Source organism: Nicotiana attenuata, unplaced genomic scaffold (genome assembly GCF_001879085.1).
Source record: "Nicotiana attenuata strain UT unplaced genomic scaffold, NIATTr2, whole genome shotgun sequence".
In the NCBI taxonomy this organism is placed as follows: Eukaryota; Viridiplantae; Streptophyta; class Magnoliopsida; order Solanales; family Solanaceae; genus Nicotiana; species Nicotiana attenuata.
The window spans coordinates 248,057-320,145 of NW_017671127.1; the positions used below are offsets into that span (position 1 = coordinate 248,057).

The 72,089-nt window shown below is 38.1% G+C and overlaps 2 protein-coding genes across 8 annotated transcripts; both read left to right on the top strand.

The window, feature by feature from the left end:
- Nucleotides 1-2,353: 2,353 nt before the first annotated feature.
- Nucleotides 2,354-14,435, top strand: LOC109206106 (protein DETOXIFICATION 40-like). Of its 7 annotated transcripts, XR_002064786.1 has the most exons (9): nt 2,354-2,839; nt 5,293-5,924; nt 6,748-6,804; nt 6,900-6,906; nt 7,035-7,138; nt 7,349-7,467; nt 13,646-13,732; nt 13,847-13,905; nt 14,214-14,435. XR_002064786.1 is itself a non-coding variant. In XM_019368884.1 (8 exons), the coding sequence occupies exons 1-7, from the start codon at nt 2,504-2,506 to the stop codon at nt 13,726-13,728; spliced, it is 1,338 nt and encodes a 445-aa protein (XP_019224429.1). In that variant the 5' UTR covers nt 2,354-2,503; the 3' UTR covers nt 13,729-13,732; nt 13,847-14,156. The 7 variants fall into 7 exon arrangements, 6 of the variants coding, with proteins under 6 accessions (XP_019224429.1, XP_019224428.1, XP_019224427.1 ...); XM_019368884.1 differs by lacking the exon at nt 14,214-14,435 and having other exon boundaries at nt 13,847-14,156; XM_019368883.1 differs by lacking the exon at nt 14,214-14,435 and having other exon boundaries at nt 2,355-2,839; nt 5,293-5,764; nt 5,879-5,924; nt 6,900-7,138; nt 13,847-14,156.
- Nucleotides 14,436-15,260: 825 nt separating this feature from the next.
- Nucleotides 15,261-16,325, top strand: LOC109206101. Its single transcript, XM_019368872.1, has 2 exons — nt 15,261-15,536; nt 15,723-16,325. Exons 1-2 carry the CDS (start codon nt 15,261-15,263, stop codon nt 16,323-16,325), a joined length of 879 nt encoding a protein of 292 aa, XP_019224417.1.
- Nucleotides 16,326-72,089: the final 55,764 nt, after the last annotated feature.

Here is a 72,089-nt window from a genome sequence, read left to right on the forward strand (position 1 = left end):
GTCTGGAATACCATGGTGCGGACACTTTACTAGCATCCCTTTGAATCTTTCCCAAGTTTCCTGCAAGGTCTCAGTAGGTTGCTGCTTGTACTGTAGTATCTCATCAATATGTCTTGCAGTCTTGTTGGGCGGGTAAAACTTGTTCAGGAATTGCTTGACTAATTCCTCCCAAGTGACAATGGAATTTATTGGAAGTGAATTCAACCAAGTCTGAGCTTCCCCAGTCATAGAGAACGGGAACAGTAACAGCTTGATGGCTTCTAGGGTCACCCTTGGCTACCTTTGGGTCACACAAATCGACAGAAAAATTTTCAGGTGTTGTTGAGGGTCTTCAATGTGTGATCCAGAGAACAATCCCTTATTCTGCAGAAGATGCAGCATGTTGTTGGTGATCTGGAATGTCTCTGCTTGTATTGGGGGCACAACAATGGCGGTGGCCAGGTTGTCAGCTGTTGGTTGTGCCCAATCATAAAGTGCAGCTTCTGGCACAAGAGGTGCCACCACTCTGACGTTTGGGTCAGCTTGGTCATCCCTGATGTTTCCGTTGACGTTATCTACGTCACCCATTTCAATTTCAAGTTGGTGTGTTTGTTGTGATTGTTTGTTCTTCTTGTTGGCACGGTTTAATGCCCTGAATGTTTTCTCGGGGTCTGAGAGTCCTTCAAGCAGTTCACCGGTCCTCAAAGTATCTCTAGGCATACACCTGAATCACACAAGAGTTCAAACGTGAGAATTTCAATGCAAAATTATTTAACACCGTAGAAAATTGATCTAAGCTAATAATTCTAGCACTACTTCTAAGTTGTAAAAAATAACACCATTAATTCCCCGGCAACGGCGCCAAAATTTGATCACGCCCAACTATGCCTTATAAAAGACAAAGCGGTCGTTGCAAATATAATCCGATTTTCAAGTCCGGGGTCGAATCCTCAGGGAACTAACCTATCTACTACAACTCTTGGTGATGCTAGTACAAGCTGAAACAATTTCCTGATGCAAGATTTTTATCAATAAATATTGGATTTTTGTTTAATAAGTCAAAATGATATTAAAACTAACAATATTCTAAATCAAAGATAATTCAATGGTAAAAAGATCTAGGTTATTGATTTCCCCAATTGCTAGTTTGAGTCTTAACTCTTTTGCCATAATCTCGCCGTAATACTCTATGAGGATTATGAGCTATGGGTTACCGCAATTATCTCTCGATCAACTACGGTAATTTACTAAAGCATTCTCTCGAACTACTCTAGCTGATAATTTATGCAGCTCTAAATTATCCCACCAAAGTTTCGTTTTCTCTAACCCCACTTTTAAGTTCAAGTAATGAATCTCTTCAATTACCCAAAAGTGGTGTTGCTCAACAGCAGTCTAACCTAGTATTCTTTCTCAAGCAACACAAGGCAATTAAACACGATTAATCAAGGGCTCATTCAATTAATCACCATATAACACATAATTGAACAATCATATAATAAACCCGGCTCGATTGTAACAAAATTGAGTCAATACTTCATCCAACAATTGGTTCCATCAACCATAGATTAAATGTTTAGCTACTCATAGCAAAGCATGATAAAACTACAAAAGTATTCATAATGTGCAATTGAAATAACAAAGAGAAGATAGAAAAAACTCTAATGGTTGGTTGCTCTTCTCACACTTGTTCTAGCCTCCAAATCAATCTAAAAAGACAAGCTTCCTTTTGCTTGGGCGAGTTTGTTGAGTTTATAAAGGGTTGGGATAAGTTTTCCCTGATTTACACTATAGTCCCAAAAATTTTGGGAAGTTACACAGTCCACCGCGGCCGCGGCAGAACGCGGCGCGACCGCGGTGAAAGACAAACATTCTGCCTCGCCTTCTTAGCCTACCGCGGTCCAGCCACGATCGCGGTGGCATCAAGCCCAGTCTTCTTTGCCTCTTTCTTGCTTATTTTCGCTCAGGTTCTTCTTGATTGGCCTTTTATCCACATTCTTGACTCCAAAACACTCCATATGCTCTTCCTAACTTGGATTAGTCCCTGCGAAGCAAAAGAACACCAATTACAGTATTTTGTTATCATTTAGCCTTTAAAACAACCATAAAGTATGGCACAATTGGAGTGTAAATAACATCTATATAGCCTATTATCATATACCAATTGAGATCTTTTGGGATTTAAACATAATCAAATGAAAAATTGCACCAAATTCACGCTACCATAGACGTTAAATATGATTTGTCTAATCACTCATTAAAGCAGTAGCATATATTCTATTCTAGGTAAAGAATTTATCTGATTTCCTCTTTTCTGCAAGTGACTCTTAATTTACATTAGGAATAACGAACTTCTTAATGGATAATACTTAATTATCTTCTGAGTGGATTAAATCGACGTAAATCTGAATTAATCGAGTGATTACGTTTCCAATACCGAACGACAAAAACTGATTCTTTAGGTCATATTTGTACTTTGAAAATTGACATCTCATTAGAAAACTCTATAACAAAAAGAGAGAAAGTAATGGAGTTTAGGAGAGAATGTGATGAGCCCTGTGAATCCATGTCACCATCATCGGCAGCACCAGAAGTGTTAGAACCGAATCATCAAACAATAAGCTCCGAACTTGAAGAAACGCTATCAGATAAAAGCTTATCTTTTGTGGTGCGATTTCGACGTTCAATCAAAATCGAATTGAGTAATCTCTTGCCTCTGGCAGGCCCGGCAATTATAGTTTATATGCTGAATAATCTCATTTCTATCGTTACTCAAATCTTCTGCGGACGTCTTGGGAGTTTTGAATTAGCTGCTTCTTCTCTTGGCAACGTTGGTATTCAAGTCTTTGCCTATGGTATCATGGTAAGTTCACTACCCTCTGACACCAACTCCCTAATAAGCTTGTGGCATATCTACTCTTTTTTACTTATTATTTGGGCAAAGATTATGGCACGTCCATCCGCTCATTTTTAATCCTGTCAGTAATTATATGATAGTTGAAAATATAGAGAACTTCTTTTGCTTTTTATGTTGGTTAAAGATGAGCTTAAATGGAGCGACATTGACAACTAGATATGATTTAGCCGATCCTTAATACTTGAGATAATTTTATCTATGGTTATTGAACTTTTATGTTTGTTACCCAAAAGTTACTTTTTTTTTGTTACATAAAAATCATTCAACTTTGTGTTCATTACACAAAAGTCACTTTTCTTTATTTTGTTACACAAAAATCATTTTACTTTGCTCTAGTTATCACAAAAGTCACATTTTTACTTGAAAAGTCTATTATGCCCTTGATATTATATAAACCTTCATATTTATGTAATATCTTCTATATTATATACTATATAATATATTTTTAACTATGTATTTTATTTATAAATAAAATAACTTAACATTATTTTATTTTTATTTTTATAATATATTCGTTAATTTTCAAAATATATTAGTAGCGTTATTAAATTTGTCAGTAACTTTAATATATATTAGCATAAAAATAAATCGGCAAGTACATTTCCGTGAGAAAATTCGCAGGTAAACAAATAAAGAAAATGAGGAAAAAAAATCATATGTTAATCTGAAGGAAAATCCCTAGGTACTACATGCGAATTTAGCTGGGGATATTTTCTTGGGAATTTATCAGGCAATTGGTTATTTGGGAAATTACATTACTAGAAATTCGGGAAAAAAACATCCAAAAAAATCGACCAAAGTTGGTCGGTAATGGCCAATAATCGTCCAAAACGCGACCATTAACGTGTGGTCGGTATTTTGAAGGTCGCAAGGGCATACCGACCAACTTTGGTTGGTCAATTAAATTCAAAAAAGAGAATTGCTGAAAAAAAGTTGTTTTATAACGCTAATAATATATCTTGAAAATTAAAGTTAAGAAAAAAATTAAATATACGAATATATTATAAAAATAATAAATAAAATAATATTAAGTTATTTTATTCATAAATAAAATACCTAGTTAAAAATATATTGTATAGTATATAATATAGAAGCTAAGGCATTACATAAATATGAAGGTTGATATAATATCAAGGGCATAATAGACTTTTCAAGTAAAAATGTGACTTTTGTGATAACTAGAGCAAAGTAAAATGATTTTTGTGTAACAAAAGAAAGAAAAGTGACTTTTGTGTAATGAACACAAAATTGAATGATTTTTACGTAACAAAAAAAAAGTGACTTTTGGATAACAAACACAAAAGTTCAATGACCACGAATAAAATTAGCTCTTAATACTTGTATGAGATACATAACATCCGTTGTTTTTGTCGTTTGGGCAAGATTATTGCACTTTGACTATGCTCATAAAAGGCAATTTAGTTGAAAGCTAATAAACCAAGTTGACATTTCATCCCGTTTAGCCATTGATTTTGGCTACTTCTTTCAAAAAACAATTGAAAATATTATTTTGTTCATGGAATATGATCAGTTTTGAAAAAAAAAATTAATTTTTATTTCAAATTCCCAGAAAACTGCCTAGTTTTTTATTGAAAATTTTTCTTCCACTCACAAAACTTCAACTTTTCTTTTTTTCAAATAAAATGTATGTCCAAACACAACTTCAACTTTCAAAAATTATTTTTCAACACAACTTTAAAATTCTTTCTTAAAATTTAAACCAAATCTATACCCAAACGCTATAGTCTTGCAATGCAAAATGGAGCTTTCGTCTGTAGTTTACTTCTGAGCTAAGTTCACTTGGAAAATAATTTAATTAATTAACAAGAGATGTCGATGAGTCTCAATGAAAATAAAATTTTAGTGTTTGAATAGTACTCCTAACATATATAGGGCCTCCATGGTCCATAAATGCTTCCCCTGTAACCATCTGTTGAAAGGGCTAAAAGTGCCAGACCATTCAATTTTAGGAGACTTAAAATTCATTAATCGCAATCTGTGATGCTACTGCTTACAATAAATATAAGATAATTTCCAAAGGATTTAAGCTATATATACAAACAGTAGTATAAACAGGGGCGGATTTAGGGGCGGAAGGGGGTTCACGCCGAAAAATTACACTGTATACATAAGGCAAAATCTGTTTTTTACCTCTATATATTAAGTTTTGAACCCCCTTAACACAATTCAAATGCGTAGCTTAGCGGTCAAGGGAGTTCAAAACCTTCCTAAGGTCAGAGGTTCAATTTCCACTAGCTACAAATTTTTTTTTGAACCCCTTCATGGAGATCCTGCCTCCGCCAGTGTGTATAAAGATAATACTTTTACATTATTAGTGTATCTTAACATGTTATAACAATGTCATATTTATCAGTTATTGCTTCTGTTTGTTGCTGCAGCTTGGAATGGGAAGTGCAGTGGAGACATTGTGTGGACAAGCATATGGAGCGCAGAGGTATGAGATGCTAGGCATATACCTACAAAGATCAACACTCATCCTTATGGCCACAGGAATTCCACTCTTATTCATCTACATCTTCTCCAGGCCAATCTTGATTCTACTCGGTCAGAAACCAGCGATCGCCTCAGCAGCTGCAGTTTTCGTTTATGGTCTAATTCCTCAAATTTTCGCGTACGCAGCTAACTTCTCAATTCAAAAATTCCTTCAATCACAGAGCATTATCAAGCCTAGTGCTTACATTGCAGCCGCCACCCTGTTTGTTCACAGTTTCTTTACATGGCTTGCTGTTTACAAATTTGGTTGGGGAATTTTGGGGGCTTCATTGATGCTGAGTTTTTCGTGGTGGATTATAGTTGTAGCACAGTTTGTGTATATTTTGTCTAGTGACAAGTGCAAGAAGACATGGACAGGTTTCAGTATGCTGGCATTTTCTGGATTATGGGATTTCTTGAAACTGTCACTGGCTTCTGCAGTGATGCTATCATTAGAATGCTGCTACTATCAAATCCTTGTGCTGATTGCAGGGCGGCTCAAAAATGCTGAAATGTCACTGGATTCTCTTACCATATGGTAAATGAATGGTTCCAATATTTGAGTATTTTTGTTGAATTAAGTTTATAGCATAAAGAATTAACCACAAAGAAAAACTTTTAGATAGTAAAATAACTTGGTATTCCCTCCGTTTCAAATTAGAGGAGGTACTTTCCTTTTTAGTTTATTCTAAAATAAATGACATATTTCTAAATTTGGAGATAATTCAATTTTAAACTCTTCATTTTACACATTTTACCTTTAATTAGAAGTTTTATAACCACAAAAATGTCATTGCCCCACAAAGCTTTTACCCCTTAAACTTTTAAAACCACAAATTTCAAAAGTCTTTTTTTTTTTCTAAAGCTCCGTGCCGGATCAAACTAACTCATCTAAATTGAAACAGAGGGAGTAAATAAGATTCCTTTGCAGCATTAGTAACTAAGAGGAAATATAAGCATAAACATTCATCTTTTGGAGGCTTTCAACCTTTTCTTTTTCTTTCTTTTCTTGTTTGACTCGCGGTTTGACAACTAATCAGTCAAGATAACCTCATTTGACTGTATTACCTGAATGTTAGATGTTGGGACGACAATATTCATCAAGAGATAGATTCGAGATTTGAACTTTATGAGTTCTGAATTCTGCAACAACGATCTCAAGTTACACATATTTGATGAATTTCATAACATAAATACAAGGTGTAGGACAAACCTATTAGGTACGGCCGAACCCATAAGTTGCTCCTAGGGAGGCCCCTGATATTCATATCAGTATTTGTTCATTGTAAGAATATTTAATGACATTTATCAAACAAGTATGCACCCATGTTCTCCGCCTTTAAATAAAATTTGACCTGCAGCATGCAAATACTTGGATGGGTTTTCAAGATATCTGTGGGCTTCAGTGCAGCTGCAAGGTTAGTGAAATGTTAAACTTATGCAATCATAGATTATCAATGCGTAGATTCTGAACTCTGTTAATTAATTATTTGCCTACCTGGGATGACGACAGTGTTAGGGTGAGCAATGAACTTGGAGCAGGACATCCTAAATCAGCTGCTTTCTCAGTTCTGATTGCAACTTTAAGTTGCTTCCTGATTTCACTCTTTTTTGCAATCCTTGTTCTTACGTTACGGCATGTCATTAGTTACATTTTTACGGATGGGAAGAATGTCGCAAACGCCGTCTCCGGATTAACGCCCTTCTTGGCAATGTCAATCCTGCTCAATGGCATTCAACCTGTTTTACTAGGTAAGATTTTCTTTTGTTTTATGAAATTAAATCGTTTGAAATCAGATTTTTTTTTTCTAAAATAAATGCTCATGTTTATTATTGTTGGTATGTAATCATGGATTAACTTTGCGATTGTATCCATCATCGATCGGGCCATGGGCAATTCTTTTGGTCCAGATCTAATACATTTAAATTAAGCTTGCTTGTATATCCTTCCTAATACAAAAGGTGTTGCTGTTGGATGCGGATGGCAAGCTTTTGTTGCATATGTAAATGTTGGTTGTTATTACATCATTGGAATTCCAGTTGGGTCACTTCTCTGCTTCAAATGGGACTATGGAGTCAAGGTATATGTTTAAATTTCTCTTCATTTCGTAAAAGCATTTTCTTTCATATATATATAATACTAAATGGAAATTAAAATAATCTAGATAAAAGTATATATATATATATATATATATATATATATATATATATATATATATATATATATATGTTAGCATTGTATACATATTTGCTTTCCCAAAAAAAAAACCTTACATCATACCACGAACGACTAAATGAGAGGGAAATTTTTGTCTTTCCACCAAAAATTAAACATAGTTCCCATTTTGCCCTTTCTCATTTACACGTTGCTCTCTCCATCCGCAAATAAAAGCTTGAGGCATCTGAATGTCTTACAATTTTTTTTGCATTCTGTCATTTTCTTTCTCTTCTTAATTTAGATAGTCTCCATAGAAATTAAGATTTCAAATCATTAGATGTAGTGTGAATAATTTGGATTTATATTTTCTGTCAAGATTTTTGGAGTAAAAAAGACATGAAATAAGCCACAGCTCACAAGCATAAAATTGGTCAACCGGTTAAAGACAAACCACAATCTCTTTTCTTAACAATATTTTATATATTTGAGCTGAATAATTTTCTTTCCACTATGTTCCAGCGCCTCTTTTTTTTCTTGCAATAGATACTGCATAACTTTCAATGAGAACTTCGTTGCAGTTCAATCGCAAATGAAGTGATGCACATGTTCTAGATTATCCAAATTCCAAACATATATTATCCATGAATCGTAAATCCTAGTCAACAAGTTCCCTTACAAAGAAAAGAAAAAAACATAAGAGAGAAAACAGAGAAGGATGCCTCGACTAGGGAGAGAAGAAAAAATACAGAAGGAAGAATTGGGTTTAGATTATCATAAAAAGACAATAATGTCCCTCCTATTAATGTGTGGTTTGTTTGTTGGTTAGGGTATTTTTAGGGAAAGTAAATATGTATACAATGCTAACCTACTACATGGTTGTAGTAGGTTAGCAAAACGTATCAATTTATGCAATCTAATTGCAGAAATCTACAATCATCACTTAAGATTCATGACGAACAACAATTTAGAGTAATTTCTAGAGAGAGAAAGCTAGAGAGAAGGAAGAGCAGAAAATTGAAATTTTATTTATGTAGAATCTGTTAGAATGAACTATAGACTTTTCAATACTAACAACTCTCCTTTTAACTAACTCTCATACCTTCTCTAATTGATTTTACAAACTAAAGCCTTCAAGCTTGACTAACCACACTTAGCTCGCTAGTTTATTGCTACCAGGTCCCTATGCTTTCAATCTTGATACTCCCCCACAAGCTAGATAGTAGAAAGCATCCAACACTCCCACCTTGGAGACAAGGGTCTGATGTTGGGCAGCTCTGAAAGCTTTTGTCATCAATCTGCAACCTGCTCTTTTGTAGGAATATACCGTGGTGATATCAGTCCATCTTTAATCCTTCCCCTCACAAAATGACAGTTTATTTCTATGTGTTTAGTTCTTTCATGATAGATTGGAGTAGCAATAATTTGTAAGGCTGCCTTGCTGTCAAAAAATAGCTTCATAGGTTACTGAACTAGAATCCCAAGCTCTTTAATCAAGTTTGTAAGGCAGACCACTTCAGACACCACTACAACCATGCTTCTATATTCTGCTTCTGCGAAACTTCTTCTTATAATCTGTTATTTTTTAGATTTCCAAGAAATCAATTAACATATCCTATAACAGAGCTTCTTGTGTCTGGACATGCTGCCCAGTCTGAATCACATAAGGATGAGACATGTTATAGGGACTCTTTCTTCAGAAATATTCCTCTTCCTAGAGATCCTTGTATGTACCTTACTACCCTCATGGTTGCTTCTAAGTGAGACTGCTTTGGATGCTGCATGAATTGGGTAAGTACAATAACTACAAAGCAGATGTCAGGCCTAGTCATGGTTAAGTATATTTTCTTTCCTATGAGCTTTTAGTATCCACTAGTATCATGTAGTTCTTCATATCCTTTGACCCCAACATGCATATCATAATCAACAGTTTTAAGTTTATGATTTTGTTCAAGAGGTGAATTTGCAGGTCTTGCTCCACCTAGTCCTACTTCAGATATAAGACCCGCTGCATACTTCCTTTGATTCAGAATAATCCCCTTCTGTGATCTCATAACTTCTATTCCCAGAAAATACTTAAATTCACCCAAATCTTTAACTTTAAAGTTCATGTGCAGTGCTTCCTTTGCATTATTTATCAATTATTTACCACTTTCAGTGATTAAGAGGTCGTCAACATACACTAATATAATCGTCATATCTGCACCATTTTTCTTTAAAAAGTGAGTGATCATAGCACTTTGCAAATACACTGCCTTGGTGAGAGCATCAACCACTTTAATATTCTACTGCCTGGATGCTTGTTTAAGATCATAGAGAGACTTTGACAGTTTGTATACTTTAGACTCCTCCTTCGTATGAAAACATTGAGGTAGATGCATGTCGACCTCTTCATAAAGATCTCCATGTAAGAAGTCATAATTGATATCCATTTGAAAAAGATGCCAATTTTTGGAGGTTTCCAGACTGATCACAATTCTGACTGTCACCGTTTTGACTAGTGAGGAGATTATTTTATGGTAGTCTAGGTCTTCTTGTTTTGTATAACCTTTAGCAACAAGTCATGCTTTAAAACTTTTCACATCTCAATCTGCCTTGTATTTGATTTTATATACCCGTTTAGAACCAATGTGCTGCTTCTCTAAGGGCAAATCTACTACCTCCCATGTGCTATTGTCTTCCAAATCTTTGATCTCCTCCTTCATTGCCTCTACCCATATAACATCTTGAGAGTCTTCTGTAAAGGAAAAAGGTTCTGCATCTGCTGAAAAAGCTGTTAGATAGGCTTGATATGCATTGGCAGATGATCATAGGATACATACTCAGAGATGGGGTAAGGATTTTGTCCTGATGGTTTCTAGGTAGTGACACAGTCTTTCAGCCAAATAGCAGGCTTTACACCTCTAGCTGACTTTCTCATTCCAATTGAAGAACCTGCTTGATTTTTATATGTATCTGCAACTGGTTTTGGTAGTGCCTCATTCACCTGGCGGTCCACCTCCTGTTCCACTACTTCATCAACCAAAATTTCCATTTCAGAAATGACTTCTTATTCTTGGTTAGATCCCAGTTGTTCAGTGTGGTAATCACCATCAGAGTTAGCTGGTGGAACCATGTTGTTTTTATCAGGAACTTCAATAGAAACATCTTCTCTTACAATGTATCCATTTTGGATGCTTGAATTAGTTGTGTCCACTATGCCGGGAAGAAATAAGTCCTCTTTCTCTATGCTCTCTTCCTTAAAAGGAAAGATGTCCTCTCTAAAACTCACATCTCTACTGACAAGAAATGTGTTAGAGTCCAAATCGAATAGTTTGTATCCCTTTTGTATATCTGAATAGTCTATGAAGAATGTTCTTCTTGCTCTTGGTACATACTTATCCCCCTAGGTAATGTGCTTTCATAGCTAGCCTACTTTCGGACTATGAAAGCTTTGTCACTACGGCGAAGCTTCAACGACCGAAACCAACTATGGCTGAGCTTCGATCTAGCTTGTTGTTACATGAGTCATGAATTTAGTATAGACACCCAAATACTCTTAAGTGATCAATTTTGGATTGTTTACCATGCAATATTTCAGAAGGAGATTTGCCTTCTAATACCTCTGTAGGTAATTTGTTGATCAAATACACAACGGTCTTTACACAATCTCCCCAAAACATCACTGGCATGCTACTTTGAAATCTCAATGCCCTAGTTACCTCTAGGATATCCCTATACTTTCTTTCTACAATTTCATTCTGTTATGGAGTGTAGGGACAACTGCTTTGATGTATTACACCAAGAGAGGTAAACAATTCGTTCCACTTAGTGTCAAGAAACTCTGTGCCATTATTTGATCTTAATGTCTTAATCGCAGTGCCAAACTGATTCTTAGTCAAAGGAAAGAAATCTTTTAAGACCATAATTACTCACTCTTGGAATGTAATAGACAAATCCAAGTATATCTACTGATGTCATCAACTATGATAACAAAATAGTGTTTTGTATCATAGGTTGGTACTTTATTATATGGATTCCATTCATCAATATGCACAAGCTGAAAGATACAACTGGACTTATTGCTACTAACATGAAATTTAAGTCTACTTTGTTTGGCCAAAGGACAAACTGCACAATCTTTCAGCATGTCTATATCTACCTTATTCTATAATTCCACCAAGTGTTTCTTAACATTTGTAGAAGCATGTCTCAGTCTTTGATGCCACAATGTAGTATCTACTGTCTCATTTTTTAAAGTCCCTGCTGCTACCCCTTCTTCTATTCTAAGTATGTATAGGCCAATATCTTCCTTACCAATCCCAAACACCTTGCCATTATTGAGCCCTGAAACACAAGAAATTCAGAATAGAAGGTGATTGAACAACACAAGTCTCTAGTTATCTTGGACACTGAAAGCACGTTAAATTTAAAATCTGGCACACACATGATATTTGTTATCTTCTATTTTTCTGGAATTAGTGCATCTCCTGAGTGTATGATCTTTTATTTATCTCTTGTAGGTGGTTCTACTCCATAAGTGTTTTGTCCTTCTATTGCCTTAAGACTTTCTAAAACATCTTCGCAAAAAATTATATGATGTGATATCCCTGAGTCTATTATCCAATCGTATACACTGTCGTTGGGCACATTAGATAATAAGGACAGAATATCTGCCATGTTTGAAGAATCTGTCGTCATAGTAGATCCTTCTCCTACAGAATATTTGGTCAACAAACTCACTAAGTGCTTGTAATATTCCTCTATCAAATAATTCCCTTGAACTTGACCTTTGACATTTGTTCCTGCCTCTGCATTTGCATTTGCATTTGCATTGTTGGAATAAGGCTAATATGCACATGGTTGCCCTTTTTTCTTGCTCGTAAAATCTGCTGGATAGGCTATTATTTTGTAGAAATTCTCTTTTAGGTTGCCCTTATAGCCATAGTGCTCACAGATTAATCCTATTTTTTTCTTTAAACATCTATCCCCAGCCTGCTAACATAGTTAGAGGATCTTTGTTTGTCTCAACAAATCCTAACGTTCTTTGGCTATATCTCTCATTGAGCATCATAAGGAACTGCAGTAGCCTTTGTCTTACCAGATGATCAACATACGGTCTCTATTCCTCATAGGAAACAGTGCTAAAAGGTCCAATTCATCCCATAAATCTTTCATCTTTAAAAAATACGTAGTGATTGTCCGTACCCCTGTCTAAGCATTGCAATATTAGTCCAGAGTTGATAGATTCTGGCCAAATTGTCCTTATCAAATCTCTCTTTGAACTCGTCCCACACTTTCTTCGCTCTCGAAGCATACATGATACTTGGTACCAATTCACTTGACACCGTGTTGCTGAGCCATGATAGCACCACTACATTACACCTTTTCCATTGTGTTGCCAACTCGCCTCTGTATGAACTCTTGCGATAAGTACCATCTATAAACCCTAATTTGTTCTTCACCAAGAGTGTTACCTTCATGGCTCTACTTAATAGGGCATAATTTTCAGGCCATGTAAGTTTCAGCGATATCAACGTTGTTCTAGGCAAGTCAGAATCTCGAAGGAATAGGGGATGATTATGAGGCAACTGCTCGATCTCATTATTGTTGAACTTCAACCGACCTTCAATTGGAAAAATTAGAGCTGTTGATCTGGGTAATTACAGAGATTGGCGCTCTGATATCAAGTCGTAAAATTAGAGCTGTTGATCTGGGTAATTACAGAGATCGTCGCTCTGATTTCAAGTCAATTTAGGCAATCTAAGTGTAGAATTTTACAATCATCACTTAAGATTCATGAACGAACTACAATGAGTAATTTCTAGAGAGAGAAAGCTAGAGAGAAGGAAGAGCACAAAAAGGAAATTTTATTAATGTAGGATCAGTTAGAATGAACTGTACACTTTTCAAGACTAACAGCTCTCCTTTTAACTAACTCTCGCGCCTTCTCTAATTTATTTTACAAACTAAAGCCTTCAAGCTTGACTAACTACACTTAGGTCCCTATTTTATTGCTACTAGGTCCCTATATTATCAGTCTTACAATCATTGTGTCGATTGTACACAACGATTGCAAGACTGATAATATAGTAAATTTACTGATCTTATATTGTTTCGTGCAGGGGATTTGGTTAGGGATGATTGGTGGGACAACAATGCAAGCCTTTATTTTACTGTTCGTCATTTTCCGAACACATTGGAATGAAGAGGTAAATACAATGAGTACACACACAACCCCACAACCCCTTTCTTCACTCTCTCTCTCTCTCTGACAAACATACAAATATACATGTGGCTATTTAATTGAGAGTTTTAATTTACAGGTGGAGAAAGCAAAGAAACGTTTGGATAAATGGGAAGACAAGAAAGAATAATCTTGGTCGTACGTATAAACTAGTATTCTGTGTGATTCACTATATTGATGAGCCTATTTATAATATTAAAACCATGAAATCAGATGCACGCGGAGCCAAGATTTCAGTTTTATCCACTAATTATTTGTAATATATCGTAATCAAACATCATTTGAGGATATACTAATTTAACCCCTACTGCCACTTCAAACTTAATGGATTTGATAAAAAAAAAGAGATGTATTTTCTTTTTTAAACAAAATACAGGACATGTATCTGATGTTGCGTTATATTACAAGGAATATTTAATGTAATTTACCTTAAATTTAATACACAGATCGCCATAAGACTCACAACTCAAATATCAATTGGGCTGGTGTTGACATATTTGGAGCTTTTTGGGCTAGAGTTTACCAGAGAAGTCCTTCATGGAAGGACTGATTTACACAAATGTCCCTTTTTTAGGTCATAAAAGATGTTGTCTCTTTTTTAAAAAACATATAGCCCTTGACTAATTATTCTTTCGTGTTATAAAATCTTTAGTAAATGTGGATGTCCACTACTCCCACTACTTTCACCCATGTTGTAAATAACCTCCCACTACTCATCACTATTATGATTGTAACTCCCACACCTCCATAACCCCTCTCCATGATCTTCCCCCGTGATCTCATATGTTAATGTCATGCTTAAGACAATCATTTTGTAACATTCTATGTAATAGTATAAATAGAGGCATGAAATGTGATATGGGATACACTTGAACACCTGATGAAATAAGAAAGTTATCTCTTCTTCTCTTATTCTATTTATCTTCTTGTTTTATATTGTTACTTTGAGCTACATTTCTTAATACGTTATCAGCACGAAGTCTCTAACGTCAAGATTGAATTCCACTTGCAAAGGTATATATCTACAACCTAGTGTTCAAATTATCAAATTGTTGCTACGCATTTCTTTTATGTGAAATCTACTTCTTTTGGATTTACTCAATTAGAATTATGTGTTGTCTCGTAAAAGAGAAATAAGACAACTATACTGAGTGCATTATGATTAATGTCAATAGTTAACATGTTTGTCAGAATAGTTAAGATTAGTTGAAATAGTTTTTCCTACTATTTTAATACTCTATCAAATGACTTCCCGATTTCTTTCCTTACGACTAATGGCTTTCGGGGAAAAAATATTTTTGTTTATTTTGAAGAATTACATGTTTATATTTATTATTGCAGCATAACTAATTCATGTATTTTTATGGTGATTAACTGGTCAATTGATGTTATTATTTTTATTGGATATGACAGATTGACCCTTTGATGAAAATATTTTCGTTTATTTCTTTTTACTATTTCTAATTCATTTATTTTCTTTGATAGTTTTTACTATGTCGAATTTGTCAAAACTTGAGTTTGTGGCACTTGACATTTATGGAAAGAATTGCCTATCATGGGTTCTCGATGCTGAGATTCACTTAGCCGCTAAAGGCCTTGGCAACACCATTACTCAGGGTAATGAGGCATCAATCCAAGACAAAGCGAAGACCATGATTTTCCTTCGTCATCATTTGGATGAAGGTTTGAAAGTTGAATATCTGACAGTGAAAGATCCACTTGAATTGTGGATTGGCCTGAAGGAAATGTATGATCACCTTAAGGCTACGGTATTGCCATAGGCTTGATATGAGTGGATGCACTTACGGTTGCAACATTTTAAGACCGTAAGTGAGTATAACTCTGCTGTATTTCGAATAACTTCCCAATTGAAATTATGTGGGGATGTTATAAATGATGAGGATTTGTTGGAAAAGACTCTTACGACTTTTCATGCCTCAAATATGGCATTATAGCAGCAATACCGTGAAAGGGGTTTTAAAAAGTATTCTGAATTGATCTCATGCCTTCTGGTGGCTGAGCAACATAATAACCTTTTGCTGAAAAATCATGAAGCCCGTCCCACAGGGTCAGCTCCGCTTCCTGAAGTGAATATGGCTGCTAGACGTGATAAGTCTGAAAAAAGACAGAATAATAATCATGGCCATATGAATGTACGTGGGCATGGAAATGGTAAGAGACGATATAATAGTCTTCATCGTGGTGGTCATAAAAAACGAGAGAACAATATGGGTTCTCAAAATAATCCTTCAAGAGGCAAAAACGGTAACTGCCACCGTTCTGGCATGAAAGGTCATTGGAAAATTGAATGCCGTGCACCTGAGCATTTTGTCAGGCTTTATCAAAACTCCATCAAAAGAAAGGCAAATAATGTTGGAGCATCTTCTGCTAATTCCCCAGAGTCTTACTTGACCTTTAAAAATAATTTTGAGGCTGGGCCTTCAAATAAAAATGATGACAATGCTGAGGCAAATCTTGCTTTGAATGATTATGATATTCAAGGCCTCGATGATCTTACTCATTTGGAAGTTGAAGATTTCTTTGGAGATCAAAACTAAAGTTTGATCATTTTACCGGGGAATTCAATTATGTTGTTATTTTTATTTTCAGTGTTTTTGTCTTGTCTAAAGTTGTTTTTATTTTCAAGTAGTACTTAAGTTGTCATATGTTGTCGTTGGTGATGTTAGTTTTTCCGTATTTCTCATGATGTACTTTTTTTATGAAGAAATTAAAATTCTCCAGTCTTCAATTGGATCCAAGATAAGTAATGAAAATTTATGTCTTTTGGATAATGCTACAACTCACACAATATTAAGAGAAAAGAAATTTTTCTCTTATTTGGTTATGAAAATGTCCTATGTTAATACAATATTCGGTAGTACAAAGTTGATTGAGGGGTCTGGAAGAGCGGCCTTATTACTACCCGGAGGAACGATATTAACTATTGATAATGCATTGTATTGTAGTAAGTCTCAAAGAAACTTGTTGAGTTTCAAATCTATTCGCCAAAATGGCTACCATGTTGAGACATCAAACGAAGGAAAGGTTGAATACATTTATATTACTACAATAAAAGCGGGTAAAAAATATGTGCACGAAAAATTACCCGCATTTTCTTCTGGGTTGTACCACACAAACATTGGTGTGGTTGAATCACATGCCATAGTAAACAAAAGGTTTACTACTTCTAATGATTTTATCATTTGGCATGACCGGTTGGGCCATCCAGAATCTAACATGATGCGTAGAATAATAAATAATTCAAATGGCCACACATTGAAGAACAAGAAGAATCTTCAATTTAAGGAATTCTCTTGTGCTGCTTGTTCTCAAGGAAAATTGGTTATTAAACCATCAGCAGCTAAAGTTAAGATTGAATCCCCTGCATTTATGGAACGTATACAGGGTGATATATGTGGGCATATACACCCTCCATGTGGACCATTCAAGTATTTTATGGTCTTGATAGACGCATCTACAAAATGGTCACATCTGTGCTTATTGTTCGTAATACGACATTTGCGAGATTGTTGGCCCAAATAATAAGGTTAAGAGCACAATTTCCAGATTATGCAATTAAGACAATTCGTCTTGATAATGCTGGTGAATTTACATCTCAGGCCTTTAAAGATTATTATATGGCCACTGGAATAAAAGTTGAGCATCCGGTTGCTCATGTTCATACTCAAAACGATCTAGCAGAATCATTGATTAAACGCCTCCAACTAATAGCTAGACCATTGCTAATGAGGACAAAGCTTCCCCTTTCAGTGTGGGGACATGCTATTTTGCATGCAGCAGCACTTGTGTGCATAAGACCAACCAGTTATCATAAAGTCTCCCCATTACAGTTGGCTTTTGGTTAGGAGCCAAGTATTTCCCATCTAAGAATTTTTGGATGTGCGGTATATGTTCCAATTGCTCCACCACAACGCACAAAGATGGGCCCCCAAAGAAGGTTGAGAGTATATGTTGGTTATGAATCTCCTTCTATTATTAAATATCTGGAGCCTATGACAGGAGATTTATTTACAGCCAGATTTGCTGATTGTCATTTTGATGAATCAGTTTTTCCAACATTAGGGGGAGAAAATAAACAGCTGGAAAAAGAGATAGATTGGAATGTATTATCTCTATCTCATTTGGATCCTCGTACAAATCAATGTGAACAAGAAGTTCAAAAGATCATTTATATGCAAAATATTGCAAATCAATTGCCGGATGCATTTACTAACCTTCCACGGGTTACTAAATTGCATATTCCATCTGTAAATGCTCCAATTCGAGTTGATGTCCCAGCTGGACAGTATGATAATGCAAATGAGTCTAGGCCACGCCTTAAACGTGGTATACCAATTGGTTCCAAGGATAAGAATCTCCGAAAAAGGAAAGGAGCAAATGATCAAGTTGATCATAACATGGATGCAATTGCTCAAGAGGAGCATAAAGACATAGCAATTGATAAGACCTCACAGAGGTTCTAGTACCTGGAAATGATGAAAATGAAGAGATCTCAATAAGTTATGTCTCTACGGAAAAAAGGTGGAACCGAAATAACGTTGTTGTTAACAACAATTTTGCATATAATGTTGCAGTTGAAATAATGCAACAAGATGAGGATCTTGAACCAAAATCTGTCGATGAATGCAGACAGAGAAATGATTGGCCAAAATGGAAAAATGCAATTCAAGCGGAATTGGCTTCACTTGAAAAATGTGAAGTTTTCGGACCAATAGTCCGAACGCCTGAAGGTGTCAAGCCAGTGGGGTACGAATGGGCTTTTGTGTGAAAACGAAATGAGAAAGGTGAAGTCGTAAGATATAAAGCACGACTTGTGGAACAAGAGTTTTCGCAAAGGCCTGACATTGATTATATGGAGACATATTCTCCTGTGGTAGATGCAATTACCTTCAGGTATTTAATAAATCTGGCAGTCCATGAAAAGCTTGATATGCGGTTGATGGATGTTGACACATCCTACTTATATGGCTCACTGGACAATGGAAGTTTTATGAAAATCCCTGAAGGATTTAAAGTTCCTGAAGCACATAAAAGTTCAAAAGAAACATGTTCAATAAAGCTTCAGAAATCCTTATACGGATTGAAGCAATCAGGGAGGATGTGGTACAATCGTCTTAGCGAGTATTTGCTAGAGGAAGGTTACAAAAATGACCCTATTTGCCCTTGTGTCTTTATTAAGAGGCCTGGATCTGAATTTGTCATCATAGCTGTGTATCTGGATGACTTGAATATCATTGGCACTTCTAAAGAGCTTCCAAAGGCTGTAGAGTGTTTGAAGAAAGATTTTGAAATGAAAGATCTTGGTAAGAAAATTTTTTGTCTTGGCCTACAAATTGAGCATGTACGAAATGGAGTTTTTGTCCATCAATCGACATACACTGAAAAGGTTTTAAAGCGATTTTACATGGATAATGCACATCCATTGAGTACCACAATGGTTGTGAGATCGCTTGATATAAATAAATATCCATTTCGGCCTCAAGAAAATGATGAAGAGCTCGTTGATAATGAAACTCCATATCTTAGTGCAATTGGGGCACTGATGTATCTTGCCAACAATACCCGACCAGATATTGCTTTTGCAGTAAGCTTATTATCAAGATTCAGCTCCTCCCCAACAAGAAGACATTGAAATGGTGTTAAGCATATATTTAGATATCTTCGGGGAACTATAGATATGGGATTGTTTTATTCTAACGAAGTCAAGTCAGAAATGATTGGTTATGCCAATGCAGGTTATTTGTCGGATCCTCAAAAAGCCCGATCTCAAACAGGATATTTATTTACATATGGAGGTACATCTATATCATGGCGTTCAATGAAACAAACAATAGCTGCCACATCTTCAAATCATGCTGAGATAATAGCCATTCATGAAGCTAGTCGGGAATATGTTTGGTTGAGATCAATGACTCAACATATTCAGGAAATGTGTGGTTTACTTATGTAAAAGGATAATCCAACTACACTATATGAAGACAATGCTGCTTGTATTGCTCAACTAAAAGGAGGATACATCAAAGGAGACAGAACAAAGCAGATTTCACCAAAGTTCTTTTTCACGCATGATCTTCAACAAAATGGTAAAATTAATGTTCAACAAATTCGTTCATGTCAAAATTTGGCTGATCTGTTCACTAAGGCACTACCAATCTCAACATTTGAGAAGTTGAGACAGAAGATCGGAATGCGGCACCTTCGAGAAATAAAGTGATGTTTTCATGAGGGGGAGTAAGATACGCGCTGTACTCCTTTTCCCTTAGCCTAGGTTTTGTCCCACTGGGTTTTCCTGGTAAGGTTTTTAACGAGACAGCAAATAAAGCATATTATAGATATGTGTACTCTTTTTCCTTCACTAAAATTTTTTTCCCACAGTGTTTTTTCTTAGTAAGGTTTTAACGAGGCATATTATCTATTTTTGGACATCCAAGGGGGAGTGTTATAAAATCTTTAGTAAATGTGGATGTCCACTACTCCCACTACTTTCACCCATGATGTAAATAACATCCCACTACTCATCACTATTATGATTGTAACTCCCACACCTCCATAACCCCTCCCCATTATCTTCCCCCATGATCTCAATTGTTAATGTCATGTTTAAGACAATCATTTTGTAACATTCTATGTAATAGTATAAATAGAGGCATGAAATGTGATATGGGATACACTTGAACACTTGATGAAATAAGAAAGTTATCTCTTCTTCTCTTATTTTATTTATCTTTTTGTTTTATATTGTTACTTTGAGCTACATTTCTTAATATTTCGGACAATGTTAGACTCGAATGTTCTATGTTTTATATATTGCTCAATCTTGCGGACTCATCTAATATTTGCAATATTTATAATATTTCGACCGTAGTCTGACGTTTCTCATTAGATATTCAGTATTCTCAAAAACAACTTTAGACCATGGTGTAAATGGCCTACAAGTTTCAAGAGAAATTAAAAGGGGGTCAGTTGTAAAGGGATTTTACGTACCTATACACTATTAGAAATTTTATTATTCTCCCTACTCAAGTTTCAATTTAATTACATCCTGTATACAAATTTACCAATTATATACACTTTAGGAATTAAATGAGTATCCCTTTATATTATGAATCAATTATTTGGCATCCTTATTCTCTCTCCCTCCCGCTCTCTCTCTCTCTCTCTCTCTCTCTCTCTCTCTCTCTCTCTCTCTCTCTCTCTCTCTCTCCTACGCTCTCTCTCTACGTCTCTCTCTATCTCTCAATCCCTAATTCTAGTAATGTCGAGTAAAGTAAAAGAGAGTAGCAATTCCATCATTGACAACCATTAAAAAGCTTTGAAGCTTTGAATTCGAATTTGGGTTTTCAAAAAATATTATTTGTTTGAATTGGATGTTATTGCAAACAATTGGGAATTCTCTCTACGTCTCTCTATCTCTCAATACCTAACTCCAGTAATGTAAAGCAAAGGAAAAGTTGTATGAAATTTAGTTTTACTATGTATAAATTAGATACAAAATATACAAAAGACATATTGTATAAAATTTGTATGTAAGTTGTATGATATTTTAGTTGTATTTAACTATGTAGATATAGTGTACGAAAGTTGTAAATTATTAAGCATGGTCAAGAGCACTGTATATTTCCAGAAGAATTAAAAAATTTGCTAAAATTAGTCTTTACTCATCTTGCCTACCCTTCTCTTGCAGTACTGCTGTGTACTAATTAAATGCAAGCTATAGTATATTGAAGGAGAGGAAGCGAACAGAAGAGGAAATGCACAGAGCTAAATTCACCAGAAATTCCTTCATCGCTTCCATTTTTAACAATGTTTAAAAGGTCAAGATACTTCTAACTAGTTGATTAATTAGCAACTTCTTACTTCAATGGATAACTTTGTGTTCATATATATGTGAAGCTACTCACTCTGTAGACTATAGGAAATATAACTAAACCCTGTAAAACATTGTTTTCGATCTCTTCAAGTAGCTGAGAAGAAAAAATGGCAATTGGGAGCATGTCTGTTGAGGGACAAGGTGTCAATAATCGCTTTACCAGGAAGATAACATTCGCCATTGTCATCACTAGCGTTGTTGAAGTAATCTGTGTATATGCATATAATTGATTACCGTATATTAAGGCGGAAGAAAAATAAGGAAAGAGAAGAGGAGAAAAAAAAAGAAAAAAGGTGTAACTAAATGTCTTGATTGAAGGCACAAATAATGGATTTGGGAGCCTTTTTAGGTAGATTGTATATATTTTGAAACTAAAATGTGTTTAGATCGGATAAATACCAAAACATGAACATTTTTCGTAATAAGGTTTGAAATAGTGTATAGGTATGTAAAAATTCCTATTTTAATTGGTAATTAATTGTATTGTTTCTTATAATATTAAAAATTCTCGATGTTCTTACCTTGAAGATCAGGCATCTTGGCCAAACATTGTTAAATCTTTGTGTCGTTTTTATCGTTTTGTTTCCTGTTTAATCTTATGTTAGTTTAATTCTTCATTCTCCAAAGAAGAAATAACCATTTATAAGGTAGTTTAACTATTGTACCAAATGATATCCAAGTAAAATTAAAGATAATGTACTATATGTTCTCTATACAGTTTTCTCTCTCGACGCATGACATGTGAGCTATGTACACAGACATCGAAAAAATGCCTAGAGGACGGCCTAAGAAAGATAACAATATGACGATTGTCATGCTCCAAACTTCAGGAGGCGTGGTCGGCATCTGGTACCATCCTCGGTTTGAGTGTATCACCCTGTAATTGTGAACCCCGGAGGAGTAGCCCTCAGTATAGGCTGACGGGCTACCTGCAAGCTGACAATACCAATCAAGGCCGACGAGGCCATTGTAACGATTCGACCGGTCGTTTTGTATAATTGCGCCCCGTTTCCCCTTTTGATACTTCACACATGTGTATTTATGATTTTATTACTTACGGAGTTGAATAGTTTCGTTCTGGAAAGATTTCGGATTGATTTGGACCCTTTGATTCTTGACTTAGAACGTAAGTTAGAAATGTCGACAAAACTTTGACTTTTGTGAAAACGATCCCAGAAAATGTCTAATGGCTCCGACAGCTTCGCACCGTGATTTTGAACATGGGCGTATCCCCGAAATTGAATTCGGAAGTCTGCAGATTGATTTATGTTATTTTGCCGAAATTTGGCAATATGAAGTTGAAAAGTTTGACCGTAGGTTGACTTTTAGCTATCGAGTTCGGAATTTAATTTTGGGACTTGGAAAAGGTCTATTATGGTATTTAGAACTTGTCTGCAAAATTGGTATCATTTGGAATTGAAGTTATGAAAGTCGTTATCACATTGAGGCGAAATGTTAATTGATGAGATATCTTTCTTGTTGAGAAATTGACATTCATTGTTATTGTTGATATTCTTATACACATTGTGGTTGAGCCATGGGCTATTATTATGGAAACATAGATATTGTTGTTTATTGGCAAGTTTGACGTATTGGCACTTGTGGTGCCATTTGTTATTGTGATGTGATATTGATGCGCATGTAGCGGTAGAAGGATAAGGGTTTTACCATCGCATGCGCATGTATAAGGTGAGACTTATGTGCATATTGCTTGTAAGAGAATTACATGAAGTCACGCGGCGTCATAAGATGGGCTAAGGTGCGTGCAGCTATTTCGGAAAAAATATTTTCAAAACTATTTAAATGTAAGGCTCACGCCGTGGTATAAGGAAAGATTGTGATTGAAATTGAGAAATGTAAATACGACGCGGTACCTCGGTTATGATTCTTATTGTATACGAGGCGGTACCTCGGTTGTGACTCTTGTTGTGTACGAGGCGGTACCTCGTCCGTGATTCTTGTTGTTTATCTCTTGTTGTAAAGAGTTATTGGTGAAATACTCCTTGTTGCTTTTATTCTTCCTTGTCTTATCAGTTTGGATATGTATTTGACTTGAGTGGTTCCCTTTAATTTCTTCCTTTATGTTATCTCTATGCTTAAAATTCCGTATTAGTTTTTGTTGTTAACTTGTTTGTATCAGTTATTTATTCGCCTGCCTTTACTTCTCATCATTATGTTTTTATTTTGCTATTTATATACTAGTAGGTGTCTTGACCTGGCCTCGTTACTACTCTACCGAGGTTAGGCTTGATACTTACTGGGTACCATGTAGTGTACTCATACTACGCTTTTGCAAATCTTTTTGTGCAGATCCAAGTACATATGTCCGTGCCGGAAGCTAAAAATTAATTGAGTAGCTGCTTTTGGAGAATTAAAGGTATACCTATTCGACGTCTGCAGGCGTCGGAGTCCCCTTCTGTTTAGACATTCTACTGTTTATTTCTTGTTTAAAACAATATTGTATTTCGAGACTATTAGTACTTTCTCGTAGGGCTTATGACTGCGTTCTACCATGTTTTGGGGAAAATGTTGGCTATTGTACTGTTGAGTTTATTATAATGGTGTGAAGGTTTAATTTGAAGTTTTAGTAGTATTTCTGTTATTTCTCTATGCATATTAGGCTTACCTAGTCGTAGAGACTAGGTGCCATCACGACATCTTACGGTGGAAAATTAGGGTCATGACAAGTTGGTATCAGAGCTACATAGTGGATTATAAAGCTCGATGTCTAAATTGTCAGTAGGTGAAGTATGAGCATCACCGGTCGGGCAGTTTGCTTCAGAGACTTGAGATTCCTAAGTGGAAATGGGGGCGTGTCACCATGGATTTCGTTGTTGGGCTCCCACAGACTAAAAAAAAATTTGACGATGTATGGGTGATTGTGGATAGGTTGACCAAGTCGGCTTATTTAACTCCGGTGGTGACTACCTATTCTTCATAACAGCGAGCTCAGATCAATATTCGCAAGATTGTCTGACTCCATGGCGTGCCAGTATTCATAATCTCTGACCGGGGCACGCAGTTTACATAACGTTTTTGGAGAGATGTGCAGCGTGAGTTAGGCATACGGGTTGAGTTGAGTACAACATTTCACCTCCAGACGGATGGATAGTCCGAGCGCACTATTCACATATTAGAGGATATGCTTCGTGCCTGTGTTATGGATTTTAGGAGGGGGGGGGGGGAGGGTTCTTGGGATCAGTTCTTGCCATTTACGGAGTTTGCCTACAACAACAACTATCAATCGAGTATTTAGATGGCTCCTTTTGAGGCCCTATATAGGAGGCAGTATCGTTCTCTAGTTGGTTGGTTTGAGCCGAGAGAGGCTAAGTTATTGGCCATGGATTGTGTTCGGGATGCCTTGGATAAAGTCAAGTTGATGCAAGACCGGCTTCATACAACCCAGCCTAGACAGAAGAGTTATGCTGAACAGAGAGTTCGTGATGTTGTATTCATGGTTGGAGAGAGAGAGTTTCACCCATGAAGGGTGTGATGAGGTTCGGGAAGAAGGGCAAGTTGAGCCCTAGGCATATCAGACTTTATGAGATCCTTGAAAGGATTGGTGAGGTGGCCTACAAGCTTGCATTGCCACTTGTCTTATCTGTGGTTCATCCGGTGTTCAAAGTTTCTATGCTCCAGAAGTATTATGGTGATCCGTCTCATATTTTAGACTTCAGCTCAGTCAAATTGGACAAGGATTTGACTTATATTGAGGAGCCGGTGGCTGTCTTGGACAGACAGGTCCGGAAGTTGAGATCAAAGAATATTGTTTCAGTGAAGTTTCAATGCAGGGGTCATTTGGTCGAGGAGGCAACCTCGGAGTCTGAGCATGACATGCAAAGTCGTTATCCTCATCTATTCATCACTTCAGGTATGTCCTTATACACGTTCGAGGGCGAACATTTGTTTTAAAAGGAGTAGAATGTAACGACCCAACCGGTCGTTTTGTGTTACTGCGCCCCGTTTTTCCTTTTGATGCTTCACACATATGCATTTATGGTTTTATGACTTACAGGGTTGATTAGTTTCATTCCGAAAAGATTTTGTGTTGATTTGGACCCTGTGACTCTTGACATATAAGCTTAAGTTAGAAATATTGACCAAACTTTGACTTTTGGAAAACAGCCCCGGAATAGTATTTTGATAGCTCCAACAGCTTCGTATCGTGATTTTGGACTTGGGGCGTATGCCTGGAATTGAATTCGGAAGTCCGCAGATTGATTTAAGTTGTTTGCCGAAATTTGGCAATTTGAAGTTTAAAAGTTTGACCGTAGGTTGACCTTTAGCTATTGAGTTCGGCATTTGATTTGGGGACTTGGAATAGGTCCATTATTCTATTTACAACTTGTCTGCGAAATTTGATCTCATTTTGTGTTGAAGTTGTGAAAGTTGTTATCACATTGAGGCGAAGTGTTAATTGTTAAGATATCTTTCTTGTTGAGAAATTGACATTCATTGTTATTGTTGATATTCTTGTACACATTATGGTTGAGCCATGTACTATTATTATGGAAACATTGCTGGTTTTGATTATTGGCAAGTTGTGACGTATGAGCACTTGTGGTGCGAGTTGTTATTGTGATGTGATGTTGATGCGCATGCGGCGGTACAAGGATATGGGTTAATATGCATGTGGCGGTATAAGGTGGGACTTATGTGCGTGTTGCTTGTAAGGGATCTACTTGAAGCCACATAGCGTCATAAGGTGGGCTAAAGTGCGTGTAGCTATTTCGGAAAAAATATTTTCAAAACTATTTAAATGTAAGGCTCTTGTGGCGGTATAAGGAAAGATTCTGATTGATATTGAGAAATGTGAATACGAGGCGGTACCTCGGTCTTGTTGTATACGAGGCGGTACCTCGGTTGTGATTCTTGTTGTGTACAAGGCGGTACGTCCGTGATTCTTGTTGTTTATCTCACGTTGTAAAGAGTTATTTGTGAAACACTCCTTGTTGCTTTTATTATTCCTTGTTTTGTCAGTTTGGATTCGTATTTGACTTGGGTGGTTCCCTTTAATTGCTTCCTTTATATTATCTCTATTCTTAAATTTCCGGTATTAGTTTTTGTTGTTAACTTATTTGTATCAATTATTTCTTCGCTTGCCTTTACTTCTCTCATCGTTATGTTTTCATTCTGCTATTTATATCCTAGTAGGTATCTTGACCTGGCCTCGTCACTACTCTTCCGAGGTTAGGCTTGATACTTACTGGGTACCATTATGGTGTACTCATACTACGCTTCTGCACATCTTTTTGTGCAAATCCGGGTACGTCTGTTGGTGCCGGATGCTAGAGGCTCATTGAGTAACTGCTTTTGGAGACTTCAAGGTATACCTGCTCGATGTCCGCAGAGTCCCCTTCTTTTTTAGACATTCTACTGTTTATTTATTGTTTCAAACAGTATTGTATTTCGAGGCTTTTAGTACTTTCTTGTAGAGCTTATGACTCCATTCCACCAGATTTTGGGGAAAGTGTTGGCTATTGTACTGTTGAGTTTATCATAATGGTGTGAAGGTTTAATTTGAAGTTTTAATAGTATTTCCATTATTTCTCATGTTAGGATTACCTAGTCGTAGAGACTAGGTGCCATCACGATATCCTACGGTGGAAAATTGGGATCGTGACAGCTATATTATGAATCATCTGAAAATAACGTCTATCTCATCCGAGGGGTAAGCATACCCAAAATATCATATACATAATTGTCCAGGCTAACGAGGCTGCCACGAACATCTAGAACTAGCAATACAAAACTGAACAAGCGCACAGGGCTAGTAAGGCCACAATACTAACATACAAAATATACAGGACTCGTCTACAAGCCTCTAGAGATAACTGAACTGTATCATGATCGGGACAGGGCCTCAACCTAACAATCAAACCTATATATATAAAATGGACTTCAAATTCTATACCTGGTAACCCCAAGGTAGTGGAGCTTACTAATCAAGCTGATGTTTGGCTATATCTACTGATAAGGTCTATCTGGTTGTCTATCAGGACCTGCAGGCATAAAATACAGTGTCCCAGCAAAAATGACTTCGATATAAAATAATGTACCGAGTATCTAAGGTTATAGAATAACTGAAAGCTAAAACTGAACTGATAATGTAATAACTGAAAGTAACTGGGAGTCAAAGATGATATGAAGATATGCTTACCTGTTGATACCGACTCAACTCTCTCATTATTGTAAGTAACATAGTTGTCTGGCCCTATCAGGCTTGGTATGTGTAACTGCTCGGCTAGTAGGCTCGCTCATAAGGTGCTCAACAATACTAGGCTCAATATCTCGGCCATTTTGGGCTCGCTCATAAGCGCTCGGCCATAGTAGGCTCGATATATAACTTACCATCTGATCTTAGGTTGCCCAATAGGGGATTGCCCACCGATTATAGCTCGGTAGTAGTAAAAATATTGTAATACTGTATACATATAGACCCTCTGCTCTCTTGAATGAAAGAAGAAAATACTTAACTGAATATAAAGTCGATAAGGAAGAATACTGTAACTTATGAGACTAGGATAATGTACATAAATTCAGGAATACAAACTTATCTTTGTGTCTCAGTATCAAACGTATGTAGTTACGGGATCATGCCAAAATAAAGAAAAGGTTTAGCCTTAACATACTTTATCAGAATCCGTCCAATAACCACGTTGAACTTATCTCGTCTCACTTTAATCTAAAACATTGATAATAATGCTATCGTTAAGCTACGAAAGATGCAACTACCATACATCGAACGACAAGCTTATTTTATATTGAAACGGGTAGCGTCTCCCCTATTTTCATTACTTTCCCAAGTCCATAAACCAACAAGAACCCATACAACCTTCAACTATCTACTTTCAGCACCACAACACACCCATCAAAATCTGTATTTTTAGCATGTCTTGTCCTAACAAACACTTTTGAACTTATCAGTCAATCTGGAGAGTCGTTCATCCATTTAATACTTTATAGTTCATGATCATCTTTGAAGTGCTAACCATATGATGTTGCTCATCTCAGATCATATCTTCTTATTTCTACAGTATTCCATATTATGACTCTGCTATCGTCTGTGTTCTTTACTTGAATGGAAAACATTATGCTCCCTCGCTTTGGTAATGTCACGAAATCCCGCAATAGTGGGGGAACATATTTAGCCTATCATCTCCACTCCATCTTTTGTTATCTCTAAGGCTTGTACTCTTTTAACTGGCGTTGTGGTAGAGCTGTAATAGAATATGGCCGTTGTACTATCTCTCTTGTGCTTCTGCTATTATGAGTGATTCTACAATTCTGTGAGTCACAACTTCTATAATCATCTGGGTCTAATAATCGGACTCTTGATTTACTTAGCTGATGTAACTCTTGATCTTTCTCTTCTCTCTTAGCCTTTAAGTAGGCTTAATCTATCTTCCAATCTGCGGCTTAGGGCATTACTTATTACATTAACCTTTCGTGGACTCTATGGAACATTCATGTTATAATCTTCTAACAATTCAAGCCTTTATCTATGATGTGGACTCAATTCTTTCTTTCAAAGATATACATGAGTTTCCTATAACTGTAAGAATATCCACATATATGTTGTGTGGATAGTACTCTAAAATCTTAAGTGCGGTCATAATGTAACTAACTCTGGGTCATAGATCAAATAATTCCTTTTGTGCCTTTTCAGCTTTGTTTTAATGTAAGCAATTACTTTTCCTGGTCGTTCAACCATTTATTACATTATTTGGATTATCTTAGTGCCCATGCATATTAGAATTTCGTGCAACTCATATGATCTCAAATATTACTTTTGATTTTACTTTCCGTTCATTAGTCACGATAGGTGCCACTTTCTTATGGAGTGCATACAATGTTGTAGTGAGACTGCTGTTACAAAATCATCTTTTCTTCAGGTTATTATGCTTTGGTTGAACACTTTTTCCTTATTTCATCATCTAGTCTTTTGTTTTAGTACTTAGGGGAGACCCTCTGACACTTGTAATGCTGCGAGCTTATTACATCGTATACCCAATGGAATTTTTGATGTTCTTACTCGCCTATAATTATCCTTAGTTACTTACCTCCGTGCTCTTGTGCTCGTAGGTTTACTTCTGAACTAAAATTTTGATTATCTCCCAAGTGGAACTCTCTTTTATTTTCGTAACACTTATACAGTACTTTTAACAACCCTAACTCCTATTTGAATATTTCTCAAGGATTACGATCTCGTATCTACGAGACTGAATTCCCTTTGCTAGGGTTCACTACGTTTATCTTGCACGATCTGATGATTTATCTGTGACCTCTTGTCTAGCCATAGCTAGGCTCTTCCTGAATCAACTACTAACTACTCGTTGGTCCATTCTCATATCTATATTCTGCGTAATCTCTCTTGGGTTATTTCCTTCATCTTAACTTACCTTTTGCACTGGATCCTTATGTATCAAGTGTCCATTTGCACTTATTTATTAATAACATCCTAGTCGTGAACCCTTACTACCTCCCCCAGACGCCGTGCTTGCATAACGTTCGGGAGTTGTAACATATCTTTAGGATCTGAATAAATGGAATCTCATCCCTTTCACCTTTTTACCACATTCTTTCTTCACTATGCCATAGTTACCTGAACCACTTAGCTCCGACTTAATACCATATCACACTATTTTCCCCCTTTAGGGAAGTAATAACATTTAATGCTCTGAAGTTTTACCTGTAGATGTTTTACCTCTTCATCTTCGGCATCTTTCTATATTTTTAATGACCCTTACTCGCCTTGTTGTATCCCTTCTGTACCCGGGATAACTGAGTTCTTACGCATGAGAGTGACACCTAGTGTAACTGGCATATTTTGTCCCTTAAGCGTAACTCTGCTCACAGTGCTTGCTTTAGGGAAGCGTCTTCCTGAATGACATCTAAAGGTTATTCTTCTGCTGTCCATTCTATTATTGCCGAAACGCGATCTCTGAAATTCTCACCATGTCGACTATTATCAAATCCTCTTGTCCCTAATTTATGTTCGGTTTTATCTTGTTTACTAGCTCATACTAATTTGTATTGCTCTGGGGGTCTAACTTAGCCTTCTGGTAAACATGTTTGAGTCACCAAATCATTTCTTGAAATAAGGATATGACTTTATGGCATGTACTCCTTTACTGTCTCAAGGCCCGTCTCCTCTTGTTTTTTCCTTCACTTGACTATGGACTCTATCATCCTGTAATATTTTTATTTACCGTTATCACCCATTTATCAGGTTCTGATAGACAGCCGAATAGATCTTCCCAGTAAACAGGACCAAATATAAACTTGATTGGTAAGCTCCACTTCCCCGGAGTTACCAGGTCTGGAATTTGGAGTCCATTTTGTATATACAGGTTTGATGGGTAGGTCGAGGCATTGTCCCGGCCATGATACAGTTAAGTTAGATCTAGAAGGTTGTTGACGAGTCATGTATATTTTGTATGTTAGTAGTGTGGCCTTGCCAGCCCTATGTGCATGTTCAGTTTTGTATTGCTGGTCGTAGACATTTATGGCAGCCTCGTCAGCCTGCACAGTTATGTATATGAGATTTTGGGTATGTTTACCCCTTGGATGAGATAGATGTTATTTTCAGATGATTCACAGTATTGCCTCGTCGGCCTTGATTGGTATTGTCAGCTTGCAGGTAGGCCTTGTCGGCCTAAGCTGAGGGCTACCCCTCCAGGGTTAAGAGTTACAGAGTGGTACGCTCAGACCGAGTATGGCACCCGGTGCCGGTCACGCCTTCCCAGGTTTGGGGCATGACAAACTTGGTATCAAAGTAGTTCTGTCCTAGGGAATCTACAAGTAGTATCTAGGGGTGTTCATGGTTCAGTTTGGATCGGTTTTTCCTTTAAAAGAAACCAAACCAAGTAAGTCGGTTTTTCAAATATTAGAACCAAACCAAACCAATTAAGTCGGTTTTTTCTCGATTCGGTTTATGTCGGGTTTTGTCGGTTTTTCGGTTATTTGTCGCTTTTTTCTTAAATATAAGACATACACTACCAAACATATATTCCGGCGACCACATTTTCAACGTAACACTATCAAATCAATTGCCCTTTGAGAAATCTATTATTGACCAAGATATATTGATGATAATTGAATCAAATAGTGATGAATAATTTAAGGACTGAATTAAAAATATATTATTTTTAGCACGAAATGGATTCTTACACTTAACAAAAGAAAACTACCAATCAAACTAGATTGTAAAGGTAAAGAACTATACCAAAAGTGCAAACTATTAACATTTACCATTAAGTTTTTGAAACTTTGTATAAGTATATATATATATATATATATATATATATGTGCAATAATAAATTTGAAATAGCTACTCCTATAGTCGGTTTGGTTCGGCTTTTTTCGGTTTTTTCTAATTAAAACCAAAACCAAACCAAATTTGATCGGTTTTTAAAATCCAAAACCAAAACCAAACCAAACAAAAAAGTATCATTTTTTGGTCGGTTTGGTTTGGTTTTCGGTTTGGTTCGATTTTTCGGGTTTTTATGAACACTCCTAATAGTATCTATTAGAATATTGTTGTTAGATGTGTTATTGCACCATATTTTAAACATGAAACTACAAGGCATTTAGGAGTCTGTTACCCTTCTTTCAAATCCAAATCGTATTATAGAGCTGAGTCATAAGAGTTTGAGTTAGTTCTTATGTTTTGCTAATAATATAGAGATACTTGCGATTAAATTATAGCTATCTATAGGGCTAATATAGCAGCAGGAAAGGGCACTAGGAGAGAGAGAGTTCTTGAGGTCGTGGCCCAGTTTGAGGCCCTATCAGATTGTTCGTACCAGATGTTCAAATTTCTTGCTTAAGACCCTAGGATGGGAATATCAAACATATCCCACGAATAGCAGGCCATAGGAGTATCAGAAAGTAAAAGTATAAGTTTCAACATGTAACTGAAGCAAGGCGAAGAAGGGTACGAGGTACCTAGTTACTGAAGATTATCAGTATTTACAATTCAGGAAGAGAAATATAAGCATTCCGAGTTACCTTCAATAATAATAGAGGTATGTACAATTGGACACACCCATATCAATTATTCCCTATGGGAGCTAGCAGATATAGTTTAAGAGAAGGATGTGATATCTGGATCCAGCAGGGGTTAGAGTAGCCCAAAATGGTGGATGGATTGTTAGAGTTAGCTGAAATGTCTGAAGGATATTGCAAATGTGGTAATAGTTCCCATTTTGAGGAACCCAGGTGGTGCAATCTAGAATAGTACAGTAAGATATGAATACTAGAATGTTCAGAAAATTGAGAAGATAGGCATCAGAATGCTAGAAGGAATAAATAATTACCTTAGTATGACTCCCATCCCTAATAAAGAGAGAGAGTTAGGCGACCCGAAGAGCTAGTGAGATTGAGCAAAGGGAGCTAAAGTTAAAGAATGTTCCGTTAAAGTTTTTAGAGTAAAGTGATAAACAGAAATATTACCAGGAGAATAAGAAGAGAGTAAATGAAGCATTAAGACTATGATGTGCAGGCATGAAATACAACATGCCCGGCAAAAAGGACGTCAGTTCAAAATAATGTACCGAATATGTAAGGCAATAGCTAAAAGCTGAAAATGAACTAATAATATAATAACTGAAAGTAACTGTGAGTCAAAGATGACATGAAGATATGCTTATCTGCTAATACTGACTCAACTCTCTCACTATAGTAAGTAAAATAGTTATCCGGTCCTATAAGGCTCTGTACGTGTAATTGCTCAACGAACAACAAGCTTATTTTATATATAAATGGTCAACATCTCCCCTATTATTATTACATTCCTAAGTCCATAAACCAACAAGAACCCATACAACCTTCAACTATATACTTTCAACACCACAACACACCTAACATCTCAACAACACAAATCAATCTACACGACAACACATGCATAAACATCACCAACGAAACTATTATTTAACATGAGGAGCAGCAAGCTCAGATTGAATCCCTTTTTAACCCTTTAACACCAAAGTCATTCATTCATTAACTTAAAAACATATCTATCATGATATTAAGTACAATGGTAAGACTTCTAACCTCTTATTCATCTCCTAATTCAACCTCAAACAACCCAACAATCCAAGAACAACAACAAGTACAACTTTCCATTATTATATTGTCCTTTCTCTTCATATTCACAGTACCAGCAATAAGTTCGACATGTAGACAATATATTTATAATAACAACATCATAAAAACGTTGTTTTCCAAGGTTTCCAATCATTTAAAGTTCATGGAAACAACCTTTCCAAAACATTCCATAAGAACAATGATATGTCAAACTATTTCAAGTCTCCTTTTGTAGTATCTTGCTCAAATGATGCAACCAACATACAAAAAACTTCAAGCACATGTACCATAATATTATACATACCTAAACCAGTAGCAACCACTTGAAATTTCAGCCAAACACAGCTCACAACAGTCTTCAATGACAAAACAACCTCAAAGAGGTTTTGTTCTTCACTAGAAGTAACATTTTATGTTGAAATATGGTGTAATCACTTAGGCATACCCTTGAATATTTGACTCTGTTTAGCAGTGTTAGGAGGAGTTTGAGGATGAAGTTGGGTTGAAAACTGAGAAAGAGTGGTCATCCAAATTGTTTTTAAAGTTAAGTAGGTCTACCACCTCCTAAGTGGGTCCCATAGGGAGCTGATTGCTCAATCTCGCAAATATGCGAATATCTCTCTGCTCCGATATCGTATCGATGAACGGTTTAATGCATTAGAAACGAAACTCGTAGATATTAAATTTGGTGGGTGGATCTCCCCGTAATTCGTATTATATTGAGAGAAAAGCTCTGCTACATGTGACCTTATTTTCAGTGCATTTATGAACGTAACTTGTGATGACATTTGTCAATTTTTATTCCACAACTCGCTTGACTTTAAAACTTAACACATGAATATCATATGACAAAAATAACTCATAACATAACCTTCTTATCATGTTAAGAACCCTAGTCTCATCCCAAAAGTACGGGTTATAACATTCCCAACTTGTCGACTTTCGACAAAACTTATTTTCTTCAATTCGCTTAGCTTTTAAACCTTCCAACCCTCTTAGTACTTCCTTAACACCTATTTTAACTCATCCATATCTTTGTGAAGGTCCTTAAACTCTCCAGCTTGTATTTATTCACTTAAAATGTATTCCAACATGAAAGTACGGCGTGTAACAATGATGGTAGTCGATCCTTATAAAATTGAAGTTTAAGAATAGGGTAAAGTAATTTGCTGATTCGAAGGGGTACTTAGTATTCCTCCAGCTGCAAGCATGATAGTAGACAATAGTGGATCTAAGATTCAGGAGGATAGACCAAAGTGTGCTACGCTTGTGGAACCTAGGCTGATAAAAATCAAGGGAAGGTTTCAATTAGGCCAAAGAAGCAATTGGTCTTGAACTCTACTAATAGAGGAGACAAGTAATGGGTGAACGTAGCCGCTCGTATTAAATTTGCAGCTCGTGGGATGAATTGTAGTTTTATAGCACCCAAAATTTAGAACGGGGAGAAAATTGCAGAGCTGCAAAAAAGGAGATTGAAAGGGATACTAAAAAGTGCAAGAATGCCATTATCCTCTATGTGGTGGGTTATTCTCCTTCCATTGGTGCTATTGAAAGGTTTATTGTAGGTTATTAGAACTTCGTGGCAAAAGGCAAGGTATATTTCAACAATAATAGATACTTTGTTGTTAGATTCAATAATTTGGAAGATAGAAACGCAGTGTTATATCTGTCCTTCATATAATGAATATCAAACCTATCATTATAAGGATTGGGCAGCTGATTTTTGTTTCAGCAATGAGGTTTTGAAGACTGTCCCATTATGGACTAAATTGCCTCATCTTCTATTAAATTGTTGGGGAGAAGATTCATTGAGCAGAATAGGAAATACTTTAGGGAATTTAATCGAATGATTGTCACAAGGGCTCTCTATCAAAATGATAGAATCTGAATTCTATGGGATTCCAATATAATAAGGTTCACAATAGTCTGTGTGACTCTTAAAATTATTTATGGAACAGTACATATATATGATTTACTACCTAAGTGAGCATAAAGACTTCTTGAAGATAATGGAAGAGACATGGATCAGGTCTGCTAAAGCTATTTGTTTAAGAGAGGTCTGGGGGTAGCTAAAGAATGTAAAGGTTGTACTTAAGAATACAAAAACTATAGAATATGGAGGGCTGGAGAAAATAATTAAAAGTTATAGAGCTTAATTAAATGAAATTAAAAGACAAATTCAAAATGGGAGTCATACTGAGCTACCAAATAAAGAAAGGAGCCTCAAACATGAGCTAGAGAAGTTGATGACTGTTAAGGAAAATTCCATCTAGCAAAAGTTTAGATTACAATGGTTGAAATTAGGGGATGGAAATATAATATTTTTCCATACTAATGTGTAGCGCAGGATTGTACAAAAATTAATTAGGAGCTTAAAAACGTCTATATATAGGGATACCGTGACAATCTGAATCTGTAATAGTAGAAGAAATTATAAGCTTTTGTAAAGATCTTCTAGAGTTAGCTGCCCCTAGTTTTCCTGCCATAATTCCTAATGTACTAAAAGAACGATATATACTAAATAAAAATTAGGATTTGGGTTTAATTGGCCATGTAACAAGGGAGGAAGTAGAAAAATTGCTATGTGGTACATCAATGACTTAAAGACTCTGAGGCATGATAGCTTTAATGTCTTTTTTTCAAGAAAGCATGAAGTATAGTGGGTAATGAAATACTGATGTTGTACTGTTGCTTTCCAATAATAATAAGTTATGCAAATTTATTAACTGCACCACAGTAACTCTTGTGCCAAAAGTTAGAAACCCTACAACTAGCAGAGAATTCAGATCTATATCATGTTACATTATTTTTTACAAAGCTGTATCAAAGATATTGAGAAAGTTGCTGCAAGGTGTCATGGATGATGTAGTAGATAATTGCCACAGTGCCTTTGTCCCTAGTAGAATTATCACAGATAACATAATTCCAAGCCATGAGATTGTGAATGGGTATGGTAGAAATGATATATCCCCAGGTGTATGATGAAGATTGATATACAAAAAGTTAATGATTCTGTGGAGTGGAGGTTCGTGGAACATGTGCTTCATGATTTCAGCTTTTAGAAAAATTCATTAGGTGGATCATGATTTGTATTAGTACAATGTCTTACTCTGTGATCATTAATGGTTGTCCAACTAAACAAAAAAAAGAAGACTTAAGTAAGGAGATCCATCATCTCGTTTCCTGTTTGTCCTAGGTATGAAGTATTTCACAAGACTACCAAAGACGTTGAAAAGGATCCTGACTGCAACTATCACCCAAAATATGCTAAATTGGATATAATTTAATTAGGTTTTGCTGATGAAATGTTGTTGTTCTATAGAAGATAGGGTCTATTCAGAAAGTGATGCATTGTTTCCACAGCTTTTGAGAGGCATCTGGTTTGGTGGCTAATAAAGTCAAATGTTTCATTTATTTTGGAGGTCTAAGTTCATGTGAGGAATAATAGATATATGATCTTGGTCTTACTAAGGGGGTATTTCGTATTAGATACTTTGGGGTCCTTCTCAGTGCTAAGAGGATCTCACATGCAATGACGACCATTGTTGAATAAAATAATAGGTAGGATAACTGGTTAAACTACTGAGTTCTTGTCATACGCTGAGAAAGTGTGTTAATTTTCATGAAAACCTTTTGGTATCAAATATTTATCTTGCCTAAGAATATGGTGAAGCTTACTGAGGCAACCTGCAGGAAATTTTTATGGGCTAGGAAAGCAAATACGTCCAAGAGAGCACTATTAGCCTGGATAAAATTTATTTACCAAGAGCAATGGTAGTGTGAATGTTATTAATAAATCGATATGGAATAAGGTAGCCATATGCAAGAAATCATAGAAGGAAAAAGACAAACTTTGAGTTCAAGGAGTACATATTTATTATGAGAAAGGGAGGCCAGTAGAGGAAATCGTGGCAAACCAAGCCTCATAGATAGTGAAGAAGATCTTGAAGGCAAGAGTGGTCTAGGAAGCAACTGGAGCCTCAATTCTTGATATGCAGAATATGACAAACTTTTCTATTGAAAAGGTATACACCTAAAGCATGAATTTCAGAAAGTGCCATGGAGAAGAGTTACTTGTACTAATCAGGGTGCTCCTAGGTTGCAATGACTCGGTCGGTTATATTAATATATTTGAGCTCCATTCTCCTATTTGATGTCTCCCGTATGTATTTTAATATTTGATTATTTCCGGAGATGGTTGTGTTAGTTTTGGGAAGGTTTGAGAGTGATTGGAATACTTAGTTTCATTTTTTGGAAGCGTAAATTGTAAGATTTGACCAAGGTTTGACTTTTGTGTAAACGACCTCGGGTGGGTAATTTGATAGTTACAGTAGGTATTTATGGTATTTTGGACTTGAGCATATATCCGGATTTATATTTTGAGGTTTCTAGGATGTTTTGGCACTATTTGCCGAAAGTTAACAATTTGAAGGTTTGGAGAATTCGCAAGTTTGATCGGTAGTTGACTTTGATATTATCGGATTCGAATTGTTGTTCCAAAATTTGAAATAGGTTTTTTCGTCATTTGGAACCTTTTTGCAATGTATGGATGTCATCCAGATTGGCCAGGCTTAAATCGGACAATTGGTTTGATATTTGAAGTTATCAAACTTAGAAGAAGTTCAACTTGTGTTTTGATCGACGATTCTTGATTTTGATATTAGTTATGTTGTTCTGAACCTTTGTTTAGGTTTATAAGATGTATTAGGACTTGTTGGAATGATTAGACGGGTTTCCGAGAGGCTTGGATGGGTTTCAGATGGGTTTTAGATCATTTTGGTATTTGTTGGCAGGTCTGATGCTGGTGCGTCGCACCTATAGAGACGGGGTGCACAAGTGCGAAGTTGCACCTGTGAGTTGAGGGTTTGCAGATGCAAAGAGGAGGCTGGTTGGGCACTATCCTTTCTTGCGAAGTTGGGTCGCTTCTTTGAGGGACGCTTTTGCGAGGGAGGTCCGCAGATGCGGACATATGAGGCTTTGGCCAGTCGAGAGGAGGTCGCGGATGCAAAAATCTACACTGAACCTGTAGGCTCGCAGATGCGAAGATTTTATCCGTAGATGCAGAATCACTAGCAGACTTTTATATTTCGAAGGGTTAGCTCATTTTTTTCATTATTTGAGATTTTGGAGCTCAACTAGAGGTGATTTTTGGAGAGATTTTTAGAATACTTTTGAGGGTAAGTAATTTCTACTTGACTTTGAAATTAGATCTTGTTTTCTCATTGATTTGTACACTTGTCACTTGAAATTGAAAAAGAAAATTTTAGGTTTTTGGGCTAGACTTTGGAAAGTGAATAATGAAGATTTGAACCCCGATTTGAAATTGGATTTGGATGAAACATGTATATTTTGACTCGTATTCGAATGTGTAGTTGCGATTTGTGAGTTTGGCCGTATTCCGGAAAGCGGGCCCGGGTTGAATCTTTGGTTGACTTTGTGTAATTGATTAAAGATCGAGCTGTTATGCTCCATAATAATTTCCTTTAGCATTATTTGACATCGTGGTGCGTTATTTTACTAGATTCGAGCCGTTCGGAGGTCGAGGCGTGTGAGAAGGCGTTTTAGAGTATTGACTTGGCTCGTTTGGGGTAAGTATCTTGCCTAGATTTGGCTTGAGGGACTAGTTGCTTGAATCATTGATATTGGCTACATGATGGGGGTGGCGTATATGCGAGGGGTTGATCATATATGCGTACACCAGGGTTATCCATATTCAAAGTACTCTTTAGGCTATGTTATGCTTTGTTTTTCGATTCTTGCTATCATGATTTATGTGTTGTACGACTATGTTATTTTGCGAATCATGCTAGAGATCACGTGTAGGATTATTTTTCCTATTTGAATATGATACTCGTCATTTTGTGGCGTATGTACGAATCATACTTAAACATTTCGGGATGATGCCAAATTTTACGTATAAGTCACAAATCACAATACCGACCTATTCCAAGGCTCGTAATCCCAAACGGACATCGATAACACCACAGTCCACTTCAAAAATCACACTTAGGAAATTCTAAAATTTTGAAAAGGCCAACTTTCCACAGTAAGCGCCGAAACGCTCCTGGATCATCCGATACTCAACCCGAACATACGCCCAAGTCTAAAATTATCATACAGACCTATTGAAATCTTTAATTCCCGATTTCGAGGCCATTTACTCAAAAGTCGCTCTTCGAACTTAAAGCTTCCGAATTGAAAATCATTCTTCTAACTCAAATCCGAACTTCTTAAGATTCGAAACCAACCACACATACAAATCATAATACATAAAGTGAAGCTACTCAAGGCCCCAACCCGCCGAACGATGCGCTAGAGCTTAAAACAGCCGGCCGGGTCGTTACATTCTCCCCCACTTAAACATATGTTCGTCCTCAAATGTGCTAAGAACCGTTCTAAAGTTGCCAGGATCACTGTATAAGACCTCGTGCTCCTACCTGTGCCATCACAATCCATACGAGCACATTAGCTCAAGCCAGACTGAAGATCCTTCCTGCTACCTTAGCCCACAAGCCTTAGAACCGAATTCCAACATCCGGAATTGTCTACCAGGTCTGATTCCAACATACGGACACCATATAAATCTCAACACGCTGAACCAATACATGATCATGCACCCATGTTGTAATCACACAATGTACCACATAATTCGTACGCCCATAATAAAATTATATAAATTCGAACCAAGACATGATCTAATATACCTTATATAAATTCGATTGCACTGATCTCAGGTCCAATGACCTCGTCTCACCTAATACAAGCTGCTCAGGCAATAAGCCACCTCAAATACCGCCTAAATGCCATCAATGCCAGCATGATACAACTCTAATACTACCAATAAGGGAAAACGAACTCTCGCAAAGAACTACCCAGCCTGCATAAAATTCAAATCAAACAGACAAACTCTAGGAACTATCACAAGGGTGAGAAACAAAACACACAAAATAAGTACAAGAAACCATACTTAACATCTCACTGCTGCGATGTGCAACCCAATCTACACATCATATGGCCGCGTGCCACCTGATTCACACATAACAATCAATAAGAAAATACCCATCAAGACATAATGATAATACCCACGAAATACCTGAATATCGACCACAAGCACACAAAGTGCATAAGCACAAACCTGGGGAGACAGATAGCTCCAGACTACAAAATGCCAAGAACGACTAAGGTGCAATAAACGACCTGCATCTCGAGAGCCATCTCATTCATATAACACCACAAACTACACAGGACCATAACACACGTGTGAATAACCAAGCCATCTCACAACCCACGTGGCATAAAAGAGTAGCACTTGAAATAAACTAAGGGAGGAATATCATCCACCACGCCCAACGACTCATCCATAAGCAATGCTATGCTGAATAAGCATATCTGGTCTGGTATAAAATATAGATTCACATATGGCCTAACCACAGACTTTAAAGCCGATTTTGGTCATCCCAAATAGATCAATAACCTTCCAAAGATCCACAATGACCCTATCCATGACACATACGATCAACTGTCAAATCAAGAACAACTCCCACAGTCCACAACCAAAGGAACATAGCGTCTCTCAGACACAAATCCTTCAATTAGAGACAGTACCAGAATCTTCATACCCGATTTCAATCTCAACCATTTAAATGACTGACACGTTATACTTACACAGTCGTCCCATGGGAGATACTCCCACAACCTTCCGCACCATGTAGCAAAATCTGCACATCCGTGGCTACCAACCATACTATTACTGTGATGCAAATCAAGAATTCGTAAATCGGTACACAATGTCTCTTCCATAGAACATCATTTTTAGGCGACACAACAACAGTGCCAGCATACTCTGAACATCTGAAATCTCTCCCCAGCTCTTCTGAGCTCGTGACATTCCTACCAAAACTGGATCGCAACTCCAATCCCATACCGCTCACTGCACTTATCATGCTGCTACGCGAGAGTACAAAAGTTGTATCATAACTCTGGAACCACCAGTAGAATGAACACTTCATCGGCTAGAACCTTTCACTTAACTCATCTCAGAAGAAGAATTGCAACACACAACCAACTTCCTATTACAACAAATGACGCAAAACTCAAGTTATGGTCTAAACTGCCATAACTTTTCTAGGATCCATTTACACATAACAAAACCATCATAATCAAATACCTCCGAATCAATCAATTTACGGATACTGCCAAGCCCACAGAGTAGCCATGAATACCTGTATAGCCTTACCACACTGAAGAAACCAATCATTTTTTTAACCATGCTCATCCCAAACCACTACCAATTGACTCAACTTCTTCTGATTTACTCTTAACTTGGTTACAAAGTAATACCCCTTTTTCCCACACATAATGGACAATAAGCAACACTCATCCCAAGTGACCCCTAATCACGAAACCATATTGCCTCAATTCCCATAAGCTGCTCTATACTCTCCTCATGCACCCAATGGCATCTCCAACTACTACACCCGTTCTGACTAGATCTTCTATGAATTCGAAGTTGTATCTCTCATTTCTCTAATATTGCACCGCATACCCGATGATAACATAGAAAAACACCAAGTACCTTTCACCTTTTGCTGCAAAACTCAATCTCCAGCCACATAAAGAACCCGAAATCCTTAAGCATTATACCTTCAATCTCTAATCCACCAGAACCATTATTGAGAGTCGCCTACTCTAATGCAGTCCCGATCATATAACTAGACAACTAGTGCTCCGTCAGCACATGAACACTCTAAAGAAGCAACCGGATGAATCCTTTTCCTTGTATACCACATCCATAAGAGGTATAAAACACGAGGCATCCCACAACCTTAACATATTAATCAGGTTAAACATAGCACACTATACCAAATTCCTTGCTCGAATCACTGTTGATGTTTTCTTCTCTTAGCCATAACTAATATGCCAACGTACTGATAACTCGAAACTGCAAAGGCACATAACCATGCAAGCCAATCATAGACGGTAGACTCCCCCACTTAGCTTTAAGCCACAATCCCATAAATCCAGAACCCACAATTGCTCATCCCTCTCAGTTATCATGATCTCATACTGTTAATCAGCCAAATTTCTCACATGCTCTTGTTGCACCAATCATCACATATCCCGAATTAGCACTCCTAAATAAACACTCAACTTTATAACAGTTGTACCATATTCTTCAAGTGAGTCAAGCCCGTATCATAGTACATGCACCCCATTGGATAAAAGGTAGAACCCTTCATAGGAACTTTACAAGAAATCACACAATTCCTAATATCATCACTGGAGATAGCCCACCTGTGTAACCCCACGTCGACATCCTCCAACGACATTTCCCTGGTTACAACCACCACAAAAGTAGTTAATTCTCCTAGGCCCACACTCATCAGCCAATTGTAAGAGTCTGTTCATTACATTAACTGAAAATCCAGCGATGTATTCACAACTAGAAGTCATGTTACATCCCAAAATGATAATCAAACTTTTACATTCCTCTACATACAAAGCAAACTCTTCTCGTCATCTTCAAACTTCCTAAGCAAACTACTCGATCTCTGCTGCTTGTACTTGACCTGCTAACAATTCAACTACCGCGAGACATAACCCTCCATGCCCTTCCTCATCCTTCGCTACAAAATACTGTCTCAATTATAATCCATATCTGTAGCATCCAGACTAATAAATTGCCACCAAATCTAAGCCTCCATAAAGATCATCTTTCTCGAGCCATCAATACTAGAAACACTAATTTGACCCTGAAGCCACCATACACCGCCACCTCTGATAACTGCTTCTTAGGTACCATTTCACAACCCCTACCCCGAAGACAAACCAAAGAAGACCATCACACCGACGAGCCTTAATGCAATCTAACAAGGACGACAACAACACATCACAAACAAGAATTCCACCAAGTTCTAAAATATCCAACCTCGCTACTTTACCAACCAAAGACTGAACATCTATAGTCCAATTGTCTCTCCTCCGCTAGGATTAAATGTCGAATCTCTAAACCATGAACCAAATAATCCTCCCCTCGAGTCATTCACTATTGCGATGCATAATTAAGCATCCTCCCATTTTTACCAGCACTGCGCGATAACAATGCATGAACATCAAAATACACCGTACATAGCCTCGAAACCCTAAGCAACACTAACATTGGGTTGATACGATAGACCACCCCTCTACAAGGCGAGGATAATAGTCTACCCGAGTATGTAGGGAAAAAATATCCTGCACCACATCTGCAACACCACCACAACTCCTCGATGCCCAATTGATAACAAGCACTCGACATCATATAAGAATGAGTAGGAAGGAAATGAAGACATAAGCTTCAATGAAATCAAATCGCACGACAGGGAATCAAGAAGGGAAAATTCTCCTAACAGTCCTGTTGCCTCTCGAAGATAAGTACAGACGTCTTCGTATCGATCCGCAAGACTTTAATAGACTTGCTCGTGACTCGTGAGACCTAAGTGAACCTAGTTCACTGATACCAAGCTGCTGCGACCCAACATCCATAACAGGTCATGATGGCACCCAATGTCATTGCTAGGCAAGCCAACGCATGAACCTACGCTTAATTATCCATTTTAATTTTTAATACCATGAATTTTATTAAATAAATAGAATAAAATCTGGCACTCATAGAATGTTGTGCTTTTCCTTATCAAATTTATGAGTATAAATAAACCATAAAGTGAAGTGATAATAATAACATGAAATACAATAATAAGTATCCACTAGGAACCCCCAAAGCCCGGTGTCGCAAGTGCATGAGAATCTACTAGAACAATAAAACACTACTACAACATCTGTTAAGAATATATAATAAACTGTATAAAATAAATAAACATGTGGAGACTCCGTGTACTCTGGATCGTAGCATGGAATGCAGCTTACCATAAAGTCCTCTCACCAGTTGCGCCAATGCGCCAAGATGAGCACCTAATATACATGCCTCAGTACCTGCACATTCAGTGTGGAAGTATAACGTGAGTATGTAAATCAACGTGTACCCAGTAAGTATCTAGCCTAACCCCGAAGAGGTAGTGACGAGGGGTCGACATTGACACTTCTAATGTTCTAATAAATCAAATATAATAAGGTAGACAAGTATAAAATATGGCAAATAAACATTGAGAACAGACATAGGTGAATAAAACGGTCTACCACTGAACAATGAATACCAAGTCCTCAAATATCGGATACCTTCTGAAATTGAATACGTAATGGTCAACACCAAATCAAAGGTCACATCTCAAGTCAGAAAAATTCATGAGCACGCGGACTCCTTACCAAGAATTTCGTACGATTCTGCCGAGGCGAGCAGCCCAATCCCATAAGAGTAAAGGCACGAATTCCTGTCGTGGCGTACGACCCGATCCTATAATAGTACTGCTAAGGTGTTCAGCCCGATCCCATAATCGTATACACTACCGAGGGTCGACCCGAATGAACCATAGATGTATCTGATAATATTGCCGAGACGAACTGCTTGATCCCATAATAATACTGCTGACGCAATCAGCCCGATCCAATAGGAATAATGAAGTGACGGATCAGTGGCCCCACTCACAAATATACGTGAGTTTTGAAATTTAAGAAAACTTCGGGACAAATACATACAATACGGGAGAAATCCGTAAAAGGAAGTGTAATCACTACTATTACTCAATAGCTAACAATATATTGAAAATAGTACGCCCAATACCTTAAGCAAGTCTAGTCTCAGACAAGAACATAAATTAACGTAATTAAACAAGAAATGATAATTCAAACATTACATTTAAGATATGGCGTGAGTCTAAGTCTACCCGGACCTAATCATGAATTCTAGCATACGCACAAACACTCGTCATCTCATACGTATGTAGCCCCCACAACACGTAGCACAAAGCAAATATAACCCTACGTGGTAAATTCCCACTCACAAGGTTAGACAGGAGACTTACCTTGCTCTGAAACCCGATAACTGGCTCCATAGCCTCTCCAATGCCTCAAACTGATGCCCATCGATCTGAAACTAGTCAAACAACGTGCAAACCAATAAAAATATACTTTAATACTTATAATTTAACAAAATGACAATTCTCAACTCCGCTCGAAAATTCAACACCCGAGCCCACGTGCCCAGACTCTAAATATTTTCGAAGATAAACATTACCCATAACACCACGAACTCAAATATATAATTTATTTCTAATTCTTTTTTTAAAGATAATATCCCACTAAGCTGTGTGCTTAGTGGAATTTCTTATTAATAATAACAAATCCAAATACAAATTGTCTGGATGTCTAACAAAATGAAGAAGAATAAAACATGAGCGTACATCAATCCTATTACCATAATTGAGTAGTGACCTCAATTGTGTAGTACAAAATGTGCTACTAACTACTTATAGGAAGCTATACCCACGCCCAACTATTCCTTATAAAAAGGACAAAGCGGTCGTTGCAAATATATTCCGGTTAACAAGTCCGGAGTCGAATCCCACAGGGAATTGACCTCTTAAACACAACTATTGGACTCACACAAATTTACGTATTCAATCTTCAGAAATATTTAAGTAATAAATTGGATGTTTACTAACTAAATAATACATAATGAAATACAATAAATAATAACTAACTACGAACGGGTTGTAGACAAGAATTGGAATGATCTAACGTTCTGATTCCTATTATCGGAATCCTTTCCGCTACGTTTTCTATAAATTTGCCTAAGTCTTCTCTACCGATCATGAGAACTCTAACTGTCGTAACTCTCTCCCGAGTAAAAACTATTAAAATACTAGACATATTCTCCCGAATTACGCTAGCTGGCCTTAAGTACAGCTCACTCAGATCGCACCAAGGTTTCGTTATCCCTATTCCCACCTATAAACCCTTCGTATTGATCCCTCATATATGTTAGGAGTGATGTTGTTCAAAACCTACCCAAATATGCACTCTCTCCCGAGTAATACATATTAAATAGGCACAGTCGATTGAGGGCCCTTCAATCAACAATAATAATAATATAGTTGAACAAATAGAGAGAATACTACGACAAATCTATATTAATGTAATAAGAAAATCATCCTCCAATAGGTTCCATGAAAATCCTGGATTAGGAGTTTAGCTATGCATAATTGTTTTCACAATCATAACAATAGAATTCATCATCAATGATAAAAAGAGAGGAAGAAAGATAAAAACTCGTTGCTATTGATACCCAATTTTTCCCTCATATATTTTAATTATGCACATATATTTTCAAAATAGTACACATGCATTATTATTAGATTTACAAAGATGCACAAGCATTTTTATAATTTTTCTATAATTTTAAAGGCTTTAAATCAATTTATTTTTGCATTTTTTATTGTATAAATATCCAATAATTATCCCTCATATTATTTTTTATGATGATTTAATCATCTAAATTCATCATTTATGCCCATATAGTGCTAAAATATTTTAACCGCATTTTTTATAATTATATTTGTATTTTTTAGATTAAAATCGCACATAATAGCCCGTATATACTTATAATTACTTTGTTTTTTGCAAAAAATAGCTTTTATATTTTTATAAGGATAATAATTGTCATTAACCATTTTTAGGCACAAATGATGATTTTACTATTTCATTTATCATTTTTGACACATTATTTTATTAATTAAAAATGTGTATTTAAATGTGGCCCCATTTTATTTAAAATCGGACCTAGGCTACCCAAACTAGCCCAATTACCCAGCCCAACTACTTAAAAACTAGCTCCGCCATAGCCCAAACGAAACAACCCCTAACCCACAACCCGGTCGCGACCCGCTCCTAAACGACCCGCCCCATCCATTTTTTAGCCCCAGCCGTTGATCTCTCAAGATCAACCGCCACCATCCTTTCCCCCCCTTTTTTATTAACCCAACCCCAGAAACCCTACCCCATTTAACTCAACCCGCCGCCCTTAAACTCTCCCAACGCCTATACGTCTCTGTCAAACCCTAATTTGCCGTCACCTAATTTCCTTCTTCGATTCCAAGCGGATATGGAATACCTTGATGATTTTCTTACCTCATTGGTCCTATCTTGCTACTGGCTACTCTATTATGGTATAACCTAATAGCTTTCCTAACATGGCAAGTCAATTTCCCTATTTTTGGACCAATTCTGGTTCGAATCTTTCTCCTTTCTTCATCTATGATCATTCTTCATCTTTTCGAGTACGAATCTCCGACATTTTCTTTAATCTTTGTTTACTCTAAAGCTGGGGTTTAGATGTTTTAAGATCCGTTAATATTTCATTCTTATTTTTGTTGAAAATGTCATCTATGTTTCCGCATGTCTATCTATGAATATTTTTCGCGATTTTCGTTAAATAGTTTCCTACCTAATTTATTTTGCCTAAAATTAGGGCTCAGATCTTTTAAGATCTGTTCTGGTTCTATTTTGGTTGAAGATCTTCTGTAATGTTTCCGTGTATCTATCTATGTGCATCTCTATATGATTTTTCATAGATCTTTTTGGCTAATTTTTACTTACCCTAAACTTATGGTTCTCAGATTTTCTTAAATCGGACCAAAATTAGGTTGACTCTTTGATTTTTAGTGCTATTTGGGTCTATATTCATCTTATGTTATTGCTTTTATGTATATCCTGGTACTATGGTTTTCCTTAAAACTAGGGTTCAGAACTTTTACTGATTTTTCGATACTCTTTCCTTTCTCATACGGGACTGATATTTTCCTTATTTTGTTCAATCTACCATGTTTCCTTTATTTCTTTACCTTATTTTGCCTTGAAACTGTTTGTTAAATGATATCTTCCTTATTTTAAGTGTTACTCGCCTGATTACACGCTATTATGCCTTGTTAATTGACTGAGCTCTGTACTATCTGTCCTTAAACGAGACTTCAATTGATTCTGTGATTATTTTCTTCCCTTATTTATGTGTGTTTGATTACTTCCCTTATTTGTTCACTTAATTGAATACTATTTAAACCCCTCTCCCCTTTCCCCTTAAGGACAAGACTCGAACTCTCATACTCTCACTATAAACTTGGTTCTTTCACTTTGATTCTGTGCTCATTGTTTGGTTTTGGCCGGCTGAAAGCCAAGGCCAAAAATCTTCAAGTCTTTGCTTCCGTTTGGTGCTATTTGCTATACTGTTGGATTCCTTTCTTCCCTGTTTCATCTAAACTGGTGAGTCATTGAATCCTCTGCCATTTCATTTTGTTCAATGTGTTACTGCTATTAAACCGTGTTGTCCTAGATTCCAATACTTGTAGTTAAGACATGTTGAACTTAGTTTGAATTGATTAATGAAATCTGCCTAACTCTATGTTATTGAGGACCGTCTTTTAGATTTAAGTTTGTTATAAGCATTCTTTCATACCTTACCCTAAAGACTGGTTAGCCATGCATAGATGTGTACCTTAACAGATTTATAAGTTTGTTTGTTGAACCTCTTATAATATGGCCTGTCTGGTTCTGTTCTCTCTATGTTATGATACCTCTCTTGAACTATCTTACTCAGTTCCTGACTTACTGTTAATCAATGTGTTCCCTTCCTATGACTTAGTCTGATCTAAAATCTCTATTATCATTATTTATCTACTTATGAACTAGCATGTGACTGATTGTTAAAACTAGATTAAGTGTGCTTTCAAATGTGTTTGCTATTTTGTACATGTTCTATATGTGATTGTGTCCTTAAATGAATTCCATAATCCATTCTACTCCCTCCTATTCCTTTACTATTCTGTCCTTCTGAATCCTCATTCTTAGCTGGCTGAAAGCCAAAGCTATTTAGGTTCTGTCCTCTGGCTTCCCTAGTGTGAGCACTACTCAGGGTTCATGTGAGACCCTTGTAAACTCTGCCACACTAGGATTTGGTCCCTAGTCTTCCTTGAACTATTTCCGATCTCTGTGAATTTCCCCGGTGTGAGCACTGCCCTGGGTTCTTGAAGCCCTTCGGAACTCTGACACACTAGGGATTTGGGTTTTGTATGCTCAGCTTTGATACATGGGTAAATCACTCACCACTGGTCATATTGTCTATGAACATGGGCTTCTGGAGCTATTGTGATTTGAAGGCCTGGCCTGTCCAGGTATATTTTGGCCTGCTGTGGGCTCCCTATAGTTATACGCACTTTGTAACTTATTACATCGAATTCTGGCCTGTAATAATTATTTTGTATGACAATTTTGGGGTGTTAGTGAAAATGGGAGAGGTTTCTTATTACATATTTTTACTATAAACATTGGGTAGAAATCCTGCCTATAGGTCCAACAATATGTTACTATTTGAAATGTGTTAGAAATCCTGCCTATAGGCCCAACATTGTGCTATTGCATGTTCAGTTATCGTATGTTAGAAATCATGCCTATAGGTATCTTATTATGTTCAACCATTATATGCTAGAAATCCTGCCTATAGGTTCAATACTTGGTTCAATTGTGTTAGAAACCATGCCTATAAGAAATCGAATATTCAACGTGTGTGCAAGAACCTCATTCACATGTTGTTTTGCTTACAAATTATAGAAATCATGTCTATAAGATCTAAAAATGGCAACAAATTGTAGAAAGCATGCCCATAGGTCTGAATCAACCCAATTATCATTTCTGCCCGTTTGTTCATGAGTTTCCAAACATTGTGATGTTTCTCTCACTAGAAAACATGCCTAAAGGATCAAAACAAATAATTCTGGATCTGTTTCTGTGACCTACCACTGTCACTATCGCATAAAAACGCCTAGACATCATGCCTATAGGTTTAATCCCTATGTTTAAAATCTGTACGCAAATCATATAGGTTTTGGAAGTATAATGGCTTTTGCGTATAACTGTCCACCCATATAAATCGAGATTCATATAGAGATCCCGCCTATAGGTTTCTATGTTCTTAACTGTTTAAAATCAGCAACTGTCTTTGTTAATCTGACTTGCATGCATTTGTTTTCTAATTGCGGAGGCCAACTTGAGCCCTTATTTGCTTATGAATGGAAGTCCTAGCTGTTTTTGTCTGTCGCTTAGTGTTCTTCCCTTTTGAGAAACCTAAGTTAAGTTCAAGAACTACCTAAATAGAGGTCCAAAGCCTCCTGGACCATAGGCGTGGGACGGGTAGTGGACGCATAGGGTACGGTTTAGAATCAACTAGTGCGCTTTAGGTAACAACTTAAAGATAGTAATCGGGTAGCAGGAGATGATTGCCCGCTGAATAATATGAGTAATACCCCGACTCGAGGGAGTTACGAAGTATTATTTATGTTGCACGGGGTAATCCTTTAGGCTAAAAAATTTAGGACCCCCCATCCCTACTAAATATTCCTCTCGCTCCCTTATACTAATTCATAAGTTAAGTTCGGTCGGGACCCACTGTTGTGGACCTCGAGGGGTGCCTAATACCTTCCCCTCAAGGTAATTTCGAGCCCTTACCTGATCTCTGGTAATGTAAACTGGTATAACATGAGTTATCTGCTCTAGGTGCCCTAACGCACCTTAATTCGTTAGGTGGCGACCCTTTCAATTCCAATTCCCTACCCTCTAAAAAAGGAGTTGTCCCAGAAATATCAAAACTCGATTTCGTGAGAAAAGGGGGCGCGACAGCATGGCGACTCTGCTGGGGATTGTCGCTCCCCCTTTCCCCTCGCAGAGTCCGGGTTGTGACATTTTTGGGACAACTATTTTCCTTTTCAAAATTGGGTATGAGATTTGAAGAGTTGCCACTTAATGGATTAAGGTGCGTTAGGGCACCTAGAATAGATAACTCGTGTACTAGTTTACATTACCAGAGATTGGGTAAGGGCTCGAAATTACCTTGAGGGGAAGGTGTTAGGCATCCCTCGAGGTTCACAACGGTGGGTCTCGGCCAAACTCAATTTAAGAGAATTATTCTTATAAGCAGTTAAACAAATAGATATTACTTTTTAAACAAGGAGTAAAAGGGGTCCTAGGTTTTTTAGCCTATAGGATCACTTCTGTGCAATACTTGGTAATCGTCCCCAAGTTGGGGTGCTACACATAGCATTAGCGCACATGTCATCATTTCCTTTTACTGCCCAATTACCCTTCCCTTTTTTTATTATTACCTAAGCGCTCTAATAACATCCCGTACGTACCCTATACGTGCACTACCCGTCCCTTGCCTGTGGTCCTGGAGGCGTTTAGGACCTCTATTTAAGGTGGTTCTAGACTCACTTATGTTTCTTAAAAGGAGAAAATCTAAGCGACAAACAAAAACAGGTAGGACTGTCACATAAAGGGCAATTAAGGGGGCTCATATTTACCTCCACAAATAGATAAAACAAGTGCACGCCATTCAAACAAGCAGCTTTTATTATTTTAGGAGTCCTATAGGCAGGATATCTAAATGAATACAAACAGAATATGCAGCAGTTTTATTTAGGCGAGGCAGCGAGTACCTATCAGTTTGCCTACTGATTTTTTATCACTTACTGAATCTGAGCACATTTCAAGCAACAAGAAAATCACAATTTTAAACCCAGGATTTAATGATCCTACAGGCTTGCCTAAGTGATAACCGGCATAATGGTATAGACATGATATCTAAACTAATTTTATAAACCAGTGATTGATTCTTAACAGGCAGAGTTTATCTTTTAGACCCTACAGGCATGCTCTCTAAGTGCTGCAACTGATCCCAAGCGTTATTTTATGACACGGAAAACTGATTTTATACATCTTCCTTTATAGACATGATATCTAAGTGTTGAAGCTGTTTTTACACTTATTTCCTATATGCATGGTGTCTAAGTGTCAAGACTAATTTTATATGTGTTTCCTATAGGCATGATTTGTAGGCGAGTAAAAGCATTAATCAGTTGCCAAGCGAGTTCAACAAGGAAATTCCTAGAAAACGCGATTTCTAATGCATACATGAAGGTTTTGAAAACATGATTATTGATGCAGAATTGAGAAAACGACTTAGAAGCAGGATTTCTAGTGATGCAAAGTGGAAATTAAGAACAAATATGAAGATAAGGCCTATAGGCATAGTTTCTAATGCATATAAATAATCACAACAATCCTATAGGCATAATTTCTACCCGATCCCAACAAAGATATATAAAAATCCCTCCCAACTTTACTAATAAACCCAATATCTATTTTTACAAAGATTATTATTATAGACCAATATGAATGAATTGCACAATGAAAGAACCATTATACAATAGGGAGCCTTCATAGGCCTAATATCAACCCGGGAACCAGGCCTTCAAGCATAGCATCTCTGAGCATAGTGGTAGCCCATCCATAACACATAAAACTGCCTCCTGGTGTGTCCAAGTTCCCAAGGGCCTCAGGGACCCCGGGCAATGCTCACACCAGAATCAGATGTTCAACAAAATTCAAAGGATTGGAGAACCATCCCCAATGTGTCAGAGTTCAAAGGAGTCTCATGGACCCTAAGCAGTGCTTACACTAGGGGTGGCAGGACCCTAGACAGCTAAGGGTAAGAGTTGAAAATAGTATATAAAAGTAGGAGATAGTTATAAAAAAAAAATTTTTGGATTTTAGGAGTGTGTAGAAACAGATTACCAGATTGCAAGAACTACAAGCAGAACCACACTCAGCAAATGGAGTTCAGACATGAACTCCAGAGTCAAATAGAGTCACAATCAATTCAAGCAAGGTTTCACATTGCCTGAGATTGACTTAGTTCATTAGCTATTACTAGGTAAGCATTTAAGCATATATTAAACAGAGAACAACATGTTGGGATCAAGTTACTGATCAGACAGTCATACAGAAAAGGCGGCAAAAGTTGAGAGCATAGAAATCATGAATTAATCAGGAACCTGTTAAGGTAAACACATAAAGCAGGAAGGAAAACATGCTAGTTGAGAAACAAGTAGACCTGTATCCTAGATCAAACAGGAACATGCTAAAGTGTATGAACCATATTGACATATTGTACAAGACAAATTCAAGAGTTAAAGCATGCTAGTTAACAGAAACATAAGGGCAAACAGAGGCATGTTGATATCTACAGCAGATTGACTACATAGCATATTGAATAGGACATGATAACAGAGGTAGACATGCTGTTTAGAAGCAGTAAATAGGAGGAACATAGGTTTAATCACATAGCATATTGAATGATAGCAGAAGTGGAGACATACCAGTTAAGAGATAGCAACAGGAAAGTGAAGCAAATAAGATCCTGTTGATACTTAATTTTTCCCTATAATACTTTTTAAGTGCATACATACCTTCAAAACTATGCATTAACATCGATTGATATTTTTTCATAAATTCTACATTTTTTACATTAATTTATCCTAGTATTTTATTTATATAAATAATTACAAAATTGCATCACAAATGACTTTATAGCATTTCATGACTTAATATTGCTATTTATAGTTAGATTAAATTCAAATTATTTCACAAATGGCCAGATTTACACTTTTTGGTTACAATTGCAATAGCTTTGCAATTATAGCCCATGTACACATTATCACATTAGTTTACCAGAAAATAGCTCATTGTATTTTCTAAATATTTAGCAATTGTTTTAAAACATTTATGTGCATGAAAATTATTTTTATAATCTGTTAATTATTTTATAAAATATTTTTTTTATAAATTGTTTGAGTATTTAACAAATAGCCCTATTTGATTCCTAATATTTTCCAGACCTAACCCCTCAAACCATCCCAAAACCCTTTTAAAATTAGCCCCAAATCCCCTTAGGCCCAAAGCTACACCTGCCCAACCCAATTACCCGTTTAATCGTGGCCGTTGATCATTTTGATCAACGGTCCACAAATCTCCTTACCATAATTAATCCAAACGACCCCCCAAACCCTCTCATTCTCTCCCTCACCCGCCGTCATCATCTCCCTCTTCTCTCAAACTCTCTCGACCTAACCCTATCCCTAAAGGCCGTCACCGGTGTAAAACCCCTCCTACGGTGCTCCTATGTCTCCTCCGACCATCACTGGTCTCCTACACGCCATGGCTCTTCGATTTCCTGAAATCCTTGAAAGGATCTTAAAGAAATCCAACTGGTTCTGGTTCGAAACTTGTTCACCGGTCGTCTCAGACCATTTCTGTTTGTAAGTGAAGGATTCCTCCTTGTTTTGTTACGAATCTCTAGGCTCTTGACCTCTTCTCTCATCTCTGCTATTTTTCTGAAAACCCTAGTTCATTGCTGTCGACTCTTCTCAGATCTTCATAGATCTGAGATGATATGGGTATTGTCAATTGTTTTCCTCCAAAAACCCCTTGCTTAATTGATTATCTCTCTTTTTAATCACTCTTCACCCAAACTGTTTTTCAAAGATTTTTCTGAGTTATTAATGTTTGGTAAATTATTTCTTCTTCACCTCGACTGATTTTTGCATGAGTGTTCAAACCCTAGTTGATTCTATGTGATATACTGATTTCTTCAATCTTTGCTTCGATTTTGGGTATTTCTGTGACACCAGTCGTATTAGTTTACTCTATCTTTTGGACTTAAACATTTTTACTTGTTAAATCCAGTATTTTTGTGGTTCTGCCCTAATTAAACTCTGTTAAGGTTCAAACCTGCTTTTCCGGCTAAGTTCTATATTTTTGTGAGGTCTTACTTAGTTTAATTTATGAAATTTGGGTGGTTCTTTTGGTAAAACCAGTATTCTTTGAGGTTTCTTACTTATTATTATTTTTGCCCTGTTAAATTTGTGTGCATAGATCTTGTTTGTTTCCTTATTTGTAATTTTAATTGGTCACACTTGCCTTAACTACTCGTCCGCATGATTTTGTGATTTTTACTGATCATTTATTTGGTATGATTGGGATTCTTGCCTTAATTAAACTCTCTTTTCTTACCGTTTGATCAATTACCTTGATTGGAGGAGTCTATTCTGAACTCCTTTATGTGATTGGATTTTGTGACTTCCTTAATTGACTGAATGATGATTCCTTTACCTTGTTTGTTCCACTGCTATATTGGTATATAAACACTCTTATTCTACCTCTCAACACACGAACTAAGTTCAGAATACACACACACACTCAAACTCTCTCTTCTTTCTCTGTTACTTATGCTAACTATTGGTCTAGCCGGCTGAAAGCCAAGGCTAGACAGTGGAATTACACTTGCTTTACATTCTGCACTTTGCTTCTCTAACTGGTATGTCTCCAATTCAATTCTGAAACTCAAACTCTATGTGTTCCATGTTTTGCACTAGTTCGATTTGTCTATGTATTTACTTTATGTTCCTGTTGACTGCTTTACTCAGCATGTCTAAATTATGTCCTCCTTTGTTCAAATGTGCAATCAGTATGTCCGGGTCTCACTTGTACGTTTGATACTTGGCCAACATGTTTATTTAGTCTCTGTTTACTCTCTTTAATATGTTGTGACCATGGCGATAACTTAGTTGTCTAATATACTTGGTTGATCCTGATTAGTATGCACTTTGTCTTCAACATGACTATTTCACTACATTCTATGCCTATGTCTTAATTGCTTCTTATCATGACTAACTTGTTGAGTCTCTGAACTAGTAGATTCCTGTTTGTTCTATACAGTTGTTGCTCCATATGCTCCCCTAGACTCCATTTTTGTGCTTGAACTCTCTATGTTTCCCAATCCCCTTGACCCCTGTTTGTAAAGTTGATTGCTGAGTAATTGCGAGTCTGAGCACTCTAAGTTTGAGTCTGTTCTTTTCAGAACTGATTTCAAAACTGTTTTCCTCTCCTAGTATGTTCTTAAACTGTTTCTGTTCCTGAAAATCTTTCTACTTCCAAAATTGTCTCTATACTGTTTTACTAAGTCTTTCAAAACTGTGACAAGCACTCTCACTTTACACTTATAATATTAAGTGCTGCCCCTCTGGTGTGTGTACTGCATAGGAATCCTTGAGATTCCTCTGAACTCTGGCACACCAGGGCTGACCCTTCGACACTGCACATAACCAGTTCTCTATTTTAAGAAAGGGTCTTGGTGTGAGCACTGGCCGGGATCCCTGAGGTCCTTAGGGAGTTTTGACACACCAGGACATATCATTGGCTATGAGACTCTTGGCATCTGAGACTGTTTTTGAAAGCCTAGCACCCCCAGGTTTACTTTGGGCCTAATTCAGTCTCCCTATAGTATAGTTTATATCTATTTATGTAATTCATCGATCCTGGTCTGTAATAATATTCTTTGTAAATAGATATTGGGGTAATTAGTAAAAAGGGTAGGGTTCCTACATGATTTTGTGGGGAAACCGGGTAAAAGTCATGCTTTAGGTATATATATATATTGATTAGCAGTAGAAACCATGATTTAGGTTTATATTATGTTGATTTGCAATAGAAATCATGCTTTAGGTTTATATTATGCAATAGATATCATGCCTCTAGGTTTGCTATGCCTATTTGTATTAAAAACCATGCCATAAATCTGTGCATTAGAGATCCTGCCTTAGGATAATCATATTTACTGATTTTGCCTATTAGAAAACATGTTATAGGCTCATCATTCTATTATCATGAAAACTCTATTTCTGCACAAGTCGTAATCACCTGAAAATCTGTTTTTAAAGTCACCGCTGTAATCATGCGTAATAAAATGACCATCTCTCTCTCTGTGCATTAGAAATCCTGCCTTAGGACTCTGTTTGCATTTGCTTTAAATCGTATCTATGTCACTTAAATGAATAATTATCTATAAAGAGGTTTAAAGACAACCCCAACACATAGATAATTATTCATNGTCTAGCCGGCTGAAAGCCAAGGCTAGACAGTGGAATTACACTTGCTTTACATTCTGCACTTTGCTTCTCTAACTGGTATGTCTCCAATTCAATTCTGAAACTCAAACTCTATGTGTTCCATGTTTTGCACTAGTTCGATTTGCTATGTATTTACTTTATTTTCATGTTTACTACTTTATTCAGCAAGTCTAAATTCTATCCTATCTTGTTCAAGTGTGTAATCAGCATGTCTAAATCTCACTCTCTTGTTTAATACTTGGCCAGCATATTTATTAGTCGTTGTTTACTCCCTTCAAATTGGTGTGATCATGTTAGCAACTTAGCCTCCTAATGAACTTGATTGACCCTAATTGTATGACTAATTCTGTCCAATGCACCCTATTTTCAACATGATTTTTCTGCATTCCTGCTCTATGTTTTAACTACCTATTATCATGGCTAACTTGTTAAGTCTCTGAATCAATAGACTCCTAAGTGTTCTGTGAATTTGTTGTCTATATGCCTCCCCCTTCATGTATCCCTGATATGAACTATATATGTTCCCAACCCCCTCCACCCCTGTGTGTAAACTGCCTGTTAAATGGTTGTGATTCTAAGCATTCTAAGTCTGTGTGATTGTACCCTTGCTCTTCTCAGAATTGATTTCAAAACTGTTTTCCTCTCTTAGTATTTTCTTAAACTGTTTCTGTTCCTGAAAATCTTTCCACTTCTAAAATTGTCTCTACACTGTTTTACTAAGTCTTTCAAAACTGTGTCAAGCACTCTCACTTTACTCTTAGACTATTAAGTTCTGCCCCTCTGGTGTGTGTACTGCTTGGGAATGCTTGAGCTTCCTTTGAACTCTGGCACACCAGGGCTAGCCCATACTGCACATAACCAGTTCTCTATTTTAAGAAAGGTTCTTGGTGTGAGCACTGCCCGGGATCCCTGAGGTCCTTAGGGAACTCTGACACACCAGGACATATCATTGGCTATGAGACTCTTGGCATCTGAGACTGTTTTGAAGGCCTGGCATCCCCGGGTTTACTTTGGGCCTAATTCAGGCTCCCTATAGCATTGTTTACATTTTATGTAACTCATGCACTATTGGTCTACAATAATAATTTTTTTAAACAGATATTGGGGAAATTAGTAAAAGAGGAGGGTTTTTATACGATTTTGTGGAGAAAGCGGGTAGAAATCATGCTTTAGGTTTATATATATGTTGATTTGCAGTAAAAACCATGCTTTAGGTTTATATTATGTTGATAAAAATAACTCTTTAGGTTTATATTATGCAATAGATATCATGCTCTAGGTTTGCTATGACTATTTGTATTAAAAACCATGCCATAAATCTGTGCATTAGATATCCTGCTTTAGGATGATCATGTGTACTGATTTTGCCCATTAGAAAACATGTTATAGGCTCAACATTCTATTATCACGAAAACTCTGTTTCTGCACAAGTGTTAATCACCAGGAAATCTGTTGTTAAAGTCATCACTGTAATCATGCCTAATAAAATGACCCTCTCTCTCTGTGCATTAGAAATCCTGCCTTAGGACTTTGTTTGCATTTGCTTTAAATCGTATCTATGTCGCTTAAATGAATAATTATCTATAAAGAGGTTTAAAGACAGCCCCAACACATAGATATCATGTCCTAGTATAAATATGCATGAAATCATCTTTTTGTAACATTCAGCACCTAGACCAGCATGCCTATGGGATTTAATAACTTAAACTATTTGACTAATCCCCAGAATTAAGATTGCATGTTCATAGGGGTATAACAGATTCAAACCTAGGCAAGCCTTAGGTAATTAAGGGTTTCATAAAATCTGCGAAACGGTGTTGTGTTTGTAAATATTGTCCAGGTTTAACAGGTTCTAAAATCAGTAGGCAAACTGATCAGGTTATATCACTTCGCTTTAAAACAATGTTGCATATTCTCTGTTTATCATGCTCACCAAGATATCCTGTTCTAGGACCTTCTGAAATTCTTTAAAATCCGCTGTTTAAGATGTGCTACTTATTTGTTTATGTGTGGAGGTAAATATGAGTCCCTTAATTGCTTCCCTATTTGACAGTCCTATATGTTATTTGTTGTCGCTTAGCTTTTACCTTTTAAACACCATAGGAGGGTCTAGCACTGTCTAAATTTAGAGGTCCTAAACACCTCCAGGGCCACAAGGAAGGGACGGGTAAAGCACGCTTAGAGTTCGTTAATTAAAATCGCTTATATGACCGCTAAGAGGAGGGTAACTGGGTAGTAAAGGATATGATGACCTGTGCGCTAATGCCATGTGTAACCCCTCTATTTGAGGAAGACTTACCGGGTATTGTACAGATGTGATCCTATAAGCTAACCAACTTAGGACTTCCTTTCCTTTATTTACATATGTGTGCTTAGACTACTTATCCTAAACTTCCTTTATTTACATGTGTGTGCTTAGACTACCTATCCTAAACTTCCTTTATTTGCAAATGTGTGCTTAGACTGCTTACCTGTTAGATGACTAATTAACATAATTGAGTTCGGCCAGGACCCACCGTTGTGGACCTCGAGGTGTGCCTAACACCTTCCCCTCACGGTTATTTCGAGCCCTTACCCTTAATGCAAACTAGTTATATGAGTTAATTGCTCTAGGTGCCCTAATGCACCTTAATCCGTTAGGTGGCGACTCTTCAAATACCCAATTCTCAAAAGGAAACCAGTTGCTCCCAATGAATGTCGAAACCCGGACCTCCGCGAGGAAAAAAGGGGGCGCGGCAGCATGGCGACTCTGCTGGGGATATTTTAAGCTCTTACCATAACGAACTTGTTTTTGTGAACTAGTCTCAAGCAGGCTTTATTTTGATACAACCTTTCCCTTCCCTTTTATTTGGATTTAATTGCTTATTTTCAAACATTCATGATTTCTTTTATTTCCTGAAACTGACTTGTCTCTTTGTTTTCTTTTTTGCAACTGTCTTTCAATTATTTAAATACCATATTTATCATTTTAAACGTGCAAATAATTGACAACATGCTATTTATTGTTGCATAAATCATGCTCAACATCATATTCCACTCGTGCGTAATCAATCCTATAGCAAGGCTTGATGAGTGTTTGCGCTCTTCCTATATATCACCCTTTCAAATTTGGAAAGGCGTATTTGCAGTAAAACTAGTCGATCAGTGGTGCGTTCGACGGTTCCGTGCCTTTCCCCCTCAAGTTGTCTGCTTGAAGGTCCCAGTCTAGACCTCTATATAGTAACCTTACTCTGATCAATTGTGCATGCATCATGGTCGAACCTAGCCGGGTTAATATGTTGTCCGCATAATGACCCTTTAAGACAAATCTCACCCAAAGGTCCATCGGGTTTTCAATAATCCCAACGGACGCAACCACGATTGAGTGCATTAATTTGGAGAAATAAGTGCCAATATGCTAATCATTATTGTATAAATAGACGAACCCGAAGGGGGAAAGGGCCTAACCACATTTTGTTTTGTAGAAAATGAGGCACGAAGTCCCCGGTTCGGCATGGTCAGTAGCGTACCTTCACTTTTGCTAGATTGGTGGAGGGATCTTCCTTTAAGTGACCAGAATCAAGTGAAACGAGTCCTAGCAAATTTGCCTTCTTTGTTGGACCTTCTGCCAGACAAAATGTTGATCGAGGCTGCCACTATGTTTTGGGACAAGGAAAGGGCCGTGTTCCGCTTTGGGGGCATATAAATGACCCCTCTTCTGGAAGAAATAGGGGGATTTGCTGGGTTGCCTTGGGATAGTCCTGGCTTGTTAGCACCTGAAAATCGCACTACTAGAGGATTCCTTATGATGATGGGGCTGAAGAAAAATGATGACTTGGAGTGCCTAAAAAACTCCTACATACCTTTCGACTTCCTCTATGAAAGATACTGTCACAGTAGCTCTTACCGTATTTTTGATGATGAGTTCTCAATCACCTCCTTGGGCTGGGTTCATCATAGAGTCTTCGTGTTCATTGTGTGTTTCTTGGGCATGCTGGTATTCCCGATCCAAGGGGATAGAATCCATACCAGGCTGGCCATGGTGGCCAAAACTATGATAGACGGGATCGAGGGGCAGACATATACCATTGTCCCAATGATCATCGCAGATATGTACCGGGCCTTGGAACGCTGTCAGAAGGGGTTCAGATTCTTCGAGGGTTGCAATTTGCTGCTGCAAGTTTGGCAGCTGGAACATCTCTAAAGGCGTCAATACCGTCAAGAGTTTCCACGAAGACCGTGGAATGATCATATAGCTTTCCATAACCCTAAGAGAATGACTTATATTCCGGACATGTTTGCTCAACCTAAGGATGCTGTAGGATGGGTGCAGTTTTTCAATAGGTTAACTGAGCACCAGGTCCAATGGATGTTCGAGTGGTTCCCCACCGATGAGTTCATCATCAGATCCAGGGATGTTCTACACTTGGTGCTGATTGGGTTAAGGGGAATATACCCTTATGCTCCCCTCAGAGTCATGAGACAGGCAGGCAGAAGACAAGTCGTACCGCGAGTCGCTAAGATGAGTCACTTTATAGCCGATTTTCAGGGTGACGCCATCCCATATAAGAATGAAGCACAACGCATGTGGAGCTTGAAAGTTATCGTGGAAAAGGATACCATCGAGTCGAATCGATATCATGCGGGTCATTCATACTTTTACCCCTCATGGTTGGATAATAGTATAGCGGGAATATTTGAGCCAAGGGTTGGTCCAAGAAACAGGGTTATGGACGAAGTTGCCGAAGCACAGGTGAAGTACAACAAATTGCTCAAGAGAATTCGTGAGTTTGAAGCTGAGCACATGGAGTAGCATAAGGCCGACATGGAAATGATCAATGAGTGGAAAGAGAGGGTTGTTAAATCCAGGGAAAGGTTGGAGTATCTAGAGTACAATCTATTGGAACTGGAGGGGAAAATGAGAAAGAGAGTCGCCTATTGCCAGAACGCTAAGGGAGACGAAGGAGGGCATTTGGCAAGGGCATTCTTACTGCTGAAGCTGCGCGAACTGGGGGAATTGATCGACAAGAGCATCCAGTCGGGAGAAGGTCCTTCTGGGACCAAATAGATTAGGTTTACTCGCTTTCTAAATGTAATAAGGCCAAGTGCCATTAGTGACATTATTTTATTTAGTATCGTTTTGCGTCGTCTATTTTGGCATTAATGAAATGAGCCAATTGTTGGCAGTAAATTTCTCCAAATCTATTTGTCGCTAGGCCTACCTCGGGCACAACGGGGCTCCCAAATTAGGACGCGAATTTATATTCCCGCAATATGTGTTTAATTACTGCAAACTTTTTAGAATCGTTACTGACTTGGCTACCTTTTGTTTTTCTTTCTTTTGATTATTCCCATTCCCCAAAGGTTGGCTCGTGTATACTGGCATCATCAGCTTATCACAGAAGATCCAGGGGCCCTCCACCTTCTCCTCCTCCTAGTCCGCCAAAAGGCAAGGGAGAAGCAAAAATGGAAAATTTGAACGGCGCCAGAAAGGAAAACAACACAGGGGTTGAACATGCAGAAACTTCTGATGGTTGGGGTGCTCAGGCCCCAAATGAAGCAGTTTCACGGCTCAAACAGAGAATACTGGAACTCCGAGGTGAGCTTGAGCATGTCCGGAATGTGGCAAACCTATCCTTCTCACTCAGCGTCCCAGACATCAGTCATCCAAACACTCAGAACGCCGCACCACCTCAAAACACACCCAAAAAGCGCCCACAAAATCCACCCGTACCTCACCATTATACAACTCCCCCATAAAATCAAACTGTCCCACCGCAATACCAGCCAAACACCTACCACACTCCACAAAATACTCCACCAGTCATTCCTGAACCCCAGAATTCCACCAATGATTACCACTATACTCAAATTCCAGGTCACCAAAATAACCCTATATATGTGGAGATCCTACCTCATTCCACTCAAACCATCTCCTATGCACCGGGATCTGCTGAGAAGGACACACTCATTAAGAACCTGGACGAAGAGCTCAAGAAGTTGACTAGTCGAGTTCAAGGCGTAGAAGGAGGCAAGGGCATAGAAGGTCTGAACTATGAAGACCTATGTATACAGTCGGATATAGAACTGCTAGAGGGTTACAAACCTCCCAAGTTCGAGATGTTTGACAGTATAGGTGATCCAAGGGTTCATTTAAGGACCTATTGTGACAAGCTTGTTGGGGTCGGAAAAGATGAAAAGATCCGGATGAAGCTTTTTATAAGGAGTCTTACGGGAGATGCCTTGTCTTGGTACATCAGCCAGGATCCTAAGAAATGGCCTAACTGGGTGAGTGTAGCATCTGATTTCATGGACCGATTCAAGTTCAACACAGAGAATGCACCAGATGTCTTCTACATTCAGAAACTCAAGAAGAAGCCCACCGAAACTTTCCGCGAGTATGCTACTCGTTGGAGGTCAGAAGCAGCAGAAGTCAGGCCAACATTGGACGAGGAATAAATGAACAAGTTCTTCGTCAAAGCACAGGATCCGCAATATTATGAATGATTGATGGTTATTGAAAATCATAAGTTCTCTGATATCATCAAACTTGGTGAAAGGATCAAAGAAGGCATCAAAAGCGGGATGGTAACGAACTTTAAGGCATTGCAGGCCACTAATAAAGCATTGCAGTCAGGGGGTATATCTAAGAAGAAGGATGTGGGAGCACTAATGGTCGCCCAAGGACCCAAAACTCCATTCGTATACCGAACCTCCCCACTTACATATCAAGCACCTCCACCCACATATCAACCGTCACCTCCACCTACATATCAAACCTCATCCCCCAGATATTCCCAACCAGCCACTGCCTATCATACCTATAATTCCTAACCATCTCACTTTCAGTCACCTCCAACTCGTTAAAACTACCCAAGACCGCGACCTAATTTTGACCGCAGACCACTCAAACAATACACTGCCATTGCTGAACCCATCAACCAGCTATATGAAAGGTTGAAGGCTGCTGGTTACGTCTCTCCTATCCCTGCTGTGGCCATAGAGAACTCATCCCAATGGGTTAACCCTAATAAGACTTGTGCATACCATTCCGGTATGAAAGGGCACACCACTGATGAATGCCGCATATTGAAGGACAAAATCCAGACTTTGATTGACAACAAGATCATCCAAGCAAAGGAGGCCACGCCTACTGTCCGCAATAACCCCCTCCCAGGTCACGGGGGTGAAGGTGTCAATGAGATAGAGATGGATGTAGAATGGGATCTGGAGGGATCCATCGGACTTATCAAAGAGGGTGACAACCCCAAGAAACCCACAGTAACACTCAATCCCATTATAGTGCAGGTACAGCCGCCAGTGGAGGTCGAGGTAACTACATCAATCCCATTTGAAGTCGAGGTAGCACCCCCTGCAGTTGTACCTACTACCTTTGAGGTGAAAGTAGCCACACCATTTACAGTGACAGTATCAACCACACAGCTTTTCAGCACTGAAGCTGTACCATGGGATTATGTGGCCGAAGCTAGAAGAAAAGGAAAAACCAAGATGGGGGAATCTGGTGCTGCACAAGGGATGACTAGGACTGGAAGGGTCTATACACCCGAGCATTTGCGAGATCCCAGTAAACAGGCCTCTAACAGAACTCCCATTATAGAAACAGGTCCAGATGACCTCTGGAGAAAAATACAAGCAAGGGAGTATTCAGTCATCGATCATCTAAACAAGGCTCCTGCTCAAATATCCATCCTGTCGCTGCTACATAACTCAGAAGCACACAGGAACGCTCTACTGAAAGTATTGAACGAAGCGTATGTGCCCAATAACATCACAAGTGGAGAGATGGCTAACATGGTGGGACATGTATTGGAAAGTCACAAAATCACTTTCCATGAGGATGAGTTGCCGCCTGAGGGTCTGAATCACAATAGGGCACTACACATCACAGTGCAATGCGAAGACTACTACATTACCAGGGTCCTGATTGATGGAGGATCCAGTCTCAATATTTGCCCATTAACAACACTGAAGAGGTTGGGCAAAGGCCTATACGAGATACGAGAATGGACCATGAACGTAAAGGCATTTGATGGGTCCCAAAGGGTAACCATCGGGGAAATTAATCTCTGTCTGCAAATAGGGCCTACGTGGTTTCATGTCGAGTTTCAGGTACTGGACATATCTGCATCCTACAATCTGCTGTTAGGACCACCATGGATACACACCGCTGGGGCTGTGGCGTCAACTTTGCATCAGGCAGTAAAGTTTGAGTGGAACCATCAGGAGGTGATTATCCACGGAGACGGGAGCAATCCCATTTACACCCGTCAGACTATTCCGATGGTCGAAATTAGGAGAAAGATAGGCGGAGAAACTTATCATCACATCGAGCGGGTCAATGCAATCGACAAAGATAAGTGGTGGGATGGCAAGATAGCAAGCATGATGAATTGGGGAGGGTATGAGCCTGGCAAGGGGCTTGGTAAAAATCTTCAAGGCATCACCAAGCCAATACATCCAAAGTACCATGGTACCACTTTTGGGCTGGGATATCAATACACCTGGCAAGAATACAATGACTGGTCACCACCATGGCGAGGTCCGTCCTATCCATTGGAGCAGCCTATAGCGCATTTGAGTCAGACTTTCCAACAGGCCGACATCATATGGGGATCAGAGGAGGAAGAAGCACTGGCAGCCTTAAGGAACCTGTTCTTGGAAGATGAGGACATGGACTGTTGTGTAATTGTTGAGGAGGAGGAGGAAGGCCCTACCATCCGAGCTGTGGAGAGAGGATCATTCCTCAAGAATTGGACTGTTAGACTATCCAGGGCCCGACGAGGCCCGGGGTAGCAAGGCTGAACAACATTGTTTTGTTTATTTTCTAAGAAAAATGATTTCCCTTTCTGAAATTTTGTTTTAAATAATATTTCCAATGCTCCAAAAACGTTGTTTAAATTGTTGAAAATCGCTTTTTACGCTTCAATGAATCAATAATTATTATTACCATTTTTCTCTCATATCTTTATCTATACAGCATTACTATTTCCTGTCTCGATGAACCAACAACGGTGACATGTAATGAGACAACACAACAAAAGGATAGTGATTCGGAAGAAGAATATGTCATACCCGAGGAAATTGTCAGAGAAGTAAAAGACTTTGAAAACAAGCCTAAGTCCGATCTGGACAAAACAGAAATAATCAACTTGGGAGATTCTGAAACTGTCAAGGAAACCCGCATCAGCATCCACTTGTCGCCATCAGAAAAAGAAGAGTACACACAGTTCTTGAAAGAGTATGAGGACATCTTTGCATGGTCATACGATGATATGACCGGATTAAGTACATCCATTGTGGCTCACAAGTTGCCCACAAACCCAGCATGTCCATAAGTAAAATAGAAACTCAGGAAGTTCAAGCCCGACATGAGTCTTAAAATCAAGGAGGAGGTTACTAAGCAAATCAAGGCGAAGGTCCTCAGGGTGGTTGAATACCCAATTTGGTTAGCGAACGTCGTGCCAGTTACGAAGAAGGATGGGAAGGTTAGGGTCTGTGTTGATTATCGGGATCTCAACAGGGCCAACCCAAATGATGATTTCCCACTTCCAAACATACACATCCTAATAGACAATTGTGCCAAGCATGAACTCCAGTCGTTTGTGGATTGCTTTGTCGGTTACCATCAGATCTGGATGGACGAAGAGGACACTGAGAAAACGGCTTTCATTACACCATGGGGAGTATACTGTTATAAGATGATGTCATTCGGTCTGAAGAATGCTGGGGCCACCTACATGAGGACTATGACTACCATTTTTCATGACATGATACATAAGGAGATCGAGGTATATGTGGACAACGTCATCATCAAATCCAAGAAAGCCGCAGATCATATAGCCGATTTGAGGAAGTTTTTCGACAGACTGCGGAGATACAACTTGAAACTAAAACCCGCAAAATGTGCATTCGGGGTTCCTGTCGGAAAGTTACTTGGGTTCATTGTCAGCCGCCGAGGGACAAAATTGGATCCATCAAATGTCAAGGCCATCCAGGAGCTACCACCGCCGAAGAGTAAGAAAGATGTAATGAGCTTTCTAGGACAACTAAACTACATCATCCGGTTCATAGCCCAGTCCACAGTTATATGTGAGCCGATTTTCATGATGTTGAAGAAAGATGTTGCAAATAGTTGGACCGAAGATTGTCAAAAGGCTTTTGACAAGATCAAGGAGTACTTATCAACACCACCAGTCTTGGTTCCGCCAGAGCCAGGTAGACCCTTGCTACTCTACCTTGCAGTGCTAGATGGAGCCTTCGGCTGCGCTCTGCAGCAGCACGACGAGACAGGGAGAAAGAAACAAGCTATCTATTACTTGAGTAAGAATTTCACTCCATATGAAGCACGGTATTCTCTATTAGAACGTACCTGTTGCGCTCTGACTTGGATAGCTCAGAAGCTGAGGCATTACTTCTGTGCCTACACAACATACCTCATATCAAGGATGGATCCCTTGAAATATATCTTTCAGAAACCCATGCCCACTGGCAAGCTGGCTAAGTGGCAAATCCTATTGAGCAAGTTCGACATTATTTATGTGACTGAAAAAGCAGTCAAGGGACAGGCACTAGCAGATCATCTTGCTGAGAATCCTGTGGAAGGAGAATACGAACCCCTAAAAATGTATTTTCCCGATGAAGAGATGCTATTCATAGGAGAAGATATTGCCGAGTCCTACGAGGGTTGGAGAATGTTCTTTGACGGAGCGGCAAATTTCAAGGGAGTCGGCATTGGAGCCGTCTTAGTATCGGAAACTATCCAACATTATCCGGTATCTGCTAAACTCAGATTTCCCTACACCAACAACATGGCAGAGTATGAAGCCTGCATACTAGGGCTTAACATGGCCATCGACATGAATATTCAGGAGCTGCTGGTAATCGGTGATTCAGATTTGCTTGTGCACCAGGTACAAGGAGAATGGGCCACCAAGAATTCCAAGAAATTGCCATATATGCACCATGTGCAGGAATTGAGAAAGAGGTTCACGAAGATAGAGTTTCGGCATGTTCCCAGGATTCAGAACGAGTTTGCCGATGCACTGGCCACTTTGTCATCCATGATACAACATCCCAACAAGAACTTTATCGATCCCATCCTAGTAAGGATCCACAGTCAACCGGCGTACTGTGCCCATGTTGAAGAAGAAACAGACGGGAAGCCTTGGTTTCACGATATCAAAGAATATTTGGCGACAGGAGAATATCCGGAGCATGTAAGTCATACTCACAAACGTACGCTTCGGAGGTTGTCCAATAATTTCTTCCACAGCGGAGGAACCTTGTACAGAAGAACTCCTGATTTGGGATTACTAAGGTGTGTCGATGCAAAGGAAGCTTCAAAGCTACTTGAGGAGATACATGCTGGGACCTGCGGCCCGCATATGAATGGCTTTATCTTGGCCAAGAAGATACTTAGAGCCGGTTATTTCTGGATGACCATGGAGACAGATTGTGTCTAGTATGTCCGGAAATGCTACCAATGTCAAGTACATGCCGATATGATAAAAGTGCCGCCAAATGCGCTCAATGCAACAATCTCACCTTGGCCATTCGCCGCCTGGGGAATGGATGTCATTGGTCCAATCGAGCCCACCGCCTCAAATGGGCATCGGTTCATCTTGGTAACTATTGATTACTTTACCAAATGGGTCGAAGCAGCATCTTACAAGGCGGTAACTAAGAAGGTCATAGCAGATTTTGTCCGCGATCGTATTGTTTGTCGGTTCGGGGTCCCCGAATCAATCATCACGATAATGTCTCCAATCTCAACAGTGATTTGATGAAGACCATGTGTGAGACTTTCAAAATTGAGCACAAGAATTCCAGAGCCTATAGACCTCAGATGAATAGAGCTGTAGAAGCCGCTAACAAGAATATCAAGAAGATACTGAGAAAAATGATAAAAAAGCACAAACAATGGCACGAAAAGCTGCCATTCGTTTTGTTGGGATACCGTACCACAGTCTGCACATCAACTGGGGCAAGTCCCTACTTACTGGTTTATGGTACTGAAGCTGTTATTCCTACTGAAGTGGAGATTCCTTCTTTGAGAATCATACAAGAAGCTGAGCTCAGCGACGCAGAATGGATAAGGAGCTGTTATGAGCAGCTAGCCCTCATCGGCTGCAAAAGAATGAATGGAGTATGTCATGGGCAGCTCTACCAGAACAGAATGTCCAAAGCCTTCAACAAAAGAGTCAAGCAGAGACAGTTCACACCGGGGCAGCTGGTTTTGAAGAAGATCTTTCCGCATCAGGACAAAGCCAAATGGAAATTCTCTCCCAACTGGAAAGGCCTTTACATGGTTCATAGAGTATTGACAAGAGGAGCCCACATACTTGCAGAAATTGACGAAGAAGTCTGGAAAAAATCGATCAACTCAGATGCAGTCAAACGATACTATGTGTAACTATTTATGTTTTCACAAAATGATTTAAATTGAACTACGCTTGACCTGATTCCCGTTTAAAAGGGGATACGTAGGTAGCCCTGTGGGTTCGGTCATATCAATAATAAAATTTTCATTCCCCCCCAGAACCAGAAACTGGGGCAGAATTTTGAGGAGGACCCTCAAAATACCGGAGCAAGTCCAGCCAACGCCATCATATGCCAGAAAGTCAGAAATCAATCAGAAACTTGGGCAGAATTTTGAAGAGGACCCTCAAAATTCCGATGCAATTTCAGCCGATCACAGTATGTGCAGCAGTTAGACGTGTCCATCTAACTGGGGCAGAATATTGAGGAGGACCCTCAAAATTCTATAGCTTGAGAGGTTGCGATGTCTCGGATCGTGTCACAGTCACTGGTTCATCTAACCAATTTCTAGAATAATATATATTTTATTACGTCTTTGAAAATTATGCATGCTTGCTTGTAAAATGACTCTGTTCAGCCAGTACTACCCCCCCCCCTCGATGATTTGAGCAGGACTTTGGACCAAGCAAAGCAAGCCAAGCAAGCCGACGTAGGCACGAACTGACCTCCCCTTACAAAACTTACAATTTTTCTTTGAGCGCAGGCATATCTGACGTAACAGTAGCATTCACAAATATATACACACAGCAAAATCACTATCAATCGAGCCACCAGACACCGAATATATCTCCAGCTAAGAATATGCTACTCTTATTTGCTACCTGTTCTTTGCATGAGACTAAGCCCTGTCTCGCATCTTGCATGAGACTAAGCTCTGTCTCAATCTGCATGAGGCTAAGCCCTGCCTCCATATTTGCATGAGGCTAAGCCCTGCCTCCATATCTGCATAAGGCTAAACACTGCCTTCCATTTGCATGGGACTAAGCCCTGTCCTGAATCTTGCATGAGACTAAGCTCTATCTCCATCTGCCTGAGGCTAAGCCCTGCCTCCATATTTGCGTGAGGCTAAGCCTGCCTCCATATCAACATAAGGCTAAGCACTGCCTTCCATTTGCATGGGACTAAGCCTTGTTCCGCATCTTGCATGAGGCTAAGACCTGCCTCTATTTTGCATAAGGCTAAGCACTGCCCTCCATTTGCATGGGACTAAGCACTGTCCCGAATCTTGCATGAGGCTAATCCCTGCCTCCATTTTGCATAAGGCTAAGCACTTCCTTCCAATTGCATGGGACTAAGCCCTGTCCCGAATCTTGCATGAGGCTAAGCCCTACCTCCATATCTGCATAAGGCTAAGCTATGCCTTCCATCCGCATGGGACTAAGCCCTATCCCGAATCCTGCATGAGGCTAAGCCCTGCCTCTATGTTTGCATAAGGCTATGTTCTACCTTCCATCTGCATGGGACTAAGCCCTATCCCGAATCTTGCATGAGGCTAAGCTCTGCCTCCTATTTGCATATAGCCAATCATCGCCTTTATTTGCTGAGACTAAGCACTGTCTCTCCGGCACGATCTATTTGCTCCTGTTTTGGGCTAAGCTCTGCCCTCAACCTCGCAAGACTAAGCATTTTCTTGTTTTTAGCATCATATTATTGCATCTCATGGGCTGAAATATCGCAAACTTGTTCAAAGGCGTCATTGTCTAAAGGCATCATCCTCATAGCCGGAAGACACCATGCCATGGCATGAGGATCTCTCAAATTTGCATATCATTATTCAAAGGCGTCATGGTTCGAAGGCACCATTTTCATGGCCCGAGAACATCATTTCATGGCCTGCGAATCCCCCACCGAACAATTTATGGCCTAGGACATCATGATCTAAGGACGTAATCCTCAATCGTCCAAAGACAATCCTCATGGTCTGAAGGGAATCTACATCATGTTTAAATTTCCGCACAAATATATACTTGTAGTTTCCCTTTGCTTGCAGGTGACCCGATAAGCAACCACCACCCCAACAGGAGTAATCTGTCACGACCCGGATTTTCCACCCTCGGGAGTCATGATGGCGCCTACTAATCGGAGCTAGGCAAGCCAAGCATTAAAACATGTCCGATAATATCTCAACAATATAAATAAAATGAGTCATTTAAATTAAAGCGGAAGTCTTAAGTATAAATAAACTAAAAACAAATGCAGAAATTCAATTTCAACCTCTACCCAAGACTGGAGTCACTAACTCACGAACGTCTATAGAATACTACATACAAAGTCTGAACAAGGTACAATACTGTTTGCTT

What these genes read in the sequence shown, in the direction of transcription:
- LOC109206101 (XM_019368872.1), top strand. Translation starts at nt 15,261, where the DNA reads ATGTCGAATTTGTCAAAACTTGAGTTTGTGGCACTTGACATTTATGGA. An exon ending in ATGATCACCTTAAGGCTACG is followed by an intron (nt 15,537 to 15,722) that starts GTATTGCCATAG and finishes ATGGCATTATAG; the next exon opens with CAGCAATACCGTGAAAGGGG.
- LOC109206106 (XM_019368880.1), top strand. Translation starts at nt 2,504, where the DNA reads ATGGAGTTTAGGAGAGAATGTGATGAGCCCTGTGAATCCATGTCACCA. An exon ending in GGCTTCAGTGCAGCTGCAAG is followed by an intron (nt 6,805 to 6,899) that starts GTTAGTGAAATG and finishes GGATGACGACAG; the next exon opens with TGTTAGGGTGAGCAATGAAC. An exon ending in AATGGGACTATGGAGTCAAG is followed by an intron (nt 7,468 to 13,645) that starts GTATATGTTTAA and finishes TGTTTCGTGCAG; the next exon opens with GGGATTTGGTTAGGGATGAT.